Source organism: Podarcis bocagei (genome assembly GCF_964188305.1).
Source record: "Podarcis bocagei genome assembly, chromosome: W".
NCBI lineage: Eukaryota > Metazoa > Chordata > Lepidosauria > Squamata > Lacertidae > Podarcis > Podarcis bocagei.
Genome location: NC_138131.1, coordinates 30,192,641 through 30,261,687, shown reverse-complemented (window position 1 = coordinate 30,261,687; position 69,047 = coordinate 30,192,641). Strand labels below are relative to the sequence as shown.

The window sequence follows — 69,047 nt, the reverse complement described above, 5'->3', positions numbered from 1 at the left end:
TAGAGCAGGCAAAATTAGTTATTGCTGAGACAATTCTGCTCCTGGCCTTCCTCCTCCACCCCCCCCCCCTAAAAGTATATTAGGTTTCCAAAGGGAGAAAAAGAAAAACAGCTAACTATTCAAAGCAGAAGTTTAAATCAATCCAGCAAAGGAAGCCCAGGGAAAATTAATCCAGTTAATACATTAGAGTAAAAAATAGCTTTAAAAGTGAAAATAGTTTTGTCTGAGCATCACCAGAGAACAAAGGAAACAAAATGAAATCAAAAAACAAAATTAACCTGACTTCTGTAATGAGAAAAGAGAGACTGAAAAAAAATGAAATACAACTGTTCCTAAGCCAATCCCCAACACAGGATGGCAGCTCAAAAGTTAGACTGAGCAACAAAATAATGAAGGGATGGGTGTTTGAAATCATTAAATTCTATCTTCTCTCAAAGAGAAGGCAAAAGCTGGGACTAGAAGGAGGAAATAATGCAGCAGTATACCAGAAAAACCAGAACTAAATACTGGGCCAAAAGTTAAATCAAGTAACAATGCAGAAGTGCAGCAACCAAAAACCTTTTCCTACTCTAACCTCAAATCCCTGACTGTCTAAAGACTGTCTCTCTGTTTGGGTATTTTGAGGAGGAGACTGGTGATGCTTATCAGGAACACTCTGGGCCCGTGAAGCTGTTGGGAGAAAGGAAGCATCTCAGCCTTGTATAGTGGTACCTCGGGTTAAGTACTTAATCCGTTCCAGAGGTCTGTTCTTAACCTGAAACTGGTCTTAACCTGAAGCACCACTTTAGCTAATGGGGCCTCCTGCTGCCGCCGCACTGCCGAAGCACAATTTCTGTTCTCATCCTGAAGCAAAGTTCTTAACCTGAAGCACTATTTCTGGGTTAGCGGAGTCAGTGACCTGAAGCGTATGTAACCTGATATCTGAGGTTGTTGAGGGCAGCAGTTGAGCTTGCAGGGCAGCAGTTGAAGAAGGAGCAAAAAGGGGTGTGGGGTTTTTTTTTGTGTGTGTGTGTGTGTGTGTGTGTGTTTCTTTGTGGCTGATTAGCTGTTCTCCCTGTGCAAAGGTCAGAGGGGGCAGGATTTCTGTTGAGGCAGGTGATTAGCTGTTGGAGGAGCTTATCAGAGCTTGCAGGGTAGTTTGATCCATCTTTTAGATTTAGGGGAGCTAGTCTCAAACGTTTGTTGGAGGAGACCTAGGTTTTTTTGTGGGGGGAGTTATTTGTCCTGTCTTCACGCTTTTTATGATGGAGGACCGCTGTAGCCACCCCCAAAGACACGTTCTCAAGATGGAGGGGGAGGGAACAGCTGCAGTCGCCTGCGGTTTCTGCGCAATGTTTGCCATCTTGCCAAAGGTTGCAGGCAGCTTTACCTGCAGCAATTGCATGTTGATTGCCCTCTTAAAAGACAAAGTCCAGCAACTGGAGGAACATGTAGCTACGCGCCAAAGAATTAGAGAGCTGGAGCTCTTCTTGGAAGCAACAGAGCACACCGTCTCCACCAAGGAGGAGACATGGGACTCCCCTGAGAAGGAGGCTAGTTCACCAACACAGGAGCCAGATATATGGAGAAACGTGACTCAAAGAAGTAGGAGGACCAGGGTTCGCTCTGATTGTTTAGAAATACACAATCGCTTTGAGGTCCTCTCCCCTAGCATGGAAGACAAAGAGCAGACTCCATTTGAGGATCTCTCCCTCATTACAGTCAATCAGGTATATGAAGACGAGCAGCAAAGTCAGTCCTCAGGGAATGTGCAGGCGACCTTGGAACGGACAGCTCACGGAAGAACCCCGACCAAACCTAAGAGGAGGCGTGTAGTGGTGATAGGGGATTCCCTACTGAGGGGAACAGAAGCAGTGATCTGTGGGCCTGACAAGATGTCTCGGGAAGCGTGCTGGAAAAATAGTGGAAGTGAACAGCTGGCTTCGCAAATGGTGTAAACAGGAACGGTTTGGATTCTTAGATCACGGACTGCAGTTTCTTGAAGATGGACTTCTGGCAAGCGATGGGCTACACCTCACAACGGTTGGGAGAAATGTTTTTGCCAAAAATCTCAGAAACCTCATCAGGAGGGCTTTAAACTGACTAATGTGGGGGAGGGAGACAGTGCTCCTGAAGGTAGGAGTCTATCAATTGATGAAGATGATCATCCAAATGTCATAGACCAAATGGAGCAAACAGCACGCAGACCTAGTGGTGGGAGGAAAAAATCCTTAAATAAGAGACACAGGGGAATGATTAATGGACTTCAATGTCTGTACACTAATGCGCAAAGCATGGGAAATAAACAAGATGAGCTTGAGCTCTTGGTACAGCAAACTAAATATGACATAATAGGCATCACTGAAACCTGGTGGGATAAGTCCCACGATTGGAATGTAATAATGGAGGGATACAATCTATTTCAGAGAAACAGACCAGACAAGAAAGGAGGAGGAGTAGCGTTATATGTCAGGGATGTGTATACCTGTGAAGAGATCCAAGATTTAGAACCTCAAAGCCAAAGTGAGAGCATTTGGGTCAAAATTAAGGGAGAGAAGAATAACAGAGACCTCATTGTGGGAGTTTACTATAGATCCCCAAGCCAAATGGAGGACATAGATGATGCCTTCCTGGAACAGATGGCCAAGCATGCAAAAGGAAGGGAGATAGTAGTAATGGGGGACTTCAATTGCTGTGATCACCAATAGTCAGCATGGATTTCTGAAAAATAAGTCATGTCAGACTAACCTGATCTCGTTTTTTGACAGAATTACAAGCCTGGTAGATGAAGGGAACGCAGTGGATGTAGCCTACCTTGATTTCAGCAAGGCATTTGACAAGGTGCCCATGATATTCTTGTAAAGAAGCTGGTAAAATGTGGTCTTGACTATGCTACCACTCAGTGGATTTGTAACTGGCTGACTGACCGAACCCAAAGGGTGCTCATCAATAGTTCCTCTTCATCCTGGAGAAGAGTGACTAGTGGGGTGCCACAGGGTTCTGTCTTGGGCCCGGTCTTATTCAACATCTTTATCAACGACTTGGATGATGGACTCAAGGGCATCCTGATCAAATTTGCAGATGACACCAAACTGGGAGGGGTGGCTAACACCCCAGAGGACAGGATCACACTTCAAAACAACCTTGACAGATTAGAGAACTGGGCAAAAACAAACAAGATGAATTTTAACAGGGAGAAATGTAAAGTATTGCACTTGGGCAAAAAAAATGAGAGGCACAAATAGAAGATGGGTGACACCTGGCTTGAGAGCAGTACATGTGAAAAGGATCTAGGAGTCTTGGTTGACCACAAACTTGACATGAGCTAACAGTGTGACGCGGCAGCTAAAAAAGCCAATGCAATTCTGGGCTGCATCAATAGGAGTATAGCATCTAGATCAAGGGAAGTAATAGTGCCACTGTATTCTGCTCTGGTCAGACCTCACCTGGAGTACTGTGTCCAGTTCTGGGACCACAGTTCAAGAAGGACACTGACAAACTGGAACGTGTCCAGAGGAGGGCAACCAAAATGGTCAAAGGCCTGGAAACGATGCCTTATGAGGAACGGCTAAGGGAGCTGGGCATGTTTAGCCTGGAGAAGAGGAGGTTAAGGGGTGATATGATAGCCATGTTCAAATATATAAAAGGATGTCACATAGAGGAGGGAGAAAGGTTGTTTTCTGCTGCTCCAGAGAAGCGGACACGGAGCAATGGATCCAAACTACAAGAAAGAAGATTCCACCTAAACATTAGGAAGAACTTCCTGACAGTAAGAGCTGTTTGACAGTGGAATTTGCTGCCAAGGAGTGTGGTGGAGTCTCCTACTTTGGAGGTCTTTAAGCAGAGGCTTGACAACCATATGTCAGGAGTGCTCTGATGGTGTTTCCTGCTTGGCAGGGGGTTGGACTCGATGGCCCTTGTGGTCTCTTCCAACTCTATGATTCTATGATTCTATATTTCTTCTGGCAATCTCATCCAGCCCAGCCTTTCGCATGATGAATTATGGATATAAGTTAAATAAGCAGGGAGACCATGTATAGCCTTGTCGTACTCCTTTCCCAATTTTGAACCAATCAGTTGTTCCATATCCAGTTCTAACTGTAGCTTCTTGTCCCACATAGAGATTTCTCAGGAGACAGATGAGGCACTCCCAGTTCTTTAAGAACTTGCCATAGGCTGTCTGGCTCAAGGTCAGCAACCACACTACCTGGGGTGTACAAGACATCCATATCTTTCTGGTATAATTCCTCTGTGTATTCTTGCCACCTCTTCTTGATGTCTTCTGCTTCTGTTAGGTCCTTTCCACTTTTGTCTTTTATTATGGTAAGCTTTGTACAAAATGTTCCTTTCATATCTCCAATTTTCTTGAACAGATCTCTGGTTCTTCCCATTCTGTCGTTTTCCTATACAGTGGTGCCTCGCAAGATGAAAAGAATCCGTTCTGTGATTCTCTTCGTCTAGCAGTTTTTTTCGTCTTGCGAAACAAGCCCATTGAAGGATTAGCGGATTAGCGCTATTAGCGCTATTAGAGGCTTTTAGAGGCTTTTAGCGGCTTATCTGGTGATCGGATCAGCTGATAAGCGGCTTAGCGGCTTAGAAAAAGGGGGGGGAGAAAAAAACCAGCAGGAACTCGCAAGACATTGTCATCTTGCGAAGCAAGCCCATAGGAGATTCGTTTTGCGAAGCACCTCCAAAACGGAAAACTCTTTCGTCTAGCGAGTTTTCCGTCTTGCGAGGCATTCGTCTTGTGGGGCACCACTGTATTTCTTTGCATTGCTTGTTTAAGAAGGCCTTCTTGTCTCTCCTTGCTATTTTTTTTTGAAATCTGCATTCAATTTCCTGTATCTTTCACTATCTCCCTCACATTTTGCTTGCCTTCTCTCCCCCGCTATTTGTAAGGCCTTGTTGGACAGCCACTTTGCTTTCTTGCATTTCCTTTTCATTGGGATGGTTTTCGTTGCTGCCTCCTGTATAATGTTACGAGCCTCCATCCATAGTTCTTCAGGCACTCTGTCCACCAAATCTAAATCCTTAAACCTGTTCCTCACTTCCACTGTGTATTCATAAGGGATTTGATTTAGATTGCATCTTACCGGCCCAGTGGTTTTTCCTACTTTCTTCAGTTTAAGCTTGAATTTTGCTATAAGAAGCTGATGATCTAAGCCACAGTCAGCTCCAGGTCTTGTTTTTGCTGACTGTATAGAGCTTCTCCATCTTTGGCTGCAGAGAATATAATCAATCTGATTTCGATGCTGCCCATCTGGTGATGTCCATGTGTAGAGTCGTCTCTTGTGTGTTGGGAAAGAGTGTTTGTGGTGACCAGCTTGTTCTCTTGGCAGAACTCTATTAGCCTTTGCCCTGCTTTGTTTTGAACTCCAAGGCCAAACTTGCCAGTTGTTCCTTTTATCTCTTGACTCCCTACTTTAGCATTCCAATCCCCTATAATGAGAAGAACATCCTTCTTTGGTGTCATTTCTATAAGGTGTTGTAAGTCTTCATAGAATTGGTCAATTTCAGTTCAGTGGTTGGTGCATAAACTTGGATTACTGTGATGTTAAAAGGTCTGCCTTGGATTCGTATCGAGATCATTCTATCATTTTTGAGATTGCATCCCAGTACAGCTTTCGCCACTCTTTTTTTGACTATGAGGGCCACTCCATTTCTTTTATGGGTTTCTTGCCCACAGTAGTCATCTCATCTGTCCTCCCAGTTGAACGACGTGGCCCAGGGAGAGAGGGAAAAATAGTGGAAGTGAACAGCTGGCTTCGCAAATGGTGTAAACAGGAACGGTTTGGATTCTTAGATCACGGACTGCAGTTTCTTGAAGATGGACTTCTGGCAAGCGATGGGCTGCACCTCACAATGGTTGGGAGAAATGTTTTTGCCAAAAATCTCAGAAACCTCATCAGGAGGGCTTTAAACTGACTAATGTGGGGGAGGGAGACAGTGCTCCTGAAGGTAGGAGTCTATCAATTAATGAAGATGATCATCCAAATGTCATAGACCAAATGGAGCAAACAGCACGCAGACCTAGTGGTGGGAGGAAAAAATCCTTAAATAAGAGACACGGGGGAATGATTAATGGACTTCAATGTCTGTACACTAATGCGCAAAGCATGGGAAATAAACAAGATGAGCTTGAGCTCTTGGTACAGCAAACTAAATATGACATAATAGGCATCACTGAAACCTGGTGGGATAAGTCCCACGATTGGAATGTAATAATGGGGGGATACAATCTATTTCAGAGAAACAGACCAGACAAGAAAGGAGGAGGAGTGGCGTTATATGTCAGGGATCTGTATACCTGTGAAGAGATCCAAGATTTAGAACCTCAAAGCCAAAGTGAGAGCATTTGGGTCAAAATTAAGGGAGAGAAGAATAACAGAGACCTCATTGTGGGAGTTTACTATAGATCCCCAAGCCAAACGGAGGACATAGATGATGCCTTCCTGGGACAGATGGCCAAGCATGCAAAAGGAAGGGAGATAGTAGTAATGGGGGACTTCAATTACCCGGATATTTGTTGGATGTCAAACTCAGCCAAGAGCATAAGGTCAAACAGATTCCTCACTGGCCTTGCAGACAACTTCATTGTCCAGAAAGTGGGAGGAACAACAAGAGGAACAGCCATTTTAGATCTGGTCCTAACCAATGTTGATGACCTGGTTAGTGGGGTAGAAGTGGAAGGATCATTAGGCGCGAGTGATCATGCTCTTCTGAAGTTTACTATACAGCGGAAAGGAGCAGCCAAGCATACTAGGACTATGGGTATGTTTGTAGGGTATGTTCGTAGCAAAAGGAAGAACAAAGAAACAGTGGGGTCACTCAGAGGAGAAGATGGTGAAATGCAAACAGGGGACACAGAAAGGGCTGAACTCCTCAATGCCTTCTTTGCCTCAGTCTTCTCCGATAAAGAAAAGAATGCCCAACCTGAAGAATTTGGAGCACATGATTCAGCAAAGGAAACACAGCCCAGAATAACTAAGGAGATAGTACAAGAATACTTGGCTAGTTTAGATAATAATAATAATAATAATAATAAATTTTATTTATATCCTGCCCTCCCCAGCCAAGCCGGGCTCAGGGCGGCTAACAACAATCAAATAAACAATCAAATAATAACACATTCTAAAAATATTTCATTATAAAAATTAGTTAAAATCAAATTGATGGTGTCAGGGGTTTAGGTGCAGAGGCACGGACAAGGGAGGAAACAGAGAGCGAAGGGGAGGAGACAGAGGAAAGGATGAGTGATGACGACGACCCGAGATCTCCCAGTCTTTCCAGTGAATCAGAGGATTCACAGAAAGGAGCACCAGTGGCCAGGGCAAGGGGGGAGTCTAGGGAGGCACCCCAGGAAGATAGAGCCAGAGGAGACTCAGGGGGGAGCAGCTGGAAATCGGGACCAGCGTCACCGCCAGGAAGCAGGGAAGAGGAAAGGAGCCAGGGGGGAAGCGCTGGCAGCTCACCACGGGAGGGAGGGCAGGAGTCAGGAGTGGCCACACCTCCATCGGGGAGCGAAGAAACGGTTAAGAGGAAAGTGGAAGGTTGGGCGCGCGCGCCAAGTTCAAATGCAGAGGAAGGCGGCGCAGTGAGCAGCCCCGAAAGGGAACCAGGTCCTAAAGCCCGGCGCAAGGAGGCAGAAGGGTCCGGGTCAGCGTCAGAAGAATCCCGGAAGGAAGAAGCCCCGGGGGGTAGAGGGACCCAGAGGAGGACAGTCAGGAGGAAAAGGTGGAGCAAGGCTAGGATATTAAGTTGGTGCGCACGGGGCGGAGACTCAGACGGAGCCTCGCCGATCTAGCTAGTAGACGTAGAGTTGCAGACAGCAGCGTGAGAATGGAAACTGTAATTCAATAAAGACTTTTACTTAATGACCGCTGGCTAGCGTGATCCTCTGTGAGCTAGGATCTTGAAGCAGCTCTGACAGTAGGCTCCGTCTCCACATTGTGGGCATCTGCAGCCTCGAGGAGGGGAGAGAAACAGGCGCCCACTAGCGAGCTCACGAACGGCAGGAGACATGACGGCTGAACAGCAGATAGAGGACCTCAGAAAAGCAGTGGCACAACTGAACGCCGAGGTTCTCGCATCCAGGAAGAGAGAGGACGAGGCAGCTGCCGCCTGCAGGGATCTCCAGGTCAGGTTAGACGTACTGGCAAAGCAAACACCCCGGCAGGAGGGAATTGGGTTGGCGAGACGGACAGGCGGGCTACTCTCTCACTTCGATGGGAACCTGCAACAGTATCCCAACTTTAGAGCCGACGTACTGTGCGCACTGCAACTGTTGCATAAAGACTTTAGAGATGAACAGGAGAGAGTGGGGTTCATCATGTCCCATCTGCATGGGGAGGCGAAAGCAGGGTTGCGCAATTTATGGAGAGATAACGATCCGGCGCTCCAGAATGCGGATGCCTTTCTTAAAGCGATGGATGGGTGTTTCTTATCAAGTATTGACATTGATCTTGCACGGAAGGAGGTGCATGGGCTGAGACAAGGGAGGGCCAGCGTCAGACAGTATCATGCCCGCTTTTTCGCCTTGGTCAGCGCCCTGGAATGGGACAGAGATTCGGCTCCTGTAAGAGACCTCTTTTGGGAGGGACTGCACAACTCGATTAAAGATGAGATAGCGAGGGGGGAGAGACCCCGAACCACCCAGGAGGTCGTTCAGAGGGCACTGGCAGTGGGGGTGAGGCTGGAAGGACGTCCGTGGAGCAAGGACGAAGGACGTGGAGGGCGCGAACCAGCCGGGGGCCCCTCCTTCTTTCCCAGAGAAGCAGCGCGGGCGCAATCCACGCCTCCGCCAGGAGGAGGAGCCGAACCTATGGAGGTTGGAGGTGCAAGGGCTCAGTCAGCAACCAGAGCCCTAGCACCGGCAGCAGTGAAGGCGAAGCCTCCTAGAGGGACCAGGAAGTGTTACGTCTGTGAGCAGCCAGGGCATATGGCGAAAGAGTGTCCCCAGAGGCCCCACAAGCTTACTGCAGCCTCAGCAATGGTGACTGCAGCAACGCAGCAGGGAGGACCACAGCAGGGAAACGACGATGTCTGGCTGGAGGAAGAGGCACTGGGGCCCAGCCAGACGTGTTAGTGACGCAGTCCCCAGAAATTTTACAGCCAGTGAACCCCCTCCCGCCCAAACCAGTAGTGAGGCTCACAGCATCTCTCCAGCTGCCCAATGGAATCACCATGGACGTGCCAATCACCATCGACTCCGGCAGCAACGCGGACTTTATAGGGCAGGAATTTGTCGACAGGCACGCTGTGCAGTTGCTGCCGGCCACACTGCCCCTGCAGGTTGTCACGGTGGATGGCAGGGAGCTGCTAGGGGGGCAAGTGGTGAAGCAGACGCCACCAATGGTGATGCGACTTGGGAATCACAGGGAAGTCATCAGCTTCAACGTCACTCAACTGTCTGACACGCCCATTGTATTGGGCATGAGTTGGCTGGACAAGCACAGCCCAACGATGGCTTGGTTCCAGAGGCAGCTGGTCTTCGGCTCTTCCTTTTGTGCTGAACACTGCATCGTACCCAGGCAGGAAGGAGAGGAAGAGGAGTCACAGCTGCTGCTAGGCACGCTGCAAGCGATTCCCCACAAGTACGCAGAATTTCTAGAAGTTTTCTGCGAGAAGGAGGCGGACAGGCTACCCCCTCACAGACCATATGACTGCAAAATTGACCTGCTGCCGGGGGCGGCGCTGCCTAAAGGGAAGCTGTATTCCATGTCTGAGGACGAACTGCAGGAACTCAAAGACTTCATCGATCATAATTTGGAGCGCGGTTTCATCCGGGAGTCTAAGGCAGCGGGGGGCAGTCCTGTATTCTTTGTTAAGAAGCGAGACACGCCCCAAAAAAGACTTGTAGTGGATTACAGGATTTTGAACAGTGTGACCAAGCCGTCGGACTTCCCCATGCCCCGCATCGACGACCTCCTGGCGAAGGTACGGAAGGGAAAGGTGTTCACCAAGTTGGACCTGCGGGGGGCGTACAACCTCATTCGCATGCGGGAGGGTGATGAGTGGAAGACAGCCATGTTCACGCCACTGGGTACCTACGAATACAGAGTTATGCCTTTTGGACTGCAAAATGGCGCTCACGTTTTTCAAGCATTTATGCATCACGTGTTGGCGGGACTTCTCTACAAGACGTGCGTCTGTTTCTTGGATGACATCCTGATCTTTTCGGAGTCGCAGCAAGAACATGACAAGCACGTCAAGGAAGTGCTGGGCAGGCTAAAGCAACACAGGCTCTACGCCAAGCTGGAGAAGTGCCAATTTGACGTGCCGGAGGTGGATTTTCTGGGCTACAAGCTGTCTGACAAGGGGCTCGCCATGGACAGCGCCAAGGTTCGAGCAGTGTTGGATTGGAAGAGCCCACGCAACCGGAAGGAGGTCCAACGGTTTGTCGGCTTTGCGAACTTCTATCGCAAGTTTATCAAGGGCTTCGCGATGCAGACGGCGGCCATCACTGACACCCTTAGCTCCAAGAAGAAGAAGTTCATCTGGACAGAGCAGGCGGAGCAGTCCTTTCAGGCCCTCAAGCGTCTCTTCGCGTCGGAAGAGCAGTTGCTTCATGTCAACCCCAGCATGCCGATGAGGGTGGAGACAGACGCTTCGGACAGAGCAGTGGGGGCGGTCCTGCTGCAGAAGGATCCGCAGGGCGTGTGGCGGCCGGGAGCGTTTTACTCCAGGAAGCTCAGCAAGTCCGAGCAGAACTACACCATATGGGACAGGGAGTTGCTGGCCATTCATGCAGCGTTCAAGGCGTGGAGGCACTTTCTGATCGGCGCCAAGCACACGGTGCAGGTTTGCACGGACCACAAGAATCTGGAACACTGGCGCACGGCACAGTTCCTGAACCAGAGGCAGATACGTTGGGCTGAGTTCTTTGCGGACTTCGACTTCCGAATAGAGTATGTCCCGGGGGACACCAACATCATGGCAGACGCTCTCTCCCGCAAGCCACAGTATCTGGAGGACGCAACACCAGCGGCCGCCATGCACATCTTTGCACCGACAGTGTGGGCGTGCGCCGCGGCGACCGTGGACCTAGAGGCGGTGCGGCGAGCGTTGCAGGGGGACTCCTTCGCACAAACGAAGATGGCAGAGGTGCGAGGGGGCAAGGCAGCGGCCGACGGTTTCCAGCTACGAGATGGATTGCTCATCCGTAAAGGGGCCATCTACGTGCCGGGTGACGAACTTCGAGCCAAGGTGCTACAGCAGCTGCACGACGCACCCACGGCCGGGCACTTTGGCAAGGAGAAGACGGTGGAATTAGTAGCCAGGGATTTCTGGTGGCCTGGAATGAGAGGGGAGGTCGCAGACTACGTGGCGAGGTGTGACACCTGCCAGAGGGCAAAGCCGGTGCACAAACCGCCGGCTGGACTGTTGGAGCCGCTGCAAACTCCGGTCGAACCTTGGGAAAGGGTGGCTCTGGACTTTGTCACGGATCTGCCCAGCTCAAGGGGCAAGACGGCAGTGTTGGTGGTTGTGGACCTGTTCTCCAAGATGGCGCATTTCATTCCGTGTGCTAAGGTAGCCACGGCAGAGCAAACCGCCAAACTGTTCATAGACCACGTGTTCAAGGTTCACGGTCTGCCACGGTCTATTCTGTCCGACCGCGGGCGGCAGTTCATCTCGAACTTCTGGCAGAAGCTGATGGGCTTCCTAAACGTCAAGATCAATCTGGCGTCGGCGAGACACCCGCAGACCAACGGGCAAGCGGAGCGAGCCAATGCCATCATGCAGCAGTACCTGAGATGTTATGCAAACCAACAGCCTGCGACGTGGGTGGATTGCCTGCCGCTTGCAGAGTTTGCCTACAACAACACGAAGCACGTATCCACGGGCGTCACGCCGTTCTTCGCCAACAACGGGCGGCACCCTAGAACCTTCCCGGGACTGGAATGCAGGGGAGAAGGGGAGCCGCAGTCAGCAGATGCGTTCGCGTCGGAGCTGCAGGAAGTCCACGATCAGCTGAGGCGCCACCTGGAGCTGGCTAAACACGCATACAAGGTACAAGCGGACAAACACAGAAGGGTTGGCGAAGAGCTCCACGTGGGAGACTGGGTCTGGTTAGCAGCCCACGCAGTGCCGGCCAGGTCGTTGGCCAAGAAGAAACTAGGGCATAAACAACTGGGGCCATACCAAGTCGAAGAGCAGGTCAACCCGGTGGCTTTCAGGCTGGCGCTTCCGGAGGGTTCCAGAATGCATCCGGTGTTCCACAGATCGGTGCTCACTCCCTACAAGGCACCGCACAGGTTCCAGGAACCCGGAACGGCGCCGAGTCCGCTCAGAGAAGGAACGGGGCACGCGGGAGTGGCACAGGAGGAGCGCATCAACGAAGTCACGGAGATTTTGGACTCCAGATGGGGGGAAGAGGGAGTAGAATACTTTCTCGCCAGGGAAGGCACCCCGGCCAGTGCGAACAGCTGGGTGCCGGGCTACGCTTTAGACGAACCTCTGCTCAAAGAAGAGTTTCATGCCCTCTTCCCACATAGACCTATGCCAGCAGACTTTTTCGACGACTGGCTTTTCACGCCCACGCTTTCGGACAGCACGTTCAGGGGGTTCGACTCGGACGAGGAACCAACACGAGACGTCCGTTCCCCGGAGGGGTCACCCTCGGGATCTGTCTCAGAACCCTCGTATTGGTGGGACGATAGGCCGGAGGAGCAGTTCCGCAGGAAGTGGCTGGACTGTTCCGGCCGAGCAACGCCGCCTGGAGGAAGTGCGGGAGAGACGGACATGGACATTTTCGGGGACGACCCTGGTTTCGAGCACGGCGGCACAGAGATGGAAGAGGAGGTGACTGTCGTCAACGAGAGCAGAGAGGAAGACCCGGAAGAGTTCCGATGGAGGCCTGCCACGGGAAGCGACCGATATCCGACGTTCGTCCCTTTGCAACAGCAGCCCCCAGCTCCAGCACCGGAAGGAGGGGAGGGGGGACTGGGGGGCTTCGAGGGGGGGATGGATGTCAGGGGTTTAGGTGCAGAGGCACGGACAAGGGAGGAAACAGAGAGCGAAGGGGAGGAGACAGAGGAAAGGATGAGTGATGACGACGACCCGAGATCTCCCAGTCTTTCCAGTGAATCAGAGGATTCACAGAAAGGAGCACCAGTGGCCAGGGCAAGGGGGGAGTCTAGGGAGGCACCCCAGGAAGATAGAGCCAGAGGAGACTCAGGGGGGAGCAGCTGGAAATCGGGACCAGCGTCACCGCCAGGAAGCAGGGAAGAGGAAAGGAGCCAGGGGGGAAGCGCTGGCAGCTCACCACGGGAGGGAGGGCAGGAGTCAGGAGTGGCCACACCTCCATCGGGGAGCGAAGAAACGGTTAAGAGGAAAGTGGAAGGTTGGGCGCGCGCGCCAAGTTCAAATGCAGAGGAAGGCGGCGCAGTGAGCAGCCCCGAAAGGGAACCAGGTCCTAAAGCCCGGCGCAAGGAGGCAGAAGGGTCCGGGTCAGCGTCAGAAGAATCCCGGAAGGAAGAAGCCCCGGGGGGTAGAGGGACCCAGAGGAGGACAGTCAGGAGGAAAAGGTGGAGCAAGGCTAGGATATTAAGTTGGTGCGCACGGGGCGGAGACTCAGACGGAGCCTCGCCGATCTAGCTAGTAGACGTAGAGTTGCAGACAGCAGCGTGAGAATGGAAACTGTAATTCAATAAAGACTTTTACTTAATGACCGCTGGCTAGCGTGATCCTCTGTGAGCTAGGATCTTGAAGCAGCTCTGACAGATGGCAACCGATTAAACAAAATTCTGTGCAGGTTGCCAGAGGAGGGAGTCAGGCTGCGCCCTGACCAAAGGCCTGGCGGAACAACTCTGTCTTGCAGGCCCTGCGGAAAGATGTCAGGTCCCGCAGGGCTCTGGTCTCATGAGGCAGAGCATTCCACCAGATTGGAGCCGCAGCCGAGAAGGCCCTGGCTCTAGTTGAGCCAGCCTAACCTCTCTGAGGCCTGGGACCTTGAGGATGTTATTATTTGCAGACCGTAGGTTCCTCTGTGGGGCATACCGGGAGAGCCGGTCCCGTAGGTACGAGGGTCCTAGGCCGTGTAGGGCTTTGAAGGTTAAAACCAGCACCTTAAACCTGATCCTGTACTCCACCGGGAGCCAGTGCAGCTGGTATAGTACCGGATGAATGTGATCTCGCAGCGAAGACCCCATAAGGAGTCTCGCCGCGGCATTCTGCACCCGCTGGAGTTTCTGGGTCAGTCTCAAGGGCAGCCCCACGTAGCGCGAGTTACAATAATCCAGTCTGGAGGTGACCGTCGCATGGATCACAGTGGCTAGGTCAGGGCGAGAGAGATAAGGGGCCAACTGCTTAGCTTGGCGGAGATGGAAAAATGCCGCCTTTGTTATAGCTGTAATCTGCGCCTCCATAGAGAGGGAGGTATCGAAGATTACACCCAAACTCTTAACGGACGGTGCTGGCACTAATTGCACCCTCGCAAGAGATGGGAGTTGCCCCCTCGATCCCATATCGTCCCGCCCCAGCCAGAGGACCTCTGTCTTCGAAGGATTTAACTTCAACCGGCTCCCACGTAGCCATCCAGCCACAGCTTCCAGACATCTGGTCAGTGTGTCTGGGGCCGAGTCAGGATGGCCATCCATCAACAGATAGTGTCAGGGGTTCAGGAGCAGAGACGCAGAGAAGGGAGGAGACAGAGAGCGAGGGGGAGGAATACGAAGGAAAGATGAGTGGGGATGACGACCCGAGATCACCGAGCCTGTCCAGTGAGTCCGAGGATTCCCAGAAGGGAGCGCCAGCGGTCAGAGCAAGGGGGGAAAGCAGGGGGACACCCCAGGAAGAAGGGTCCAGAGAGGGATCAGAGAGCAGCAGTTGGAGATCGGGACCCACGTACCCAGCTGGGAGCAGCGGGGAGAAAGGGGACCAGATATCGGGTTCCGGAGGCTTTCAGAAGGAGGGAGGGCATGAGTCAGGAGTAGTCACGCCCACCTCGGGGAGCGACGAAACGATCAAGAGGAAGGTAGAGAGTTGGGCGCGCGCGCCAAGTTCAAATGTAGCGGAAGCTGGCGCAGTAAGCAGCCCAGAGAGTGAGCCAGGTCCCAAAGCCCGCCGCAAGGAGGCGGAAGGGTCAGGGGGATCCGCGTCAGAAGAGAGTAGGAAAGAAGAGACCCCGGGGGGCAGAAGGACCCAGAGACGGAAGGAAAGGCGCAGGAGGTGGAGCAAGGCTAGGGTATTAAGCTGGTGTGCTAGAGGCGGAGACTCAGACGGGTCTTCGCCGGTCTGACCTAGAAGAAGTAGGGCTGCACATTGCAGTTTGGAAATGGAACCTGTAATCCAATAAAGACTCTTTTAACCGGAACGCTGGCTAACGTGGTCCTATGTGAGCTGGGACTGAGTGGCAGCCCTGACAGTAAGACCCGTCTCCATTAGCTTCGGACACCTGATACCTCGCAGCGGAGGCAGAAGCAGCGAGAGGAGGAAATTGGTGTTTGGGAGCAAGCTCACAACGGTTGGCAGAGATGACGGAAGCAGAGAAAATTTCAGCGCTGCAACAGGCAGTGACCCAATTGAACGCGGAGGTACAGGCATCCAAGAAAAGGGAGGAGGATGCGGCAGCCGCCTACAGAGATCTCCACGCCAGGTTTGAAGCATTGGTTAAGCATGGGCAGCCAGGACCCAGACCGGAGGGGGTTGGGTTGGCACGGAGAGCAGGAGGGCTTGTGGCTCACTTCGATGGGAATTTACAACAGTACCCCAATTTTCGAGCAGACGTAATGTGCGCACTGCAACTGCTGGCAAAAGACTTTAGAGATGAGGAAGAGAAAGTGGGGTTTATACTATCCCATTTGCATGGGGATGCTAAAGCGTGGCTACGCAATTTGTGGAGGGATAAAGATCCGGCGCTTCAGAGTGCAGATGCCTTTATCAAAGCGATGGATGCGTGCTTTTTATCTACCATTGACGTGGATCTTGCCCGACGGGAGATTCATGGACTGGAACAAGGGAGGGCGAGCGTACGGCAGTACCACGCCCGCTTTTTTGCGCTGGTCAGTGCCTTGGAATGGGACCGGGATTCGCCCCCAGTCAGAGACCTATTCTGGGAGGGTCTGAGCAGTGCTGTTAAAGACGAAATTGCGAGGGGGGAGAGGCCCTGGAGCACGCAGGAGGTGGTCCAAAGGGCGCTGACTGTGGGGGTGAGGCTGGAAGAACGTCCATGGTGCAGAGACGAAGGACGTGGAGGGCGCGAAGCAGCGAGAAGTTTCTCTTTCGTTCCCAGGGAAGCTGCGCGTGCGCAATCCACACCTCCGCCAGGAGGGGGAGTGGAACCTATGGAGGTGGGAGGCGCCAGGGCTCAGTCAGCTACCAGAGCCCCTGCACCGGCGGCAGTCAAGACTAAACCTCCTAGAGGGACCCGGAAGTGTTACATATGCGACAGCTCTCAACACTTGGCGAAAGAGTGTCCCCAGAGGAGCTCCAAGCACACTGCAGCCTCCGCAACGGTGAAAGCGGCCACGCAACACAGCGAACCCCAGCAGGGAAACGACGATGTCTGGCTGGAGACAGAGGCACTGGGGCCCAGCCAGACGCATCACTGAAGCAGTCCCCAGCGATCTTGCAACCCACGGACCCCCTCCCACCCAAACCAGTAGTGCAGCTCACAGCATCTCTCCAGCTACCCGATGGCGTCACTATCGAAGTGCCGCTTTCTGTGGATTCTGGAAGCAACGCAGACTTTATAGCGCAGGATTTTGTGGAGCAGCACGCTATACAGCTATTACCTGCCACTCTGCCCCTGCAAGTCGTCACAGTGGATGGCAGAGAGTTGCTGGGGGGGCAGGTGGTGAAGCAGACGCCGCCAATGGTGATGCGCCTTGGTAACCACAGGGAAGTCATCAGTTTTAATGTCACCCGACTGTCGGACACACCCATTGTGTTGGGCATGAGTTGGCTGGACAGGCACAGTCCGACACTGGCTTGGTACCAGCGACAGCTGATCTTCGGCTCCTCTTACTGCGCAGAACACTGCATCCTGCGCAGACAGGAGGGAGAGGAGGAGGAATCACAACTGCAGTTGGGAACGTTGCAAGCAGTCCCCCACAAATACGCAGACTTTCTGGAGGTCTTCTGCGAGAAGGAGGCAGACAAGCTACCACCACACAGGCAATATGACTGCAAGATTGACCTCCTACCAGGGGCGACGCTACCGAAAGGGAAGCTGTATTCCATGTCTGAGGACGAACTACAGGAACTCAAACAGTTCATAGATCACAATTTGGAGCGCGGTTTCATCCGGGAGTCCAGGGCAGTAGGGGGCAGTCCTGTTTTCTTCGTGAAGAAGAAGGACACGCCCCAAAAAAGACTGGTGGTGGATTTTCGCCTCTTGAACAAGATGACCAAGCCCTCTGATTTCCCCATGCCCAGGATTGACGACCTACTGGCGACGGTGCGCAAGGGACGCGTGTTCACCAAGTTGGACCTGCGAGGGGCGTACAATCTCATCCGCATGAGGGAGGGCGATGAGTGGAAGACAGCCATGTTCACGCCTCTGGGCACCTACGAATACAGAGTGATGCCGTTTGGATTGCAAAACGGTTCTCACTGTTTTCAAGCTTTCATGCATCATGTGTTGGCGGGACTCCTCTACAAGAAGTGCGTCTGCTTTCTGGATGACATCCTGATATTCTCCGAATCGCAGCAAGCGCATGACCAAGACGTTCGGGAGGTGCTGGAGAGGTTGCAGCAGCATAGACTGTACGCCAAACTGGAGAAGTGCCAGTTCGACACGAAGGAGGTGGATTTCTTGGGTTACAAGTTGTCGGACAAGGGGCTAGCCATGGACAGCGCCAAGGTTCGCGCGGTGTTGGATTGGAAGAGCCCGCGCAACCGGAAGGAGGTCCAGCGGTTTGTCGGCTTCGCCAACTTCTATCGCAAGTTTATCAAGGGGTTCGCGATGCAGACGGCGGCTATTACAGACACGCTAAGCTCCAAGAAAAAGAAATTCATCTGGACGGAGCAGGCGGAGCAGTCCTTTCAGGCACTCAAGCGTCTCTTCGCGTCGGAAGAGCAACTGCTGCATATCGACCCCAGCAGACCGATGCGGGTAGAGACAGACGCGTCCGATAGAGCAGTGGGAGCTGTCCTGCTGCAGAGGGACCCACAGGGGGTCTGGAGGCCGGGAGCGTTCTACTCCAGAAAGCTCAGCAAGTCGGAGCAGAACTACACCATCTGGGACAGGGAGTTGCTTGCCATTCATGCAGCTTTCAAGGCGTGGAGACACTTCCTGATCGGCGCCAAGCACACGGTGCAGGTCTGCACGGACCACAAGAATCTGGAGCACTGGCGCACGGCGAAGTTCCTGAACCAGAGGCAGATACGTTGGGCGGAGTTCTTTGCTGACTTCGATTTCCGAATAGAGTACGTCCCAGGCGACACCAACATCATGGCGGATGCACTGTCCCGAAAACCGCAATACCTCGAAGAGGCGACGCCAGCGGCAGCCATGCACATCTTCGCGCCAACAGCGTGGGCGTGCGCTTCAGCCACAGTAGACCTGGATGCGGTGCGGCGGGCGTTGCAGGACGACTCATTCGCGCAGGCGAAGATGGCCGAGGTGCACAAGGGCACGGCGAAGAGCGACGAGTTCCAGATACGAGACGGCTTGCTCTTACGTAAAGGGGCCATCTACGTGCCGGGAGACGAACTTCGCGCCAAGGTACTGCAGCAGTTGCACGACGCACCCACGGCCGGGCACTTTGGCACAGAAAAAACGGTGGAATTAGTCGCAAGGGACTTTTGGTGGCCCAGACTGAGAGGGGAAGTCGCGGACTACGTCGCGAGGTGCGACACCTGCCAGAGGGCCAAACCGGTGCACAAACCACCGGCGGGACTGCTGGAACCGCTGCAAACGCCGTTTGAACCGTGGGAGAGGGTGGCCCTGGACTTTGTCACGGATCTACCCAGCTCGAGAGGCAAGACAGCTGTACTAGTGGTGGTGGACTTGTTCACCAAGATGGCACATTTCATACCGTGTGCGAAGGTGGCCACGGCAGAACAAACAGCCAAACTGTTCATAGCTCACGTGTTCAAAGTGCACGGGCTGCCGCGGTCTATACTGTCCGACCGCGGCCGCCAGTTCATCTCGAATTTCTGGCAGAAGCTGATGGGCTTCCTGAACGTCAAGATCAACCTGACATCAGCGAGACACCCGCAGACCAACGGGCAAGCGGAGAGGGTCAATGCCATCATGCAGCAGTACCTGAGATGCTATGCCAATCAACAGCCTGCGACGTGGGTGGATTACCTGCCGCTCGCCGAGTTCGCCTACAACAACACGAAGCACGTGTCCACAGGGGTGACGCCGTTCTTCGCCAACAATGGGAGGAATCCCAGAACCTTCCCGGGACTGGACAGAGTGGGGGAAGGGGAACCGCAGACGGCGGACGCTTTCGCGTCTGAGTTGCAGGAGGTCCACGATCAACTCCGACGGCAGCTGGAGCTAGCGAAGCACGCATACAAGGTGCAAGCTGACAAGCACAGGCGGGTTGGCGAAGAGATACGAGTGGGAGACTGGGTCTGGTTGGCAGCCCACGCAGTGCCGACCAGATCGTTAGCCAAGAAGAAGTTGGGGCACAAGCAACTCGGTCCATACCAAGTCGAAGCGCAGATCAACCCAGTAGCTTTCAGGCTGGTGCTACCGGAGGGTTCCAGGATGCATCCGGTGTTCCACAGGTCGGTGCTCACTCCCTACAGGACACCTCACAGGTTCCAGGAACCAGGAACGGCACCGAGTCCGTCTCAGGAGCGGACGGAGGCGGGGAGATTGCCACAGCAGGACCCCATCAACGAAGTCACGGAGATTTTGGACTCCAGATGGGGGGAAGACGGAGTAGAATACCTCCTAGCCAGAGAGGGCACCCGGGCCAGTGCTAATAGCTGGGTGCCAGACTACGCTTTGGAGGAACCCCTGCTCAAGGACGAGTTTCATGCCCTTTTCCCACACAGACCCATGCCAGCAGGCTTCTTCGACGACTGGTTGTTCACGCCCACACTTTCCTCCAGCACGTTCCATGGCTTCGACTCGGACGGGGAGCCCGCACAGGGCACACGTTCCCCAGAGGGGTCACCGGAGGGTTCGGCGTCCGACACCTCGTATTGGTGGGACGATCGGCCAGAGGAGCAGTGGCGCCGGAGGTGGCTGGAGATGCCAGGTCAAGCGACCGACGCAGAGACTGACATGGACATGTGCGGGGAGGATCTCGGTTTCGAGCACGGCGGCACTGAAATGGAGGCGGAGCAGCTCACCGTTGACGAACGCGAGGAGGAAGACTCGGAGGTCTTCAGTTGGCGGCCAGCGACGAGGAGCGAACTGTATCCGGCATTCACTCCTGTGATGATGGAGCACCCAGCAACCACCCTTGAAAGCGGGGAGGGGGGAAGGGGGGGCTTCGAGGGGGGGATGGATGTCAGGGGTTCAGGAGCAGAGACGCAGAGAAGGGAGGAGACAGAGAGCGAGGGGGAGGAATACGAAGGAAAGATGAGTGGGGATGACGACCCGAGATCACCGAGCCTGTCCAGTGAGTCCGAGGATTCCCAGAAGGGAGCGCCAGCGGTCAGAGCAAGGGGGGAAAGCAGGGGGACACCCCAGGAAGAAGGGTCCAGAGAGGGATCAGAGAGCAGCAGTTGGAGATCGGGACCCACGTACCCAGCCGGGAGCAGCGGGGAGAAAGGGGACCAGATATCGGGTTCCGGAGGCTTTCAGAAGGAGGGAGGGCATGAGTCAGGAGTAGTCACGCCCACCTCGGGGAGCGACGAAACGATCAAGAGGAAGGTAGAGAGTTGGGCGCGCGCGCCAAGTTCAAATGTAGCGGAAGCTGGCGCAGTAAGCAGCCCAGAGAGTGAGCCAGGTCCCAAAGCCCGCCGCAAGGAGGCGGAAGGGTCAGGGGGATCCGCGTCAGAAGAGAGTAGGAAAGAAGAGACCCCGGGGGGCAGAAGGACCCAGAGACGGAAGGAAAGGCGCAGGAGGTGGAGCAAGGCTAGGGTATTAAGCTGGTGTGCTAGAGGCGGAGACTCAGACGGGTCTTCGCCGGTCTGACCTAGAAGAAGTAGGGCTGCACATTGCAGTTTGGAAATGGAACCTGTAATCCAATAAAGACTCTTTTAACCGGAACGCTGGCTAACGTGGTCCTATGTGAGCTGGGACTGAGTGGCAGCCCTGACAGATAGAGTTGGGTGTCATCAGCATACTGATGGCAGCCCAGCCCAAAACTCCGGACAAGCTGGGCGAGGGGGCGCATAAAGATGTTAAAAAGCATCGGGGAGAGAATCGCACCCTGAGGCACTCCACACACCAAGGAGTGACGCGATGACAATTCCCCCCCAAGCGCCACCCTCTGTCCCCGATCAGAGAGAAACGAGATGTATTCAAGTCTCCAGGGTCAGATGAACTGCATCCAAGAGTATTAAAAGAACTGGCAGATGTGATCTCAGAACCACTGGCAGTCATCTTTGAGAATTCCTGGAGAACAGGCGAAGTCCCGGCAGACTGGAGGAGGGCAAATGTTGTCCCTATTTTCAAAAAGGGGAAAAGAGAGGACCCAAATAATTATCGCCCAGTCAGTCTGACATCAATACCAGGGAAGATTCTGGAGCAGATCATTAAGCAAACAGTCTGTGCGCACCTAGAAAGGAATGCTGTGATCACCAATAGTCAGCATGGATTTCTGAAAAATAAGTCATGTTAGACTAACCTGATCTCGTTTTTTGACAGAATTACAAGCCTGGTAGATGAAGGGAATGCAGTGGATGTAGCCTACCTTGATTTCAGCAAGGCATTTGACAAGGTGCCCCATGATCTTGTAAAGAAGCTGGTAAAATGCGGTCTTGACTATGCTACCACTCAGTGGATTTGTAACTGGCTGACTGACCGTACCCAAAGGGTGCTCATCAATGGTTCCTCTTCATCCTGGAGAAGAGTGACTAGTGGGGTGCCACAGGGTTCTGTCTTGGGCCCGGTCTTATTCAACATCTTTATCGACGACTTGGATGATGGACTCAAGGGCATCCTGATCAAATTTGCAGATGACCCCAAACTGGGAGGGGTGGCTAACACCCCAGAGGACAGGATCACACTTCAAAACGACCTTGACAGATTAGAGAACTGGGCAAAAACAAACAAGATGAATTTTAACAGGGAGAAATGTAAAGTATTGCACTTGGGCAAAAAAAATGAGAGGCACAAATACAAGATGGGTGACACCTGGCTTGAGAGCAGTACATGTGAAAAGGATCTAGGAGTCTTGGTGGACCACAAACTTGACATGAGCCAACAGTGTGACGCGGCAGCTAAAAAAGCCAATGCAATTCTGGGCCGCATCAATAGGAGTATAGCATCTAGATCAAGGGAAGTAATAGTGCCACTGTATTCTGCTCTGGTCAGACCTCACCTGGAGTACTGTGTCCAGTTCTGGGCACTACAGTTCAAGAAGGACACTGACAAACTGGAACGTGTCCAGAGGAGGGCAACCAAAATGGTCAAAGGCCTGGAAACGATGCCTTATGAGGAACGGCTAAGGGAGCTGGGCATGTTTAGCCTGGAGAAGAGGAGGTTAAGGGGTGATATGATAGCCATGTTCCAATATATCAAAGGATGTCACATAGAGGAGGGAGAAAGGTTGTTTTCTGCTGCTCCAGAGAAGCGGACACGGAGCAATGGATCCAAACTACAAGAAAGAAGATTCCACCTAAACATTAGGAAGAACTTCCTGACAGTAAGAGCTGTTCGCCAGTGGAATTTGCTGGCAAGGAGTGTGGTGGAGTCTCCTGCTTTGGAGGTCTTTAAGCAGAGGCTTGACAACCATATGTCAGGAGTGCTCTGATGGTGTTTCCTGCTTGGCAGGGGGTTGGACTCGATGGCCCTGGTGGTCTCTTCCAACTCTAGGATTCTAGGATTCTATGAAATAGGTACCACTCTGGTGGGAAGGTAAACGGCGTTTCCGTGTGCTGCTCTGGTTTGCCAGAAGCGGCTTAGTCCTGCTGGCCACATGACCCGGAAGCTGTACGCCGGCTCCCTCAGCCAGTAAAGCGAGATGAGCGCCGCAACCCCAGAGTCGGTCACGACTGGACCTAATGGTCAGGGGTCTCTTTACCCTTTTCCTAAGCTCCTGAAGGTTGTGGGGCCCTTGATATGTCCAGTTGTCCTTTGTCAACAACAAATTGTCACTGTTTTGTGTTGAATATATGCTATATGCTAATTTATGGACCTAAGAGGGATCTTAAAGCCATTTGCACATAACAAAATAGGAGCTGACGCAGCACAAAACACTGTTGCTGTATGAAGTTTTTATTGCATTTGCTTTTTATCTTATATTTTGGAAGTGTGCCTCGTTTTCCCCCCTTTGGTCTTTTAGGGGGCCCATGAGAGAGAGCGGGGCCCTAAGCTAGAAGTATTTATCTCCTTGACCTCGAATTATTATGAAAAATGTCCGAGATTTGGGAGAAGAAGCAATGGAGGAGGATTGGAAAAAATTTAAAGACTATTTACAAAAAGTTTTTAAGTTATATGAATGTTAAGATTTCACATGATTTGGAAAATCTAGCTCCAGCAACAGGATTTGTTGGTATGGGAAATTAAGTTATATTAATGAGAGAACTAATGTTTAAAATAATATCACACATGTTTTTAGAGTAAATTGACAATAAGTATTTTAAACATAAAATATAATTAATTGAAAGAACAAAAAATGCACGAAACAAGGTGATAATTTGCTGATATTTTTATTGCAAAGAACGCACGGTGGGGAGACGTGGGGAAGTCCGGTTGGATATGAAAAAATGCTTTGAAAAGATGAATTTTTTTCTTCTTTTCTTCTTTTTTCTTTTCTGTTATTCTCTTGTATACCTGATTTTGTATGTCTATCTGGAAAAAGAATTATTATGAAAAATGAGGCCCCTCCGCCCCCCCCATTCCTTGGAAGGCCAGAGCAGAAGCATCATCGTGTTTTTCGGTGGGGGGGGGGGGCAGCCGCATTTGGGGCCGCGCAAGAGACCGGGCAAAGGGGGGGGGACCGGACTGGGCACGCGCGCGCTTCACGTTGGTGGGCGGGGCGGTGACGTCAGAGGGCCGGGCGGAGAGCGGGGCGGGGCTGGTGCTCACGTGGCGCGGACGCGACGGAGAGCAGGTAGGGGGAGAGAGAGGCGGGGAGCCCCCCCCCCCAAAAGCAGAACCGGGGACCCCTTGCAAAGAGCCCCCCCCCAACCCTGATCTCTGCAGGCGGGAGTCCCAGCGGTGAAGGCGCCGGCGCCGGCGGCGGGACGCTGCCCCGGTTGAGCGGCTGCCTGCCCCCCGGGAAAGGGGCGGGGTCCCCTTGCGCCCCCCCCTTGCGCCCCCATGCCGGGCCGGAGCAGCCGAGCGCAGGTGGCCCGAGGCGCCTGCGGTGTAAGTGGCTGGAGGGGGGCCCCCAGACCCCCCCCCGATCACGCTTCTGGGGGGGCAGAGAGCCGGCCTGGCTGCGGGGGGGGCTGCTTTCTGGCAGGGGGGTGTAATGGGGTCCCCGCCACGCCCCCCAAGCCCCCCACTTTCCTCCCCCCCCAGGTCCTTCTCCTGGCAGGGGGGTGTAATGGGGTCCCCGCCACGCCCCCCAAGCCCCCCGCTTTCCTCCCCCCCCAGGTCCTTCTCCTGGCGCTGCTGATGCCCCCTCTGCTGCGCGCGGCCTGCCAGCTCTTCTCCTCCATGGCCGCCTCCGCCGGGGGCCCCTACCGCCCCGGGACCCTCTCGGCCGCCTTCGTCACCTGCCCCAACCAGGCCGTCGCCAGGGAGATTGCCAGGTGAGCCCCGCCGGGGGTGGGGTGGGATGGATGACCCCGGGGGGCCCCTCCGATCTGCTGCTCCTTCCTTCCTTCCTGGCCGGCCCTGAGGGTCTCTCTCTCTCTCTCTCCCCCCCCGCAGGGCCGTCGTGGAGAAGAAGCTGGCCGCCTGCGTCAACATCGTCCCGCAGATCACCTCCGTGTGAGTGAGGGGGGCTCCGGCGTGGGCCAAGGGGGGGGGCTGCGAGGCGGCAGGGCACCCCAGAGAAGGGGGGCGCGGGGGTACACTACCCACCCACCTCCCCAAGCCCAGGCTGAGGGTCGGGGTTGGACTAGATGGCCCCTGGGGTCCCTTCCAGGATTTGCGGGGTTTCCTTCCTGTGCCATTTCATTTCGTTATTATATTGACATCCTTTTTTTTATTACATACATTTCAATTACTCCCGCCAGGAACTCCCGGGCCCCTTTGCACCCTCTGCAAAAGGGCTCCCCCTCCCTTTCCTGGGGGGCATCACAAGCCCCACCCTCTTTTTATCCCATCCCATTTCTGCATGGCCCACCCTTCCTTCCTGGGTGCCGTATGTGGTTCTGCTGCCCCTGTGGGGCAGGGCACCCCAGAGAAGGGGGCTCCCTCGCCTGGCGCTCTGACCACTGCGCCGCCGCTGCCTCCCCCTCTCTCTCTTGCAGCTACGAGTGGAAGGGCAAGATTGAGGAGGACTCGGAGGTGCTGCTGGTGAGTCCCTCGGCCCCCTCCTGCCCCCCCTCCCTATAGGTCCACAGAGGCGAGGGGGAAAGCGGCCTCCAGCTGCCCCGTCTGGTCCTTGGACTGCTCCACTGTGCTGGGGGCCAGGGAAGCCCCCCATGAAGGAGGGGGCGGAAGCAGCCCATAATACGCTGGGAGGCTGCTCAGAGCATCCCCTCTAACCGTTGGGCGACCCTTCCAGCCGACGAACGCTTTGCATTCAGATCCCGCCTCTCCCCCCCCCCCCACAGATGATCAAGACGCGCAGCTCTCGTGCCTCGGCCCTGGCAGAGTTTGTCCGGTGAGTCGCTGGGGGTGAGGGTGGCCGGGGGGGGGACACACACATTGAAGGACCCCCACTCCAGCCCCGCTGCGAGGTGACGCCCCCTTTTCTGCCCCTGCAGGTCGGTGCACCCTTACGAAGTGGCGGAGGTGATCGCTGTCCCCATCCAGCAGGGGAACCCTCCCTACCTGCAGTGGGTGGAGGAGACTGTCCCAGAGTGAAGCGGAGGGGCTGGGGGGCGCCCCACGGCCAAGGAGGAGGTTTTAGGAGGAGAGCGGAAATAAACACCTCTCTGCCCCTGCCTGGTGGGGAGAAAGCCAAGGTGGTGTGGTCTGAATCTGTCCTGGGGGGGGGCAGGAGGTGGGGGTCCGGGGAGGGGTCTCTGCCAGGCAGGCTTCGGCCTGCAAACTGCCCTGATCTCTCGAAACTGGACCCGCGAAGCAGCTGCCCCAAGATCAGGTTTCGGGAATGATGCGACGTCCCTCCTCCGCCGGCCCCCCTAAACGGGCTCTTGTCCAGCCCCAGGCAGGGCTCCCCGCCCCACAGCCAGCCAGGCGGGATCCTGGCCAAGGCAGCCCTTCCTCAAGCAGCAGAGTTAACCTGCGGAACTCCCTCCCACTGGAGCCAGTGATGGCGGGCATGCTCCGCCTCGCCAATTCTTCCGACCGCCAGTTGCTGGAAAACACAGGAGGAGCAATAGAAGCGTGGGCTGGCAGGGACCCTGGGGGTCATCTAGCCCAACCCCCTGCAATGCCCCAGTGTGGGGCTCGAACCCGCAACCCTGAGATTCAGAGCCTCGTCCTCTCCCCGTCCTGCCTGTGGGCTGCCTTTGGCCTGCCAAGGGAGCCTCCCAGGCCAGCAGCAGTCTACCTCGAGTCCTTGGGGTTTCTGGCCAGGAGGCGGGGCTGGACGGGCCTGATCCGGCAGGTGGGGGTTTTTTTGGGGGGGGGGTCTTGGGCCCCAGGAAGCAGCTGCAGGCGGCAAAGTCTTGCCCAGAAGCTCTTTTATTCGGAAGTGCTTTGTACAACAGTCAGTCTAGCAGCAGCAGAGGCAGGACTACAGGCGCAAGGGGGGGGGCTGTGTGTGTTTGGGGGGCAGCCGAGGGGGGGGGCGCTCTCTCTCTCTCCCACTCAGGCCTCTTTAAATAATACCTTTAACCAACAAACAGTAAAAAAATAAGCAGGACTCAAACTCTTTTTGGGGTCCAAGACGACGATATGGGGGGGCTGGGGAGCAGCGGCAGCAGCAAATGGAAGAAACTTGGGGGTCTCCTGCCCCCCCAAAAGCAAGAAACGGCACAGTCCACATTCCTCAAGCGGGTAGGGGGAGCCGCCCCACGGCCTGCCCCCCAGAATTGCACTTGTTGCTCTCTCCTTGGCCAGGCACATTGGGGGTCCCGCGTTGGGGCCCCTAAAACATGCTGCCCCCCTCCCACTCCACCAGGTACTGCACAGTGCCCTCGGTGGTGACGCGGCGAGCCAGGATGCGCACCGCCTCCCCCCGCGCCAGCCGCCCCATGGGTCCAAAGTAGCCCGAGCTGGCGGGGCCGCCGGGGGCCACGCAGAGGGCCGAGGGGGCCGGGGCAGCCTGCGGGGGCCGCTTGGGGGCCGGCGGCGCGGAGTGTCGGCGCAGGAGTGTCCGGGGGGCGGGGCCGTCATCCGCCGGAGATCGCTCTGGGCTGCCCCGCTCCGCAGGGGCCGCGTCGCCGGGGTCGAGGGGGGCTCCGCTGCTGGTGCTGCAGAAGGAAAGGGGGGGTCACTTGCTGCAGCCAAAGTCACCCCGAACCTCAGCTTGCCCCCCCCCGCTTGCCCTGGACAGCCAGCGCCACAACTTCCAGCAGCAACGAGGGTCCCGGATAGACGGGCGTCCGACCTCTGGGGAAGGAGAGGCACCCCCCCCTCTCCTCCTGCCTCCCGCTGCCTCCGCACAACAACCCTGTGAGGTGGGCTAGAGGAACGATGGCTGACCTCAAGGCCGCCTGGTCCGCTGCATGGCTGAGCAGGTCTCCCAGGTCCTAACTGGAGGAGGGGGGGGCTCACAGGGGCCGCCCTGACCTGGCAGAGGGGGCACCTTGTCTGGCGGCAAGGGGGGGGGGACCGGATGACGTTCCCTTCCCATCAGGGTCAAACAGCCATTCATGAGGCCGCTCACCCCACAGGCTGGAGCGGGGCCTCTTGGGGGTTTGGGGCTGGCCGGGGGCTGTGCTGGACTGGGCTTCCCCAGTGAAGCCCCCCACTTCCATCCACGCCCCCCTGGGGAAAGTGGGGCGCACCCCTCCCTCCCTCCCTCCTGCTCACCTCAAGGTCCCTGCAGTGTTGGCCGAGGGATGGAAGGAGGCAAACATCCGGATCGGGGCGCTGCAGGATGGGGGAGAGAGAGGCAGGCCGTCAGCGTGGGGCGGGGAACGCCACCCCCACCCCCGCCGTGGGGCTGCCCTGCTTGCCCCCTCACCTCTCCTGGCAGCGGGCGTCGGTGCGGCGGAAGTTGTAGGCGCTGGAAGTGCCGCCGTAGCCGCTGTAGCTCTGGTTAGCGCTGACTGGGTGCTGCACCACTTCCTGGGGGCGGAGAGAGGGGAGGGGGCTCTTGAGAGGGAGGCAGCAGGGGCCCCCCGGTCCCCCCGCCCTTCCTGGCCCCCGGCCTACCTGAGTGAGGGCCCTCTCCAGGCGCTCCCTCTCCCGGGTGCTCCGCTGCTCCTCCTGCTGCTCCTCCTCCTGCTCCTGCGCCCACTGCCCCCCGCTGCCACTGGGGGCCGGCGGCTGCCCCTTGCGCCTGTTAGGATATTTCCGTTCCACCTTAAAGGGAGCAGGCTTTTGTAAGTTACAGAGTCTGCGCATGTCCTGATCACAGGATGTTTTTGTTCAGATATTCCTTTCGTTTTTGTGCAGTCGGCTCAGACACGCTGACAGAATGGACGTGTTTTCTTTGTTCTGTTCATGTCCTAAATAAAGTCTGTAAATATGCTCTTTTGCTCTTCCTTGGTGCAAGCTTTTGGCTGTGCTTTTATCTGCTGATAAACAGTGTACACCAGCCTAGGAATGTGGCTAGGAATTTCCAGAGGCTTCGTGTCGCTAACTATTGGATCTGCGTGACTACGGGAGGCCGATGGACGCCAGAACTCCGGCTTGGGGGCTCATGATGGGCACTATCTCCCTGGCACATTCCCAACAACAAGGTTTCGGGCCCAGATTCACGGCACCTACAGGAGAGTAAAGCTGCAACAGACTGCGTTTGAGAGGTATGTGGGGAAAGTGAAAGGAAGGGACGTTTTCCTGTTTTACCTCGGCAAGGAGTCTTTGAACTCCGGCAAGGCCTAATTGGCCTGGGAGCTGAGCCAAAAAGGCTTCGTGATTAATGGCTGCCAAGATAAGGAGTCTCTCGACTCACGGCTAAAGTAAAAGCTGGAATGGAGTTTTTCCAAGCTTCTGGAAATGCTGAATCCCCTAAGTTGGATGGGCAGAATTATGAAACTTGGGCAAAATGGTGTGAGAGTTTGCTACGTCAGTTTGGGGTGTGGCATGTTGTTTCTGAAGCCCCCCCAGTTCCTCTGACAGAGAGATGGAAATCGCAGAATTCGAAAGCGATTGACGTAATAGTCCTATCTGTATCTCTTGAGGAAATTAAGACGCTGGCTGGCAACACCACTGCACGTGCAATGTGGACTGCTTTGAAAAAAGCTCGCAAGCCAGTAATCCCAGCCCAGAGTTTGACTGCATCGGAGGTCCTAGCTGTTTCCCAGAGTGCGGGTGATTGCAGGGATGCTGAGGGCACCGGTTGCAAGCTGCAGGGGGAGCTGACCGTCACGTCATCCCAGGCAGCATTCCAGCCTCCAGGGGGAGCCAAGGAGTCGGCAGCTGAGAGCACTGTTTCTCATGGGAACCAAGGCCATCGCCTTTGCAGAGGCCGGAAAGGCAAAGGTAAACAGAGCCACAGGCAGACACCTGCAGATGGCCAGGAGCAGAGGGAGGGTGAAGAGCCCGCGCAAGGGAAAAACAAAGCGTTGTTTGCTGGCACAGCTTCACCAAAGGCTAAAAGCAAGTCTGCTGGCCAGGAGCAGGGGGGCAAGCTGCAAAACAAGGGTTTACTTGCTGTAAGGACTGCTCCAACAGCCAAAGGCAGATTTATTGTGGATTCAGGTGCGAATCGCCACGTTTCCAAGGACAGGCACCTCTTTATCTCCTTCAAGCCCCAAGAAGGTGAGATCCACCTGGCTGATGGAAGGACGTTGCAAATTGCAGGAGAAGGGACTGTGAAACTTGCAAGTCTGCACACTACCATCAGTAATGTACTTTTTGTTCCAGGAGCGGCGAGCAACTTATTGAGCGTCCCACAGCTTACTGGACGTGGTTTTCAGATTTCCTTCAGGAGGAGCATCTGTGTCATCAGTAAAGGCAAAGAGGACTATTTGCATGCTAAGTTTATGGATGGTTTGTTCCATATAACTTATGATGACACTGCTGTTGTATCTAATGCTGATTCATGTTGTGTTGCACAAACTAACAAAGTTCTTCATGCAGGTTGCATTCACGATGCGCATCGAAGGTTTTGTCACCTCTCTTGGAAGGCACTGGCCAAGATGCCAGAGGTGGTTGAAGGTTTGAACATCAAACCCTGTAAATTTCACATGAAATGTGTATCTTGTGCAGAGAACAAGGTGAAGGTTGCTCCAAAAGGCAAGGAGTCTAGCAGGCAGGCTTCCAAGCCCTACCAGCTAGTGCATGCGGACCTAGTTGGGCCACTTGCGCCCTCTATAGGAGGAGCAAGGTACTTCATGATTCTGATTGATTCTTTTTCCAGGTACATTCATGTGTATTTGCTCGAACAGAAATCGCAAGCGTTTCCAAAGTTTAAGGCATTCTGTGCTTGGTTGGAGAATGTGCACGGTAAACGTATTTCTTGTTTTTTTACTGATCGGGGCGGGGAGTTCACTTCTCAGCAGTTTGAAGCTTTCCTGACTGAGAAGGGAATCCAGCATGACATGTCAACGCCCAGATCGCCATGGATGAATGGTCTTGCGGAGAGAGCAAATCAAACATTGCTGCAAGGAATCAAGACCTTGTTGCATGATGCCAATCTCCCTGATAAGTTTTGGGGGGAGGCTCTGGGGAATTTGGTTTATACCGTTAATCGAAGATTGTCATCACCCATTGGTTGTACCCCCTATGAGAAGATGTTTGGCAAGAAACCCAACACCAAACACATGAGAATCTTTGGTTCGGACATGTGGGTACGCACACAACAAACCAACAAGCTTGGGAAGCGTGGGGCACATGGTTTGTTCATGGGGTACGAAAAAGGTGCATACAGGGTATGGATGACTGACTCTAAGTCCATTAAGTTCACAAGGAGTGTTGAGTACAATCCTAAGTGGGGGGAAAATGTGGGAATTTTCCAGAGTTACCCAGAGGAGGATGAAGGTGATGTCAAGCAAGCAGCTAAAGATGAGAAAGCTGCTGCTGCTGCTGATGAGGATGATGATGATGAGGATGATGATGATCAGAGTTCGGATTCCAGTTCAGTGGGCGGCGCTGCTGCTGCTGCTAGTGTCAGTGACAGTGATGACACAGCAGACTACCAGAGCGCAAAGGCCTCAATCAGACCATCTGATGCGTCTGACAATGAACTGGAAGAACCACTGTTCACCATTGGTCACTTTTCTCCTAAGAAAGAGGAGATGAGTCCAGAAGACTTGTGTCTAGTACGCAGATCTGAAAGGGCGACCAAGGGCAGACCTCCAAAGAGGTATGCTGATGAGTTTGCTAAGACGGCAACTGCTGTTCTTAGTAGCTCAAAGAAGGTGTGGGAACCTTCAAGCTTCAAAGAGGTTCAGGAGTTAACCTCTAAAGATGCTGAGCCTTGGCTTAATGCCATGAAGGCTGAAGTTGATTCCTTGAACAGGAACCAAACTTGGGAACTGGTACCGGTAGTCCCAGGAATGAGACTGGTTGGCAGCAAATGGGTCTTCAAGGCCAAGACAGACCAGAATGGCAAGGTGGTCAGACACAAAGCCAGATTGGTTGCCAGAGGTTTTTCACAGGTACCAGGACAGGATTACCACGAGACCTATTCTCCCACAGTCAAATATGAGAGCATTCGGCTGATGCTCAAGGTCGCTGCGGAGGAGAAACTGCATGTTTCCCACCATGACATTAATACAGCTTTTTTGTACGGGATTTTGGGGGAGGAGCTGTTCATGCTTCCACCTGATGGGATGCAGATACAGAAGGGAATGGTCTGTAAACTGCGGAAATCCTTATATGGTCTCAAACAGAGTGCCAGGTGTTGGAACACAAAACTCACTGAGACATTGCTTTCTCTAGGTTTTCACCAGGGCAAAGCTGATCCATGTGTGTTTGTCAAGGAGGAGGGGCAAAACAAACTGTATTGTTTATGTTTTGTTGATGATCTTCTGATGTTTTGGAAGAATCAGGCTTTTTACCAAAGCACCCTAGCTCAGCTGAAGGAGCACTTTGACATGAAGGATCTTGGTGAGGTATCCAACTATCTTTCTCTGCAGGTGGAGAAGGACCAAGCAGGTAATTTTCTGGTACATCAAACACAGAAAATTGCTGATGTGTTAACCAGGTTGAATTTGGTTGATGCAAACCCAGCAGACACACCGATGGTGACAGGTTACCAGGTAGACAGTACTGCTGAAGCGTTTTCTGACACAACGCTGTACAGATGCATTCTAGGCAAGATGAATTTCATTGCCAGATGTTCAAGACCTGACATAGCTGTAAGCTGTAATTTGCTTAGCAGACATGCCAACAATCCTACGGTTCAGGATTGGAAAGCTCTGAAGCGCATAGCCCGCTATTTGAAAGGGACTATGCGCTACAGGCTGAGGTTCACCAGTCAGAAGACTGGAGGTCTTGAAATCTTTGCAGATGCTAGTTTTGGAAGTGACACCACGGATGGTACAAGCACTTCTGGAGTATGCTGCATGTACAACCACTGCCTGTTTGACTGGTTGTGCAGGAAGCAGACAACAGTGAGCCTAAGTTCCTGTGAAGCAGAACTCAATGCTCTGTCATTTTCACTCATGGATTGTGAATGGTTGATGCAACTGTTTAAGGACATCAGGGTTTCTGTGAAATGTCCTATACAAGTGTATCAAGACAATAGATCGTGTTTGGCTTTGCTGAACTCCGAGAGTTGCAAGCAGAGAACCAAGTACTTGCAGATTAAGCTACATCGTGCAAGAGAGTGTATTCAGAAAGGACTGATTCGGGTGTCCTACATGGCAGGAAATTCCTGCTGATCTGTTGTCTAAGGTTGTTAACAAAGAACAACTTAAGGTTTATGTACAAAGGTTGCAATTGGGTGAACCACAGGTACAACAGGTTACACGGAAAGGGGGAGGATGTTAGGATATTTCCGTTCCACCTTAAAGGGAGCAGGCTTTTGTAAGTTACAGAGTCTGCGCATGTCCTGATCACAGGATGTTTTTGTTCAGATATTCCTTTCGTTTTTGTCAGTCGGCTCATAGACGCTGACAGAATGGACGTGTTTTCTTTGTTCTGTTCATGTCCTAAATAAAGTCTGTAAATATGCTCTTTTGCTCTTCCTTGGTGCAAGCTTTTGGCTGTGCTTTTATCTGCTGATAAACAGTGTACACCAGCCTAGGAATGTGGCTAGGAATTTCCAGAGGCTTCGTGTCGCTAACTATTGGATCTGCGTGACTACGGGAGGCCGATGGACGCCAGAACTCCGGCTTGGGGGCTCATGATGGGCACTATCTCCCTGGCAGATTCCCAACAGCGCCGGCGCTGTGGCTGCTGCCGGGGCGGCCCCCGCCGCCCGGCCCTCGGGCGCTCCGGCCCCTTCCCACGCCTGCCCTGCCCTGAAAGGAAGCTGTAAGAGACCCTCCTTATCTGCACGGCACGGAGGGGGGTGCCGGAGGAGCAAAGGCGGGGGGAGGCCCTGCCCCCTTTCCCACCCCCTTGGGGCGGGGGAGACCCCCGGCTCACCTGCTGCCCGCGATGAAGGGGGTCCTGGGCGCGTCCCCGGAGCCGTCGGCCCCCTGGGGGGTGGGTGGGGGGGCGCGGCAGTGCAGCCCAAAGAGCCCCTTGCGCTTCTTGATCTCCTTCCCGGAGATGAACCTGCAGAGGAGGCGGCTGTGAGGGGGCGGCTCTCGAACCCGGCACCCGCAGCCCCCCATGGGTCCCACGGCCCCCCTCACCTGTCCTTGTGTCCCGTCAGGGCGTTCAGCAGCTGGCTGTAGCGCTCCCCCTTCGGGGTGTCCGAGAGCTGGGGGGAAAGGGGCAGCGTCAGACCCCGCCACCCTGAGGCCCCTTCTTCACGGGGGGCGGATCCGGCCTCCTGGCCCACACGGCCAATCCCCAACACTAAAGGGATCCTAGACTTTTATCGGGTCCCATCCCCTGCAATTCAAGAATGTTTTGCCCCGCCTGGGACTCGAACCCACAACCCTGAGATTCGGAGTCTCGCCCCCCCCTCTTCTCCTCCTGCCCCCAGGATCCCTCCCCCCACCCACCGGCCTCTCACCTCGCCCAGCAGGAGGCTGTCCCAGTTCTCGCTGGCGAAGGGCAGGATCTCGCGCTCAAAGTCAAAGTACTTCTTCTTGCAGCAGATGCTGAGGTGGTAGAGGACGAGGTGGGCAACGTCCACCCTGCGGGGGGGGCAGGCGGGAATCCCTCAGCGCAGCCAGCGCAGCCCCCCACCCTCCGGCCCCCCACTCCCGCCCGGTGCCTCCTGGCCCTTGAGGTGGCGGCTTCCTTCGCTCTGGCGCCAAAACCTCCTTCCCCCTTCTGCTCTCTCTTCGCTTTCCAGATCAGCTGCTGAATTCTGACCGACTTATTCTAAGTGTCCCAATTATCCCAAGCGGAGTATTAGGAAATCAAGTGAGAAGCAGGAAGCTGTTAATTAAAGGGCCCAAGTGGATCCGGATACACTCAAGATGTGGGGGGTTGTGTTTTTTTAAGGACCCACCTTCCTTTGGCTCTCTTTAAGCTGCTTTTATATGGAATCACAGTTGGCATGTACCCCGAGGGTCATCCAGTCCAGCCCCCCAAGATGCAGGGACGTCCTGCCCAACGGGGGCCCCGATCCCGTGACCGAGTCTGGGGCCAGGCCGCTGCATTGCTTTCTTGTGCTCATGCCCCCCTGCCGCCCCAAAGCGCCCCCTCACCATCTCAGGGGGAGACGCCGGACGCTCTCTGGGCCTCCCGTGCAGACGCAGCACTCAAAGACGTAGAACCTGCCGGGTGGAGCCGGGGGGGGGGTCAGTCACAAGATGCCCTCGCCCTCTGACCCCCACCCTCCCCCCCCACCCAGGGCTGCCCCTCACCTGTCCCCGTAGAGCAGCGGCTTGCTGAGGCACTGGGTGCAGGCCTCGTGGAACCACTGGGCGCAGCCGCGGCACTGCAGCATCTTCAGGTTCCACCTGAGGCAGAGGAGGAGAGGGGGCTGGTCAGCTGAGCGCCCCCCTCCGGTTCCAGAGGCGCCCTCCCTCCTCCCCACAAGCCCCCCTCTTCCGGGGGGGGCAGACTCACTCTCCGGGGCCCCCGCAGTAGCAGTAGCACTGCTGGCGGTTGGCGAGGTGCTCAGCGTCCCACTCCAGGGTCTTCAGCTGGTAGGGCAGGACCAGTTTCATTCCCAGCATGGCCTTGGCGTAGGGCCCCTTCTTGAGGGCGCCGCCCCGCTGCAGAAGGAGGAAAGCCGTGGGGCAGAGTCAGTGCGCGGGGCTGGGACAGAGGACCTCGGGGGGGGGGGGGGCAGAGGAGACCACACTTACCTTGGTGGCCACAGCAAAGACACACTGCCGGCACGTCCAGGCCCCATCGCTCAGCACCCGGGGCAGGTGGCATTCCTGGTGGTAGGCTGCGGGGGGGGGGGGAGAGGAAGGAGGGTCATCAGTGGGGCAGTGGGGGGGGGCGGGGCCCCAGGGGCAGCTTGTGGGGCTCCTTTGGCGGACTCACCGTGGCTGCATTTCTCACACCGCACCAGCCGGTTGTCTGGGCTCACGGCCTCCGAGTGGCACACGCAGCAGGACTGCTCCTCCCCAGGCACAGCCGCTAGGAGAAAAGGCAGGGGGGGGCGTGAGGGGCCAATCCCCCCCCCCCAGGGCAGCTGGGTTCCTGCCCCAGGAGCCTCAGGAGCAAGATAGACTGCCTCTGGAGCTGGAGGCTCCATCGGGAAACGAGAAGTGTCTTCTGGATGGGGCCAAAGAGGGTTCTCCTCTGATCCAGCCCCCCCTTCTCACCCTGGGCAGCCAGGGAATGCCCCCCCCCCAAAAAAGCGGCTTCCAGGAACCGGCCCTTCAGAACCACTGATATCTCGGCAGTGGGAGGGAGTTCCACAGGTGAACTCTGCACTGGGGTCATCCCTACAGAACAAGGCGGGGGGTGGGGGGGTGGGGAGCAGCCAGGCCTGCAGGGGGCGGAGACTGGGGGGGACCCCAAAGTGGGGGGGTGGGGGTGGGGGGCTTCACTGCCCACTGACCTGGGTTGATGTCCTTCCAGAGCACGAGGAACTGGGAGTCGTCCTCAAACTGCACCAGGCACACCTGCCGGAGGGGGTCCACCTGCGGGGGGGGGGGGGCGGAGGGGGTGAGCAGAGACCCCCAGCCGGGGGGGGGACGGGCGGACCCCCCTGCCCCCCGAGGGGAGGGGCAGCCACTGACCTTCTTGATGGTGCCCAGGTAGAGGAGGCCGTCGGTCCAGCGCGCCAGGACATCCTGGCCCTCCCAGAAGCGGGACCAGCCGGGCGAGGGGGGCGCCCCTCCGCTGCCGGCCGCCGGCCGCTTCCAGGGCCCCGAGGTCAGGCGGGCGCTGGTCCGGGTCAGGCGGGCCGAGGCGGGGGAGGGGCGGGGGGGCGCCCCCTTGCCGGCTCCGCTCTGGGGGTCCCTCTCGCCGCGGGGGGGGCGGGGGGGTCTCAGGGGCGGCGGAGCGGGACCCTCGGCGGCTCCAGCCTCCCGCCGAGCGCCAGTGACGCAGCAGCCGGAGCGGGGGGCCGCCAGGGGGGATGCCGAGGGCCGGGCGGCCCAGCCCCCCCCCAGCGCCCCCACCCGGACCCGCCACGCCCCCACCGGGCTGGGGGGGGCAGCGGGGGAAAGACCGTGGCAGCGCCCGGGGGTCCCCCCAATGCCAGGACCCCCCGGCCCCCCTCCAAGGGGATCGCCCCGCTGCAGTGTCCCTGTGTGCCCCCCCTGCCTCAGGCCCCCCCGATCCCCCTTCATGGGGGGGAGGGGAAAGGGGCCAGGGTCACTCGGGGTCCCCCCCCTCCAGGCCCCGCCCCACCTGCGCAGAGGGGCAGGCGAGTGTTCAACGGGGGAAGCTGCCCCGGTGGCCAAGGCGCGCTCCGCCGGCCTCCCCCGGGGGGGCCCCTCCCGTTTGTTTATTGATCTCCCTATACATTGATCTCTCTCCCCATAGATCTCCCTGGCCCCGCCCCTCCGGCCCAGGCCCCGCCCCCGCCCGCCCGCTTCCTGCGCGCCGCGGCCGTTGCCAGGGAGGGGCGGGGCCGCCTGCGGCACGCGCGCGCACTCACGCTCGCCCTCCCGCCGACGCTCCTTCCGGCGGAGGCGGGCTCGGGCGCCTTCTTGGGCGGCGCGCGTGCGCAGTGCGTGCGCCGAGGAGGGACTTAGGGGCGGAGCCGTGGGCGTAAGACGAAGAGGGCAGATCAGGGGGAGGCGGGCTGAGGCCCGCGGGCCGGATCCGGCCCCCTCGCCTTCTCCCTCCGGCCCGCGGAGGGGCCGGCAATCGGCGCCCTTGGACATGCGCAGAAGGTGTCCTTTCCTTGAAAAGGCATCTCTGGCTTCTTTGCGGGGCAGAGGAATTCGCTCTCCCCCCCCCCTCCCCGTGTAGTCCGGCCCCCCCAGGGCCTGCGGGACAGCGGACCGGCCCCCTGCGGGAAAGGGTTGCTGCCTCCCGGCCCAGAGGCAGCCTATCTCGGTGCTGGGGGCCATTTGGACTAGCCGGACCTCCTTTGACCTTGCAGGCTCGGCTTCATTCCCTTGGCCTCCCACTGGCTTCTCCCCGAAGGCCTTGCCTCACCTCCCGTGAGTCCCTTTCGGGGGTCTGGGGGGGGGCGCCTCTCTCTTGCCTGCCTCGGGCTTCGACACCCCCCTCCACCCTGGTTCTGAGATTCTTCATTAAATGAACTCAGCGGCCTTCTCTTTCTCTCCCCACGATGAACTCTGAGGAAAAAAGTTTCCTGCTGCCGAAAGGCCCCTCCCGGCTCCCTGTGTCTGAGCTGCGCCTCAAGCGCCCGGCCAGCGATGAGAATGAGCCCCCCAAGGTGGACCGGGTGAGTTCCCAAGCCCCTCCCTTCTGCAGCATGGGGGGTGCGAATGGGGCGTTGCCATTTCCAGCAGAGAGGGACGTGGAATAGGATCGGTGAGGTGGCATCCAGCCTGGCCCTGGAGAATAACAAACGGCTGCCCTTTCCTTCCTCCCAGAAACGGGCTCGGGCTCCCCTGGGCCCTACCAAGCGGGGAGGACCTGTGACGGCAGCCCCCTCCGTTCCGAAGCCTCCGCCAGCGGCCCCTGGGCTCCGAGGCCACCGCCAGGCCGGTAAGCTCAGGTCGGGGGGCGGGGCAGAACCTGGGGAGTCCTTCTGGACTTTGCTGTAACACCGCTTTCTTGGCAGGGGGGCGCCGCCGCTCGAGCACTCGAACCCAGGCGACTGCGGGTGTGGCAGGGCCGTCCATCACAGGTAGGCAGCGGGCTGCAGAAGTGTCCCTGTTAAGGGTGCCATATCACACCTGTATATCGTACGTGTTATTTTTCAAAAATATTATAAATATTGTTGTATTGATTTCCATTACAGTGGTACCTTGCTTTTCAAACGGCTTAGTTGTTGAACAAATTGGCTCCTGAACGCCGGAAACCTGGAAGTAAGCTTTCCAGTTTGCGAACATTTTTTAGAAGCTGAACATCCGACACAGCTTCCGAATGAGTGCAGGATGCTCCTGCAGCCAGTCGGAAGCTGTCCCTTGGTTTGCGAATGGTTTCTGGAGTCTTGGACTCCTGGAATGGATGAAGTTTGAGAACCAAGCCACCACTGTATAAAAAACAATGGCATTGCATAGCTAACCTATGGAACTTCCCCTCCCACAGGAAGTAGTGATAGCTACTAACTTGGATGGCTTTACAAGAGGATTAAACAGATGCACGTCCGAGAGGGCAATCAATGGCTACTAGCCGTGATGTCTGCTCTGCTTCTATGGTTGGAGGCAGAAATTCTTCTGGATACCTGTTGCTCGAAGCCACAAAGGGGGAGAGGGCTCTTGGGTTTGAATCCTGCTCTCTGGTTTCCCACAGGAAACTATTTGGCCACTGAGAAAAGGATGCTGGGCTAGACCAGGGCCTGATCCAGTTATGTTCTTTCAACACCAGGCAGCTATCTTTGCTGGACTTTTTTTGGCACCTGCTGAAGCCATTTTAGTTTTGTCAAGCTGATTCAGATGTGTAGAATGTGGGTTCCCCGTAATCCTGCATCTGGTGCCCCTTTAACTTGTGTGCATTCAGTGCAGGAAACAATATAAAAAGTTTGGAGAGGGGCTGGGAAAAATGCTCTGGCAATCCTGCCCACCATCAAATCCAGCATATTTCAGCTATACGTGGATTTTGACTTTAGGCGCAATCCGTGGAATGGAACCCCCACATATGTTGCTTTAATCTGTCTTGAGTTCCTTGCTGATTTTATGTTTTGAAGTATTACTATTGTTTGGAGATGTTTCATGAAGCAATGGAGGGGAGACAGGGTCCCCTTGGGAATCCTTTCACTGCTTCATGTCTCGTTCCTTGTTTCCCAGCAGGATCCCGTCGGACGGTGGCTGCGGCAGCCCCTAAGCCAGGTAAGGCCTAGAGAAGGGAAGGAGGTGGCCCCCCCTGTGCCATCCTTGAGCCGCCACCGGGACCCTCACACTGTCCTCTCTCTCTCCCTCTCCCCTTGGCAGCCGCTGCTCCTGCCGCTGCTGGCGGGGGTGAGAAGAAGCGGGCCCCCTGGGACTTGAAGGGGCAAGTGAGCGACTTGCGGGCCAAAGTGGGGACCTACAAGGAGAAGGCCCAGGGGCTGGCCGGGGAGAATGAGGCCCTGAGGCATCAGCTGAGCCAGCTGGAGGGGGAGCTGAAGCAGGCGACGGCCCGCAACCAGCAGCTGGAGGGGCAGAACAGGTGAGCGAGCAGCAGCCTGAGAAGGGAATGGCGGGCTCCGTCTGCTCCTCCTGCTGCAGGATCTGACCTCTGCCCTACCCTCTCTTGGCAGTGCCCTGGCCTTGGAGCTGCAGACCTGCCAAGCGCAGGCCACAGAGAGCCGGCAGAGGGTGGAGCAGCTGGTGAAGCAGGAGCAGCAGCTGGAGGAGACCGTCAAGAGCCAGAGCCAGGCGATCCGGGAGCTGGAAACCGCTGGCCGCAAAGCCAGGGAGGCCAAGGAGGATTTGGCTGCCCAGCTGGAGGCCAGAGAGGTGAGGGGGGGGGCTGGGGACCCTTCCACCCGCCCTTTAATGGTGCTTGGAATCCCAAGGTGAGGCGAGGAATCCTTGGGACTAGCCAACATCCGCTTGTGACGCCTGCATTCCAGCGGGTTGGACTAGATGTCCCGTAGGTACCCTTCTGATTCCACAATGCCAGACTCAAGATCACAGTTAAGGGTCCTCAGCCCCAGAAAAGAGAGCTAGATACCTTAAAAATGTTTTTTTAAAAAAATTATTAAATATTTTCAACATATAATACAAACCAAACTAGTTTAAAAAAAGATAATAAGATGAGAGAAAGATGTTGCAAACACTTTTGGAAATCAAGAATTTTTTAATAAAAGATAATAAGAAATACAGAAAAAAGCAATAAAAGGTGGGAAGATAAGGAGAAAAAGAAAGAAAATAAATAAAAATCACAACAGTAATAGTAATAATCGCAATAAAACACAAAATTTTATGTGTCTAGCCCTCTATCATAATTATATCTTAATCTTCAATCCCCCCCATACAGAGAAGTGTATCCCTCTCGGCTCTCGCTGGAAGCGCTTCCCTTCTCCTCAGCCTCACACCCTGTTTCTCACACAAGTCCCTTTTCTATCCATCGCAAGAGGGCCCTAGATATCTGTCTGGGGGAATTGCTAACCTCTGCTGTGTCTGTTCCTGCTGGTGCTTTTCCTTTCCCAGCTGAGGAAGCCTGCATTTGCCGCCTCCTCCCTGAATTGTTGCCTGGCTGAGAGGGCAGGTGGGCGGCTCTGGGTTTGAGGTGGCCCGTCCCTCACTGGCCCTGGGGTTTCTCTGACGCAGGCGGAACTGCGCCTGGCGCAGGAGAGCCTGGCCCGGCGGCCGCAGGAGAATGAGGTGCTGGCAGCACACAAGGCCCAGCTGGAGCAGAAGCTGCACGAGTCGGAGATGGAGCGGCGCTCCCTGCACAACGCCGTCCAGGAGCTGAAGGTGGGCCGGTGGTGGTGGGGGGCTGGCACTGGGGGACCCTTTGTGGGGCTGGGTGCTGACGACTCCCCGCTCCCTCCAGGGCAACATCCGTGTCTTCTGCCGCGTGCGCCCCCTGCTGAGCAGCGAGAAGGAGGCCCAGAAACAGGGGGTGAGCCACCTCCGCTTCCCGCCAGACGACAGCAAGAGCCTGGTCTTATCCAAGGCGGAGGAGGTCAGTCTGGGGGTGGGGGGACAAGGCGGTTGTCGAAGTCTTGGTGGCATCTTGGGCTGTCACAGTTGCCAGGGGACGTCAGGAAGTCTCCACCTGCCGCAAAGCCTGCCGAGAGCCAGTGTGGGGTAGTGCTTAAGAGCGGTGGCCTCGTAATCTGGGGAACCGGGTTCGCATCTCCGCTCCTCCACATGCAGCTGCTGGGTGACCTTGGGCCAGTCGCACTTCTTGAAGTCTCTCAGCCCCACTCACCTCATAGAGTGTTTGTTGTGGGGGAGGAAGGGAAAGGAGAACGTTAGCCACTTTGAGACTCCTTTGGGTAATGATAAAGCGGGATATCAAATCCAAACTCTTCTTCTTCTTCAAATAAGCCAGTGTTGTTCCTGCAATGACCTTTGCAGGAGCAGGAGAAACCCAAATGTTGATGGCCGGCCCAAGGCCAACAGACCCAATGCCAGCTGGAGGATATGTGTGTGTGTGCGAGAGAGAGCATTGTGGCCCCGGGAGAGCTGGCCAAGGGGGAACGCGGCCCCTGTCACCACTTAGTCGGTAGAGGCTCATAATCTCAGAGTTGTGGGTTCAAGTCTTGCTTGGGGGTGGACTAGATGAGCCTCGTGGGTCTTCCAACTCTGCAATTCTTTGATTCTCTGCCAGTCCCACGTTGGCCGGGAGCGAAAAGAGGACATTGTCTATGAGTTCAACTTTGACCAGGTCTTCCCTCCGTCCAGCTCCCAGGAGGAGGTCTTTGAGGAGATCTCTCTGCTTGTGCAGGTAAGGAAAAGCATTTTATTCTGTCAACCACCCTGAAGAGCACATAAATCAATCAAATAAATATATAGAATAAATACATTAAGGGGGGAAGCGGCCCAGTTCTTCTAGTTTGTTATTATGTTGAGCATGGTACAGTCGTATCTTGGCCCTCAAACACCTTGGTACTCGTACACTTTGGCCCCTGAACGCTGAAAACCTGGAAGTAAGTGTTCCAACTCCCCAACATTCTTTGGCAGCCTTAGTTTTTGAACGGACTCGGTTCGACAACCAAGGTGCCACTGTATGATGATGATGATCGTGAGGATGATTCCCCGGCTGATTTGGCTGGTTTGTCCTGTGAGTCGTGGCTGAAGGATGGTCTGGAAATTCCACATAGGGCGGCTCTCCCCCTCCGGGGGCAGGTGGGGTCTGGTGGACGCCAGCCTGACGGCTTCCCTTCCTCCCCGCAGTCGGCCTTGGACGGCTACCACGTCTGCATCTTTGCCTACGGGCAGACGGGGAGCGGCAAGACGTACACCATGGAGGGCCCCGACTGCCAGGACCCTTCCACGGCCGGCATGATCCCCCGCGCAGTGCAGCAGATCTTCAGGAAAGCCCGGGAGATGGAGGCCAAAGGCTGGAAGGTGGGGGCAGAGAGGGAAAGCGGTTGCAGGTGTCCAAAGGGGGTGGAGACCCCTGCTGCATTCACTCGCCATGCTGCAATTGCCAGGGGGGTTTCGCACTGGGCTTGGGAGCTCCCAGAGAGGGCGCTGGTGAGAGAGGGCTGCCTCCTTCACCCTCACCCACCCCACAGGATGGTGAGACCGCCAGTGTTTTTCTGCAGGGCCTTCCGTTCAGCCTCACAAGATCCCCTGAACACCCGAGGGCTGGCCTGTCTGAACTCCTGGGCCTCACCTTTGGAAGCCTCCTCTTGGAATAGCCATGCCAGTTGGTCCCCGAGTCTGAGCTGGGAGCGATGTGCTGGCTGGGCACGCGCCACCCCAGCCGCCTTCCCTGGTCTGATCCTGCCCCTCTGCCTGTCTCCTCCCAGTACCATTTCACTGCCAACTTCCTGGAGATCTACAATGAGTCTCTGCGGGACCTGCTGGTGTTGCGCCCTGAGCGGGGCTCTGAGCTGGAGATCCGGCGAGTGAGCCAATGCACGGAGGAGCTGCACGTTCCCAACCTCTGCTACGTCCCCGTTGCTTCGGAGCAAGAGGTACCGCGGTGGGGGGGGGCAGCTGTCTGTCTGGGATTTTCCTGGGGGGTTCCAGCGGTGCAGGGGGTCGGGTAGATGACCCTTGGGGGTCCCCTTCCAACACTACTCTTCTCCCGCTCTCTGCACTGTGTCCGGCCACCAGCCTGCTTGCAAGGGGTGGAGGAGAGGCAGAAGCCAGAGAACCAGCCCCATTGTGACCCGTTTTAGGGCCTTGGTCTGGGGACAAGGCAGCCAGAGTGTGTCTGCATCCAAAGCCTCTGAGGGGAGGAGCAGAGGGAGGAATCTGGGGTTGGGCTAGATGACCCTGGGGGCTCCCCTCCGACTGTGCCGTTCTCTGAGAGGCTTCTGCATGAAGGCCTGAGCCATCCTACCTTTCTGGAGAGCTCAGATCACCTGGGTCTTGGCCCCTCGGCTCCTTATGGGGCTTCTGCCTGCCCTAGAGTTCCCAGAAGAAGAACTCCCCCCCCCCCCCATGCTTCCCTTTCTATTTGCAGGCAATGGTAGAAACTCCAGTGTAGAGGCTAGGCACCAAGCGGCTCCTTAAACCAAGCTTAAACTCACCCAAATGGGATGTCTCGTTGCCATTTTGGGGCCAGGCGTTCTAAAGTCTTATTTTTCAAATGATGGCCTGACTGACTGACTGATTCTCAGTTAAACATCTGGCCAGTTCAGATGACCACCTTGAGCTGGGATTGGGGCAGTCCACATATCTTGGCCTATTCCAACTTCTCTTTCTTAACTGTACATTCAGAATATAAGAATATTCTTTGCAGCTGAGCGTGGGGCAGTGGGGGCAGCGGGGGAGTGAAGTCAGGTGAGAACAAGGAGCTGCCATTGTTCACTGCTCCTGCTCAGGCTGCTGAGAGAAACCGTTTTGGTTCCTGATACTCATTCTGATTGTGTAACGGATAGAATTCTATAGGACGAGGTCCTCGTGTGTGGAAAGAGTCTTGCTCCGAGGATTCCCAGGCTTCCCCTCCAGGCGGTGATGTCCAACGCCATCGGGCGCCCGGGCATCTCAGTCTGGTCGCAAGTAGCCAATAGCCGGGGGGGGGGGGGAATGTGCCCGGCTAGCCTCTTCACGCTGTTTGCCTGGGGCTGGCTAGGGCCAGAGGATCTCTGGGGTCCCTTCCGACCGCCATTCTCCGCCTCCTGCCCCCCGCTTGCCCCTTCAGGTCCTGAAGCTGCTCCAGAGAGCCAAAGCCAACCGCTCAGTGGCCAAGACGAATCTCAACGAGCGCTCGTCCCGCAGCCACAGCCTCTTCCAGCTGCGCATCGAGGGCCACAACCCCAACCGGGAGCTGCACACCTCCTGTGAGTGTGGCCGGCCCCACGACCCCCTTCGCCGGAGGCCTCTGTCCCTGCCCTGGCCCAGAGGCGCTCCCTTGCTCTCCCTCCTCTTCTAGGCCAGGCCCTCTGTGGGTCCCTGGTCCCCAGCACCCCCCCTTCTCCCTCCACCCTCACCCCTCCTTTGTCCCCCCCCCCCCGCAGCCGTGCTGAGCTTGGTGGACCTGTCTGTCAGTGAGCGCCTGGACAGGTCCCTCTCCACCGGCGACCGCCTCAAGGAGACCCAGGCCATCAACAGCAGCCTCTCCAACCTGGGCCTGGTCATCACCGCCCTCAGCAACAAGGTAGGCGGGAGAGGGGGGTCGCGTGTGCCTCCGGGGGGGGGGGAGTCCTGGCCAGCCATGGGGCAGCCCTTTGCAGCCCCACAGCCCGCCTCCCGCAGTGCGCTGGTCTTCTGCGAGGGTGAGGATGTGGCATCCAGCACTGTCTCACGTGTGGGGTGCCCACCTATCGGGGGCTCTAGAGCTGTGATTCCTTCCAACTCTACAATTCAATCGGGAATGGGACAGCCTCATGATGCTGGCGGAACCGGCCTGCCCTAAGTGGGGAGGAGGGGCCCCACACATTTCCCCCTCCTGCACCCATCCTTGTCCGCTTCCTTTGCCCCCTTGCAGGAGGCCCATGTGCCCTACCGGAACAGCAAGCTGACCTACCTCCTCCAGAACTCCTTAGGCGGCAATTCCAAGATGTGAGTCGGCAAGGAGGGAGTTGATGGCTCCCCCTCCCCTTTGAGGCCTGGTCTGCGCTGTCCTGCCAGGAACGCAGGGGGTTGGGCTAGATGACCCCTTTCAACCCAGAGGTCTCTGACAGGGGGGCCATGCACCCCCCTTGAGGCAGCCTCTGTTTCTCCTCACCCTCTCCTCCGGCCTTTCCCCCCAGGCTGATGTTCGTTAACATCTCGCCCTCGGAGGAGAACTTTGCCGAGTCCCTCAATTCCCTTCGCTTTGCCAGAAAGGTAAGTGGCTGCAGCATCCGGCTGGGGGGCGGGGGTGTCCCTTTCTCTGGGCTGCTTGCAGAATCTCCTCTGCGGAAGGGGCATCCTGACCGCAGCTGGATGGAGGAGGTGGCGGCAGCAGCAGCTGTGGGGACCAGTTTCTGGCCCCCCAAATCTGCCCGGTCTTGCCTTGCAGGTCAATGAATGTGTCATTGGCACAGCGTCAAATCGGAAGTGAGGGCGGCGGAGGCGGCTGGTCTTTCTGCTTCTCGGATAGCGACTCCCATTCTTACTCTTTTGTCTTTTAAAGTCTTGATACTTTTTTTGTAATAAATGTTTATATTTCTGAATTTATATTCTGAAATTTTCTTCTTCCACTGCTGAATTTGGCTTTTTCTGCTGTCTTCCTCCGGTGAGCTGCGTGCCCAGGCTCCACTTCAGGGCGTCTCCTCCCTCTCAAGCCTCCCTGCCCTTTCGTTGGCAGCAGTGCAGTGGCCTGTGTGGTGTAGTGGTTAAGAGCAGTGGACTCGTAATCTGGGGAACCGGGTTCGTGTCTCCGTTCCTCCACATGCAGCTGCTGGGTGACCTTGGGCCAGTCACCCTTCTCTGAAGTCTCTCAGCCCCACTCACCTCACAGAGGGTTTCTGGTGGGGGAGGAAGGGAAAGGAGAATGTTAGCCGCTTGGAGACTCCTGAAGGGGAGTGATAAAGCAGGATATCAAATCCAAACTCCTCCTCTTCCTCCCCTTCTTCTTCTTCTTCTTCTTCTTCTTCTTCTTCTTCTTCTTCTTCTTCTTCTTCTTCAGGGGTAAGGGAAATAGGTGGCTTGAGCTTGAGTTTGGCCCTTCTGGAAAGGATCCTGTGGCAACGGGAGGACTTTAACTGTGGCTGAGGCAGGAAAGCCTTGTAGGTAACCGTAAGACCCTTGTGGTCTGAGGAGGCTTCAAGGGCTCTCAGCAACCAACTCTTGCATGATGTGGCTTTGCTAGCAAGGCCAAAACATGCAGAAATGGCCCGCCAGGAAAGATGGGCTACTCCTGTTGAACTCCTTCCTGCAAAAAGCTGCCACAGCACCTCGCCAGAGACTCCTGAACAGGCTATTATGTTCTTATGTACGAAGAGATAAAAGTTTAGCTGTGTTTCAGAGGAGAAAAACATGCTGGTTGTGTCAGGGCTTGTTTGTGAGTTGGGGGGTTCATCCAAGCAAAAATACACACCATAGTAACAAACAACATACTGTTACGGAAGAATCTAGGTGGGAGGCTGCTCAGTCCCCCAACTGGTCGGGCAGAGCCAGAATAAAGGAGGAGTCCAGCCACTGATACGGAACGGAAGGGGGGGGGCTCCTTCCCCCCTTCCTTCTAGGAACATCTGAGGCCCCGCTTATTCCTATGGCCCCGCTTTAGCCAATCACAGCCATGCATTCGTCCTGCAGAAGCTAGCTCAGGGAGCCCCTGCACGCCTCATTTCACCCCTGACAAGCTGCTGACGGCCCCCCACGGCAAGAACAATGGATCCGAAACCAGGGACCTCCTGTTACAATGTATCCATTCTGTTTCTGCTTTTGCCCTATAGTACAGAATGGGTTTGAAATCATTGAAATCTTTAGAAATTGATATAAAATCAACCGTAACTCCGATTTCTTCGCTCTCGGTGTCATTCAACTCAGTTCCCCGTGGACTCCATGATGCTATCCCTACTTCCATAATCCCCGAAGCGGCAGGTCACGTACGCAGGAACTTCTTAATTTGCCAAACCTTCCCTCTAGGCAATATTAGGTGGCAGACGATGCATATCTCTGACCCATTGTCTTGCCACCACCGGTACTCAATAAATGTGTATCTATGTATATTTCCCGCTCCGCATATCCCCCCTCCCTCATCCGAAAATGCTAATTAATGTAATCCCACCTTTTCATAATGTATTCATGACGTGTAAAGTATATTCATGATGTAACTTGTGAAACCCAACCTTCCCATAATGTATTCGTGACGTTTCATGCACTGTATTCTGGGATATGGAGGGAAATTTCAAAAGTTCATGTCACCCCTTTCTCTGGGTTCAATCTCGCCTTGAACCTGTTGCGCAATAAACTTGGATCTTCTGCAGTTTGCTCCTGCGTCCGGCTGAGCTCATTTTCTTCCGCAGGGACCCACGGACTTAGTCCGATGAGCTGGGTGGCAGAGTAACCCCGCACCTAGATTTTTCCGTAACAGTTGGCGCCGCAACGTGGGGCTTGCGGTTCTCCCGAGCTGCTGACTGGGGGCCCCGAAATCTTCAGCCGGCTCCAGGCCATTTTGCCTGGGAAGATCCTTTTGGACCCCCAGCCATCTTCTGGGCGGTAATCGAAAGCCCTAGGAGTTCAGCCGGGGAGCAAAAGAGGGATCCAGCCGGCTTATTATTCATCGATCCCGGGATCATCATAGAAGACGCGTGAGTATAAGGAAAAAGGAAAATCCAGTGCACTGGTGGGAAGGGGGTGGAATCTCCTGGCAACTGAATTCTCTGCCCTCCTCTCTATCGCTCCTTCTTGCCTTTCTCTTGGTCCGGTTAGTGAGAGAGACCGTGGACCGCTGCTCAACCCGAAAGGGGGGTTCTGAGCTCTATCTCTTTTCCTTAAAATCTCCAGCCAGCCGCACCAATTGGGAGTCCGAAAGTAAGACGGTGAGACCCGGCTTGGAAAGACAGCCGACTTTCCGCAACGGGCATCCCAGTTGAAAGCAAGGGGTTGGAGCTCTCTTTCCGAACTTCTCTAGCGCCCGGCAAGGGGGCGGGAAGTGGTCTTGCTTTCTATCCCAATCCCAGCCGCACTGGTCGGTGCCACATAACCGTGCGTGAGCCCGCTTCCAAAAGCAAGGGGGATTTTCAGTTCGAAATTCTATCCAGGGACCACCCAATCTGGCACCGCATGGCGCGGGCGTCCAGTAGGGCCCCTTTTCCTGAGATGTGACAATAGGTAGGAGGTTGCCAGGAGGGATAGCCCATGAGGAATTGGGCAGGACCGGCAGAGTGGAAAGAGACCCCAGGTTATAGGAAATAAGGAAATAAGGAAATAGGAAATAGGAAAGGGAACGCAAGGAACCGGATAGCTAGAGCTCTCTAAAACCCACTAAGGAAGTTGCCAGGCAACTAGAAGCCCCTTCTCCTCTTTACTATACGTCCCTGTACTAAGCATACCAAACCCCTAGACATACCAATCCTAATCAACCCCTCTTTTTCCCCTTCTCTATCCCAGACCCCCCCCCCAAAAAAGGAAAAAGCAAAAGAGCAACAACAGCAACGCATGCATCTATAAAGGGGTACCCAGTCAACCAAGCGTTGTGAGCCCTACCAGTCTGATTACCTGGTGGTGTGTTTGAAGAGGCAAGGAGGCTCATAAAACCATGTGGGACCTTCCTACTAATTTCACTTAATGAAGCCAAAGGTAGTGGCCCATCTCCTTGCAATAACCAACTAAAGGATGAGAATATATATGTTTACATGTTGTCTGTTATGTGTGTTGTCTGTTAATACATATATGAGAATATGTATGTTTACATGTTGTCCGTTATGTGTGTTGTCTGTTCCTTCTGTCTCTGGCAGACTGCCTTTCTTAAGTGTGCATAGTTTAAACTGCAAGCTTGCTTCAAAATTTAAATCTAAGGAAGCCATGCTGGATCTTAGCAGTCCTAAATAAGACAAAAATTGAGAATGAAGTGTGCAAATGTTTACCCCACCTCTTGCTTTGCCCCAACTTTTGAGATTGTGAGTCTACAGTCTTATTTTGGAAGGTGCTGATAACCTAATGTTTCTGCTGCAAAAGCCTAGTTGAGCCAACTGCTCTCAAGCTAAAATGCAGTGTATGTATTTCATTAAGCATATGCCTATGAAAGTATGGTGTTCCTTCTAAGAAAAATATCTGAGTCCAGGTTTAACTTTGATTTGGTTGGACAGAAGAGTTATTGTAAGGCTCCTGATATCAGTCTCTATAAGACTTCCTGGCCTCTTTTCTTAGAAAATGCCCCCCCTTGTTTCATTCTGTCTCTTTCAGGGTTTTTTTCCCCCTTCTCCTTCTTATTCTGTGCCAGGTAAATTTACTCCTGAGTAAGCTTCCTTTAAAGGAAACTGCAAGGGGGGGCATAGATTAGGCTTACTATTGCTCTGCAAGTTCAACAAAAAACAAATCTATGGCTGTTTTAACTATGCTTTATAAGAGATCCTCTCCCTATCTTAGGAAAAATGTTCACTTCAATATTCCTTTAAAGATAATTTCTATAGGAACTTGCACTCTCTAGTCTAAGGAAGTAAACTCTCACTCAAACTAGCTTCAAGATCTGCTAAAAGGGTTCTGTATAGAATTGGGTACTTTTATTTTCCTCTTCCTTAGTACATGATAGGCGCATGGCTTGTGATCTCTTCTCCAGTTGTGTCTGTGTACATAAGTATGTGTGTGTTTCTGGTAGTACAAATCTTGCTATGAACCCTGTATTTTAGGGTTGGACTAGATGACCCCAGGTCCCTTTCAACTTTCCCAATTTGTGGCTGATGAGTTGAAATTCAGCCCAGGTTGGCTCTTTGTTTTTTTAAAAGGTGTGATGACAGGTGAAAGCCATGATGTTTGAAGCAGAACTGGTGATATCAGGCATTTAAGTGATTACAGTGTTTATCATTTTGTCTATTATTTACAAAAATTAGACTTAAAAGTCTACTCAAAGTTTAAGCACATACAAATGGATAATCAAGTAGAATTAGCCTTGACCAATCCATTTGTCTGCAAATGGTAAGGCCGAAATGACTGAGAATGTTTAAAAAAAAAAATTTAAAAAAAAAATTCCTATGAATTCTAACTCTCTGGCCATTTTTACTCATAAATAAGAGAGCGGTTGATTGTTCCGCGAATGGCCAGAGGGATATTAGCCCTTTCCTGTACATAAAGGAAGCAGTCTCGTTTGCTTGGGCTGAAATCGCTAGCTTTGGTGAATACTTAAATTGCTGAGTTTCTCTTTTTTGTTTAAAATCAAACCCTGTTCTCAAAATCTACTCCATACCCTTCCCTTCCCTTATTCAAATGTTAATTTAGCCAAAGGATGCAACATTTTCAATAGTACAAAAGGTTTGCTGAGACATGAACTCTGCACATGCACAGAGGCTAGATCAGCTAAAGAAGAGAGAGAGAGAGAGAGAGGACGGGGGGGGGAACTGTAAGGAGGGAGAGGAGGTTTCTTCCAAATGTAAAAGAAAAGTCGGAACCATTGAAGGAAATCACCCTTAATCTGTCTTTGCTCCAGGGGCTACTTAAGACAAAAGGCTAAAAAAAAAAAAAACAAAAAAAACTAGCCCATCAAAAGTCAAGAGTTTTCCAGGTTCCAAATCTTAACATGCCAAATTCTTTTCACAGGTAAATATCAAAGCATTCCCCCCTCAATGGGAATTTTAGGAACAGCATTTCCTGACAGGCTTCTCACATGAAATAATTTTCCCTTTTAACAGGATATGTGAACCCCGATAACAAAGTGTTTGTCCCTTTTTCCTCCCACAGCAACTTTCTTTCTGTTTTGTGAAACACGTCTGAATCCCTGCTATATTAGTGACTTCCATCTCTTTGTGGCTTTGACACTTTTTTCAAGTTACAAATAATCTGTTTTCATTTATTTAATACGTTTCTCCATGATGTCTATGAAGTTAATCGAAGCACAACCAAACATTGTTTGTGGAATGGTACTTGTTTACCTTCGGCCTGAGCATCTCTTATTAATTCTGTCATTTTGGCTAGTGCAAGGTACTTACACAACCTTAAATTGCCATTCATTATTAATTGTGTGTCTTAGCATTTATTTATTTTTGGTTCCTCATAGCTCATTTTGTGTGTTTGTGTTTTACTTTGGGGACATGTTCATCACATGTTGAAAGTCAGTCTCATGAAGTTCTTTTATTGGATAGCACATGGTGAATTTTAAGTTTTCCCCATTGTTTTCCCTTTTTTTTCAGTCCAGTAGTAATATGTGTGGTTTTGATAATATCTTTGTACTATTTAATAATAGTTATTTTCTGAATCCGATGTCTTTGTGTCAAGTCCATTTTCATCTAACTGGTAATCTAATTTTTTTGCTTCCTTTTTATTTTTTAACCTTTGTATTTTTTACAGTTCTCTTTCTATACATGTGGAGTAATTTTTTATTTTATAATATGAAAAGAACAACAACAACAACAAAAACTAAGTGAAGAAAAGCAAACAAACTTAGCAGATAATAACAGTAGTTATAGGAAAATGTGATAATAATATTGGAATGAATGAAACGCTTAATTCGCTAAGATTTTATTATTTGCAACTTCCAACAGAAACCGAAGGACATCACATCCTTTTCGCCTTTTGCCCCCTCCCTTTTCTAACTGTCTTTAAGCCCCAAAACCCTGCCCCTTACAGGATATCACTTCTACAGATGCAATGATGAAAAGCAGCAACAACCCCTCATGGCTAAGGGGAGGAGTTGAATTGCAAGGACATTTTCTCACTTTTGAACCTTAAGACTGTGCTCCAGGATTCAAAAGATACATGCATAAAAGATCACAATTGTGTCAAGATATGTAACTGATATTTAATTAGTTTGTTTTGTATTATGTGTTATTATGTAAGAATGTTGAAATGTGTCTGACAGTGTGATTTCCACAAAGGAGGGCAATTTTTTGTGTGTAATTGTTTTTATGTTTAATGTCTTATTGCTTACACACCAATGGAGAATTCTCATGCATTTTATACTTTCTAATAGCTCACACTATTGTGTAGTCCAATGTTTAGATCAACTTGTAACCACATTTAATTGTTCCACCGCCAACTTTCCCTATCCATTTTAAAATGTGTTAAACCTCGTTTTGCCAAGGACAAGCTTCTGGATCCATAAAACACCAGGTACATGAAGGTGCATATGCTTTGGTTTAGCAGGAATGATCCCTTATAGAGTTAAATTGACTTATTTGGACAACTGCCCTTGTTAAGAATGGTTTTCTTTTAACAGATTGGTTTGAAGAGTTGAGAACCATGGGGCAAGATAAATTCAAATTGGACTCAGTTTGAATTGGGCAAGTGTATCCAGGCTGCAATTAGCCTTTTGGTCCTTTAAGTGCAAGTGAGCAACCCCCATGCGTGCAAAACCACAGCCTATGATAGAATCCCATAGGAAGGCCAAGGCGAAGACCTCTCCCTCACGAGATGTCCAGCCTGTGCCAGCTATGGTGAATGCCAGGCAACATGGTTAAATGAAAGCCCCGAGGGGATTCAACAGACAGGATGTGTTGCTGTAGCACTATGTCACTGTGAGACCACAGAAGAGCTAGCTTGACACCTGAGAAATACACAAAAATGGCGAAGGACAAAACACCAACTGCATTTTTCAGTCATTAGTGGACCTTCCTGCTAGGTGTAAAGCATAAAACACTATTGAGAATGCCACAAGTAATTTAGCAACAAAATACAAGAGGTGTTCTTTATATAATACCCTATATGCAGCTACCTGCACTGCTATACTTGCAAATGACCGTAAGAGGCATGGCTTGCAAGTCCCTTTCAGGTTTGCATAAAGCCACACATCCCATTCACCGAGATTTAGGGTGCGGAGAAAAGATTTGCAAGTTCTTACAGAACTTTAATGCAAATCTATCTCCGAATGGGGGACTGATACGGAACGGAAGGGGGGGGGCTCCTTTCCCCCTTCCTTCTAGGAACATCTGAGGCCCCGCTTATTCCTATGGCCCCGCTTTAGCCAATCACAGCCATGCATTCGTCCTGCAGAAGCTAGCTCAGGGAGCCCCTGCACGCCTCATTTCACCCCTGACAAGCTGCTGACGGCCCCCCACGGCAAGAACAATGGATCCGAAACCAGGGACCTCCTGTTACAATGTATCCATTCTGTTTCTGCTTTTGCCCTATAGTACAGAATGGGTTTGAAATCATTGAAATCTTTAGAAATTGATATAAAATCAACCGTAACTCCGATTTCTTCGCTCTCGGTGTCATTCAACTCAGTTCCCCGTGGACTCCATGATGCTATCCCTACTTCCATAATCCCCGAAGCGGCAGGTCACGTACGCAGGAACTTCTTAATTTGCCAAACCTTCCCTCTAGGCAATATTAGGTGGCAGACGATGCATATCTCTGACCCATTGTCTTGCCACCACCGGTACTCAATAAATGTGTATCTATGTATATTTCCCGCTCCGCATATCCCCCCTCCCTCATCCGAAAATGCTAATTAATGTAATCCCACCTTTTCATAATGTATTCATGACGTGTAAAGTATATTCATGATGTAACTTGTGAAACCCAACCTTCCCATAATGTATTCGTGACGTTTCATGCACTGTATTCTGGGATATGGAGGGAAATTTCAAAAGTTCATGTCACCCCTTTCTCTGGGTTCAATCTCGCCTTGAACCTGTTGCGCAATAAACTTGGATCTTCTGCAGTTTGCTCCTGCGTCCGGCTGAGCTCATTTTCTTCCGCAGGGACCCACGGACTTAGTCCGATGAGCTGGGTGGCAGAGTAACCCCGCACCTAGATTTTTCCGTAACACCACCAACCGGAGCAAATAGCTGTAGACCAAAGTTTATTGCGCAACAGGGTCAAAGAGGAATTTGGAACCCCGAGGATGGGGTGACGACTTTTTAAAACTTTCCCACCATATCCCAGAATACAGTTCAAAGGGGAGGGGTTAACCTTGGCAAACATGTCCAGACAAGTCCTTGGTACAACATCAGCATAAGCAGACATGTCAGGGCAAGACCCAGGTGTTAGATTAGCATAGGCAAACACTTCTGAAGTCCCACCACCCAAAGTAAAACAGAACTTCCTTTGCATGTCTGGCCCCTTGGCAAGTTTGGGGATGGGATTAGGCTCTCCTTGGTATGTAGCCTTTTTAATCCATGGGTAGGAAAAATTGTTGCACCCGAGCAGAGACAAAAGGAGCCAAACGACACCAAGGGGTTAATCCAGAGAAAGAGTGTTTTATTCTGCCATGGGGGGGGGGGGCAGAGGCACCTGTGTGATTCAGTTCACAAAAGACAGGCCGCAGCAAAAAGTATTTTACATCAGGTTTTTATCCTGTTCTCCAAAGCCCCTCCTTCCCTCTCCCCCTTCACAGATTCTTACATAGAAATGTTGCTTTTCGTTCTCTGACTCTGTTCCCGGAAGTATGTTGCAAGTCAATGTACCAGGACAAGGTTATCTTGGATCTGGGAAGCGAAAGGCTTTACTGTTCTCAGCTGTAGGTTTGTTACAGCGTTTTTGTTACAGAGAGGACTGCTTAGCTCATGCTTTTTGTCTTAGAGGAAAATGCAGTTTTAAAATGCGTACGCCGAGGCCTGGCTGGGGGGGGGGGGGAATTCACAAACAGTTTTTAGGGCTTTCTGGGGTAACCCTAACTACCCCTTCATTCCACACCTCTCAATTTTGGGCAGCCTCCAAGGCTCGTCCCAGGAAGGCACAGGCTGATATACTCGGGTCAGAGCTATAATCTGGGGGCGAAGCATGCGTGAAATCATATTGCGTGTCATTGTATGCAAGCATTGCAGCAGGCAAGGTACAGAAAAGCAAAAAATTAGCAAGATGAACAGTGGGCCAAGCAGCAGCAAAAACAGGCCTTTTACCCATCCTAGGTTTGGCAACCAGTCAAGCCATGACATGTCCCATCCCTCCCAGGTTTCGGTAGGAATATGGGCCACTGTTTCAAGTCCTGCTGCCAAATTGCGAATGGCTTCACCATGATCAGAGATGTTAAAGCAACAGGCCCCACCCGTGAGATTTAACGCTGCACAAAAGCCGCCATATTGCGCCAGGAGAAAGTCCAACGCTAAGCGGACTGAGAGAAACGCGTGTCTCATCCAATTGCGTGGCAATTAACCTAAGGGCCGTGGCTGTTGTGTTAGCAACAATCTCTACCACTGCCTGGAGTCTGATTACGCGGTTCAAGTTCTAGATCAGCCCCCTTGCCCCAGAGATTTTCTCTCCCCGATTCCATGAGGCTGGAGAATAATGGGCCAGTATCCTTTCTGGAGGCCACTGATTTTTGCCCCAATTCTGGGAACTCCCACCTGCAATTGTTGCCAGGTCAGTCGAAACGCCTCCTTCTAGGGAGTGCAGAGGCAATCTGGTCAGGAATCCACATGGGGGGGTATTAAGTAGGCTGGAAAACAGACCCCGTACCATCCTCTTGGGAGGGCATAGAATCATAGAAGAGTTGGAAGAGACCACAAGGGCCATCGAGTCCAACCCCCTGCCAAGCAGGAAACACCATCAGAGCACTCCTGACATATGGTTGTCAAGCCTCTGCTTAAAGACCTCCAAAGCAGGAGACTCCACCACACTCCTTGGCAGCAAATTCCACTGTCAAACAGCTCTTACTGTCAGGAAGTTCTTCCTAATGTTGAGGTGGAATCTTCTTTCTTGTAGTTTGGATCCATTGCTCCGTGTCCGCTTCTCTGGAGCAGCAGAAAACAACCTTTCTCCCTCCTCTATGTGACATCCTTTTATATATTTGAACATGGCTATCATATCACCCCTTAACCTCCTCTTCTTCAGGCTAAACACGCCCAGCTCCCTTAGCCGTTCCTCATAAGGCATCGTTTCCAGGCCTTTGACCATTTTGGTTGCCCTCCTCTGGACACGTTCCAGTTTGTCAGTGTCCTTCTTGAATTGTGGTGCCCAGAACTGGACACAGTACTCCAGATGTGGTCTGACCAGAGCAGAATACAGTGGCACTATTACTTCCCTTGATCTAGATGCTATACTCCTATTGATGCAGCCCAGAATTGCATTGGCTTTTTTAGCTGCCGCGTCACACTGTTGGCTCATGTCAAGTTTGTGGTCAACCAAGACTCCTAGATCCTTTTCACATGTACTGCTCTCAAGCCAGGTGTCACCCATCTTGTATTTGTGCTTCTCATTTCTTTTGCCCAAGTGCAATACTTTACATTTCTCCCTGTTAAAATTCATTTTGTTTGTTTTGGCCCAGTTCTCTAATTTGTCAAGGTCGTTTTGAAGTGTGATCCTGTCTTCTGGGGTGTTAGCCACCCCTCCCAGTTTGGTGTCATCTGCAAATTTGATCAGGATGCCCTTGATAGGCCTTCCTGCCACACACCCAGTAAACGTCCTGACCATGGGCAGATATGGTGCCTGTTAGCAAGCGGGCCAGGCATGCAGTCAAATTGGAACCAGAAAAAGTTCCTGTCTCGGACTCAGGCATGTTTGTTGGGGTTGGGAAGGTACGATCACAGTGGGAAGTGCCCACATAGGTCTGAGCGTCACTGGCGTCATTCGATTTGTTGACACAAAGGCAGCCAGTGATCCGGTGAACCAGGAAAGGGACAGAATGATTCCATAAAGAAGAATGGTTGCCCAGAGGCTGGAAGGCAACAAGTGGAGTTGTGACCAAGGACTCATTCCAAGGCACAGGGAGGAGTGGCATTCCTCCCAGAGCATCTACAGGGGCCAGGGTGCAGACGGCACAATTGGTCCAATTCGCAGAGAACGCAACCATCTCGGCAACCTGAACCCACTTATTATTTGTGTGGTGGGCCCCCCACGATTGAAGCAGTTGTCTGGTCAGTGTGAGTGGTATTGGCATTTCTAAGGTCAAAGGCAACAAAAATACCAGCACGGGTACCAACAGTCGTATCTGAGCCATTTTATGCACGGGGAGGGGCTTAGGTAAGTGCCAGAGAGCGGGCTGGGGTGTAATTACGCTGAAAGAAAAGACCCACTAGACACCCTCCTCTGCAGGGGTGGCGTAAAGCAAACCAGGCCCAGGTACCTTCAATAAAGTTCAGTTATGCAAAAGGAAAGGAAAGAAAATGTCCCCTTTCAATCCACGCTGGTTGCAGGAGCTGGAGTGCAGTCTGGAGCACGTCTGGAAATGGTGAGTCGAAGCGGCTCTTGTTGATGCGGTGTAACAGTCCAATCCGAGAAGGCCTTCTTTACACGGGTATGATGTATCCAAGGAGCTATGCCGGAGACTTTAACAGCCGTGGGAGTAGAAAGTAAGACGATGTGTGGTCCTTTCCAACAGGGCTGGAGCGGCGTCTGGGCCCAATCACGTATCCAGACCTCATCACCCGGTAAAAACGAATGGAGGGGCTCAACCAAGGAGCAAGGCGTCCTGGCAAATTGCCACCTGTTGAGAGAAGAAAACACACGCGAGAGAGACTGCAAATAGTTTTCAATATGCATATCATGAGTTGAATGTGGAGATATCATTTGCACATAAGGCAGGGGCCTAGCAAACATTAATTCAAAAGGACTCAGATGAATATGCTTAGCGGGAATACTTCGAACGCGAAGCAATGCGAGAGGCAACATGCTAACCCAATTTTAGTTCGTTTCTTGGGTTAGTTTTGACAGCTGGTTTTTCAAAGTCCTATTCATACGTTCAACTTTCCCAGAGCTTTGAGGCCTGTAGGCTGTGTGAAGTTTCCAGCTTCCACCCTTCCTGTGTAAGTGCAGACAGCCACTAAGAGATCATGGTATAAGCCACACCTGGGCAGTTCAGTGAAATCAATAATTAAGTCCTCCATGGGAGCTGTCCCTTGATGTTGAATTCCGGAAGGAGGTAAGGGTCCTGTTCTGGGATTCTTTTTCTGGCAGAGAACACAACGCCTCCAGGCCTCAGAAGCTAACCTTGGATCTATAGTAACTGCTCCCAAGATCTTTGGCCAGAGCATCGGGCCCCACGTGACAGGAGTCGTGGTACCGACGCACAACTTGGGGGGCTAGGGACTCTGCCACCCATAGGCAGTTGTCAGGTGTAAGATACCATCCCTCATCAGTAGTTGCCAACTTCTCAGCTTCTGCCACTTGTCGCTCCTGTGTGGTGTATGGTGGTCTAAGGCTAGTATCCACAATCTTCTCTGGTATCAGGGATCCCAGGAAGAGAGCAGGTGCCTCTTGTCTAGCTGCTTGTTTAGCTGTTTTGTCGGCTAGGCGATTGCCCCTGGCCGCATCACTTAGTCCAGTTTGATGTCCATAACAATGTATCACAGCCACTTGGCTGGGAGCCCATACTGCAGTTAAAAGATCCATAAGGGCTTGGGGGTGCTGCACCTGGCTCCCCTTTGACGTGAGCATGCCACGCTCCTTCCAAAGTGCTCTGTGGGCATGCAGGGTAAGAAAAGCATATTTTGAGTCAGTATATATATTAATGTCTATGCCTTCAGCCAACTGTAGTGCAAGCTGAGCGGATGAAGAAGGGGGAAGTGGGGAGGCTTCAATGATTTCCCCTTCCAGGGCTACTACAGCGTACCCCGCTTTTCGTTGGCCTCCCTCCAGAAAGCTGCTACCATCCACAAACCAGGAAGGCCAGGCAGGATTTGGCATGTCCTTCAAATCAGGTGTACTAGAATAAACTTCATCCATCACCTGTAAACAATCAGCTCAGCAATTGTCACCTCTGGGCACTTCCTGGAGTCCCTTTTCCAAGGGCAAAATAGCGTTGGAATAGAGGAAAATGGCAAAGGAGTTGATTTTATGATTTTTTAAAGCTAGGTAACTTACCTAAGCTGTCAAGTTGAAAGAATACATTCAGGCATAATATTTGTAACATTTAACAACTTTAAAGATGTGCCCCCCCCATAATTTTCATAAGAATATGTCCAGCCAATATGTCCATCCTATGTCAATAACAAATTGTTGCTGTTTTTTGGTTGAATATATGGTATATGGACCTAAGAGGTATCTAAAGCCATTTGCACATAACATTTGCCGCAACCCTGTAATAGGAATTTTATGCTCTTAAATATATGATAATGTTCATAAGTGTACCAACCAAGCACATATATAGATCAGCACAGGAAGACACGCCTGGAACCTTTTTGGTTCCTAAACTGAGCAAATGTTTTCTCTGCAAGGTCAAACCGGAAAAGCCTCCCCATTGTCTTTTCCTTCACAAATCCTGTCTTAAGGGTATGTCTGTGTTTGAATAGGGTGTCAGCCTGTGACCTGGCCCAGGAACTAAGTATTTATCATTACAAAAGACTGGCCAGGCTCCCCAGGCAATCCAATCAAGGAACCTGCCAGACAGGAGATAAACAAAAAAGGGAGAAAAACAATATTAAAAATTCTATTTTGGACTGCCTTGTCTGTGATGTAGGTGTGATGTATCTGAGGGGTGGTCTTAGGTTACACCCCTTCTGTGATGTATGTATGATGTTCCAGGGGGTGGTCTTGGTCTACAGGGTGGCAATTTCAAAAGTCTTTATAAGGCCTTGCGCACCATTGTTCTGGGTCCTTCCTCTCTCCTGCAAGTGAGGGGAGCACCCTGTTGCAACAGTTCAATCAAGGCCAAGCCTACAGGCTGCTGTTTTGCTCCAAGTAATCCTAGTTGGTGTCTTTGTTTTCGTCCAAGGGAGCCCTCGGATTTTTCCGCTAACACCCCAGAGTCAAAATAAAAAAATTCCTTCCAGTAGCACCTTAAAGACCAACTAAGTTAGTTCTTGGTATGAGCTTTCGTGTGCATGCACACTTCTTCAGATACACTGTATGTATGTGTGTGTGTGTGTGTGTATGTATGTATGTATGTACAGTATGTGTGTATCTGAAGAAGTGTGCATGCACACGAAAGCTCATACCAAGAACTAACTTAGTTGGTCTTTAAGGTGCTACTGGAAGTAAATAGTGGAAATCTCAGGAAAGAAAGGGGGGGAGCATATAGGCACATGAAGTGGCAGAGATTCCCCTTGAAAGATGGGGCGAGAAGAGAGAAGCCAAGAGAGCCCCAAAGGCGCCTCCGTCTCTGATAGGCAGGGTGCTTTTATTATTCATATTATTACAGTGGAACCTCGGTTGTGGAACGCCTCCATTGTCGGGCGTACACTCCTGAATTAAAAAAAACACATTCAGATCTCAGGGTGTTTCACACCATAATATACAAGAGGAAAACAAGTCAATAAGTAAACAGCAAAAGAAGACCCCTCCCCTTATTCTATTCTGGACTCTCCTCCTGCCCCGTCCTGCTCCAGTGGCTGGAGAGATCCTGGAGCTTCACCGGAGGCCAGGCAGCAGCGGCAGCTGAGGAGCGTAGAAATGTCGGGTCAGAAGGGACCCTGAAGGTTATCTAGGGGGCTGGACAAGATTTTATTACTTATGTGCCTCCCATCTGACAGGGTTGCCCCAGCCACTCTGGGCGGCTTGCAGTAAAATATTTTAAAAGATGACCCTCGAGGTCCCTACCAATTCCTCTCTCTGTGTAAATTATTGAATGTGCCTACATGCCATTTTTTGTTTACTGAAAGCTCAAAGCAGCTTACTTTAACAGAAATAAACAAATCACATTGTTCCAAATCACAGAACACAATTAGGAGCACTGTGAAATATCAGCAACAGTGCTGTAAAACAGACAAATGAACCCACAAATCAGCACTAGAAAATGAACAGACTCAAGGAGGCTCCAAAATTTGTCCAGCCAGAAGCCTCCGAAAGAGAAATATGATTTCTGTCAAACAGGGAACTCCTGGCCAAACTTGTGGCTTCCCGTGGCCACCTACAGAAGGCAGCGTTCCCAAAGGGGGGCATCACAATGTTGTTTTATGGTTTTTTATCCCAACACCTTGTATCATCAGGAATCCCTGGTGGGCGGCTGCCCAGGCTTCTGAGACAAGGCAGCAGCAGAGGAGAGAGAAAGGTTTGGAAAGGAGCCCAGCCCCCTGCAATACAGTTGATAAAGCAAGCCTCTTGTGGGGGTTGGGCTAGATGACCCTTGGGCTCCCTCCCGCCTGGCCTGCGGAGCCCCCTGTGCCCTCTCCTCCCCCCTTGGCCCCTCACCCTCTCCCTCCTCCTCCTCCTTGCAGCGGCCATGGAGCCCGAGACGCGCAGCGTGCAGATTGAGTTCCCTCACTACGCCGCCGTCCTGCTGGAGTCACTCAACAAGCACCGCCTGGAGGGCAAGTTCTGCGACATCGCCATCCACGTCCAGGGCCGCGTCTTCCAGGCGCACAAGAGCGTCCTGGCCGCCTCCTCGCCCTACTTCCACGACAAGCTGCTCCTGCATGACACCAACTGCATCGTGCTGCCCGGCGTCATCGAGCCGGACGCCTTCGAGAACCTCCTGCAGCTCATCTACTCGGGGCGCCTCAGGCTGCTGCTGGAGGCCCTGCCCAGCCACCTCCTGGTGGCCAGCGGCCTCCAGATGTGGCAGGTGGTGGACCAGTGCTCAGGCATCCTCAAGGAGCTGGAGGGCGGCGCCTGCCGGCCTTGGTCCAGCCGCGCCAGCGAGAGCCAGTCGCCCAGCAGCAGCAACTACTTTGGCTCCAGGGACGAGGCCGAAGCCGAGGCTCCTGGGCGGCGGCGGCGGCGCACCTGTCCCGACGGCGAGGTCCTGAAGATTCGCGTGCCGCCGGACGACGAGGAGGACGACGAGGAGGAGGATGAGGAGCACCAGGCGCAGATCTGCAGCGGCTCCACCAACGGGCCGGCCAAGGCCGAGGAGAGCCGGGTCAAGGAGCCGCCCTTTGCCTCGGCCCACGAGGCCCCCAAGGTCTTCTACATCAAGCAGGAGCGCTTTGACGCCGAGGAGGCGGCGGCCTCGGGCTCGGGGCTGGGCGGGGCCGGCAGCAGCTCGTGCCTGTCAGAGGCTGGCTTCTTCAAGTCTCTGGGCAGGCCGCTGGCCGTGTCGGGGCTGTGCCCGGCCGAGATCCAGGAGAGCGGTGAGGTCAGCTACCTGCTCCCTGGCGCCCCGGCGGCGTCCTCGTCCAGCGGCCCCGGCGGCGGCGGCTTCTCGGCAAAGGCGGACTCGGTGGCCTTCCCCGAGAGCTCGTGGAAGCCCGTGGACCTCCATGGCAACGAGATCCTGGCGCACGCCGTGCACGGGCAGGTGGTTCACGCGCCCGTCAAGCTGATGTCTGCGCCCGACGGCAAGAAGTTTGGCTGCCTGTGCGGGAAGCGCTTTGCGGTCAAGCCCAAGCGGGACCGCCACATCATGCTGACCTTCAGCCTGCGCCCCTTTGGCTGCTCCGTCTGCAACAAGAAGTTCAAGCTCAAGCACCACCTGACCGAGCACATGAAGACGCACGACGGCAACCTCTACGCCTGCGAGGACTGCGGGCGCAAGTTCCGCGTCCAGAGCTGCTTCCTCAAGCACAAGGAGATCTGCAAGGGGCAGGGCTGGGCCACCGCCTGCTGGACCTACAAGTAGAAGCAGGGGGGAGAGGCCCACCCAGAGATGGATGGAGGGATGGGAATCCCTGTGGACCCTCTTGGGGGCACAGAGGCGGGTTTGGGGGTCAGGGGGCCAGAGTACGTGTGGTGGGCAGGGCACCTCACCCTGTGCTGGGGGGCGATGGCATAGACACGCCCAAAGACCCCCCTTCACCAGCCCCGCCACTTTGGGGATCAGGCTGGCGTGAAAGGCAGGGAGCGAAGGGTTAAGCCCCAGGTGATGGGGAGGGGGGGCTCCGTCAAGAGGGCTCTCCCCTTCCTGGACAGTCCCCCCTTCCCAGGCATGTAAGCTGTGGGGCCTCGTACAGGCCTGCTCTTCCTGCCCCACCTTCTTTGGGGGGGGAGTCCCTGCTGCCCCCAGGTGGCGTCTGCGCACCCCCCACTTCTCTGCCTCTGTCTGGACACCATTTAAAATCCAGTTCAATGCACAATTTTGAAATCAACATTAAAACCCCACCATTCACACAAACTGGCTGCTGGATGAGGACGTGGAAAGCTGCTCTCGTTCAGCCCCTCCAACGGCTCCGGGGGGAAATGGGGGGCCGAGAGAGGCCTCCCCGGCTGCTGCCCTCCCTGGTCTTCCGGTGGACTGGCTCTGGACATGGAGGCTCCACTGTGGCCTTGCCCTGCTCTTCCTCTTCCTCCGTCACATCCATTTTGGTTGTTGGCCTGCACACGGCCCTGTGCCCCCCGCCTCGCTGTGCCCCAAAGCGCGTCTGTCCCAGATCCCTGGGGCCCCTGGCGGCAACCCTCCCCACTGTTCTGCCCTCCTATGATTTCCCCACGTAAGAATGAGCTGCCCAGCCTTTCTGGAAGCTGCTTCTGAGAGGACCTGGGCAGGGGAAGGGCTTGGTGGGAAGAGGAGCCCCTCGGGTTCCTCCTGCTGCCGGCCCAGGGGTCTGGCCCTTGGGGCTGCAGGGGGGGCAGCCGGCAGCCAGGGGGTCTCTAGCGCCCTTTTCCCAGAAGAGCCGGTAGGCTGCAGGTGCCCCACATGCCCCACAGCTGTGTGCAGAAGGACAGGAAGGAGAGGGGCCGTCTCAGTGGGAAGCGCAGGACTCTAGTGTGGCAGCAGGCGCTCAGTCCCCAGCACCTCCAGGCCCCAGGTCCAAAATCTAGCAGAGCTGCTGCCAGCCAGTGTCAGCAGCCCTGGGTTCACCAGACCCAATGGCCTTGACTTTGTCTAGGGTGGCTTCTCACCCCCCCCCCCGTGTTCATAAGCTGGGATAACTCAGTCAGTGGAGCGCGAGATTCTTGGCTTCGAGTCCCCCGTTGGTCAAAGAAGGATTCTTGGGCTGGGCTGCGTGACCCGGATGGTCCCTCCTGACTCTGGGATACTATGCTAACTTCCAAAGCTTCCCAGAACTGCAGAGGGGGAAACAGACTGGATATAGAAATACTAACTATGTTTATTATTTTATTCTGTATTCTGGGTTGCCCCATCCACTCTGGGAGGCTTCCAAGAGAGATGGAAGCAGAACCAAACGTCCCACGTTGAAAACCTCCCTGCACAGGCAGCCCCAAAGCTGTTTTTGCTATTAAATTGTGGGGTGGAGATTGGTAGGGAGCAGAGATCCTGGAGACGGGGCAGGACAGGTCTTTCCCCCCTTTTCTTTTGAAAGTTTAGCTTAATTTATTAGAGAGAGAGAGAGAGAGAGAGAGAGAGAGAGAGAGAGAGAAGTGAAAAACACAAGGACACAAAAACCACGGGAGAGGGCCCTCTCCCACGAAATGAGGTTCAGACCCAGGGAGAAGATTCCCAACAATATGACGCAACAATCACGAAGGAGCCCCTTCCAGCAGGGGGCGTCTTTTTGAGGAATGCCAGAGGCACAGAGGACCCCTGCAGCCGGATCAGGCCAGTGGCTCCTCAGGGTCAGCATCCTGCCCCAAAGGGAAGGAGCCCCAGAGCAGGGCCAGACTGCCGCAACCCTCTCCCCAGCGAGAAGCGACCCTTCAGACCCAGAGCTCCCGGCCACAGACGGAGAAATGAGCCATGGGGGGGGGGTGGCCCCGATCCTCCGTTAATTTGCCTAATTGGTGGCCATCCCTGTCTCTTGTGGGAGCCAGTCCCATGGTTTACACACATCTGCCCTGTATCTTCCGGCATTCGGCCTTTTCAGATGTCGCCGGCAGGGTCTAGAGGGAAACCAGTCGCCCCTTGACTGCTCCCTGGCCGCCTCTCTCCCTGGAGGTCTTCTCTTGCTGGGGCGGCTCACTTTCACCATCCAAAGGCAGACACAGTTGAGGAAGGCGTCTCCCCAGGAGAGGCTTTTTGCCTTGCAGGCGGTTGGACTAGATGACCCTTGGAGTCCCTTCCAGCTCCGTGATTCTAAAAGCAGGTCAAAAGCAACACCTTGAATGGTGCCAAGGAGCCCTGGCTTCTGGCCGCCATTGTTCCATGGAGGTGGCAGTGAAAGTGTGGGTCTTGGTGTTGGTTGCAAACCCCACCCCCAGGTCCCTGGGCGTTCATTGCAGGGGGTTGGCCTGGATGACCCTTGGGAGTCCTTTACAACTCTCCGATTCCATGAGAACCCACCTCCTTCCCAAGGAATCGCTTCCACTGTCAGAAAGCTCTTCTTGCTGTTTATTTGGGATCTCCTATGTCGCCCCTCTGCCACCTGGCTTTTTATGGCGGCCTAGGTATGGCTGGTATGGCGGGTTTAAACCACAGAGCCTAGGGCTTGCCGATCAGAAGGTTGGCGGTTCGAATCCCTGCAACGGGGCGAGTTCCCTGCTCCTACCAACCTAGCAGTTGCACATCAAAGTGCAAGTAGATAAATAGGTACCACTCCGGCGGGAAGGTAAAGGGCGTTTCCGTGCGCTGCTCTGGTTCGCCAGAAGCGGCTTAGTCCTGCTGGCCACATGACCCGGAAGCTGCACGCCGGCTCCCTCGGCCAATAAAGCGAGATGAGTGCCGCAACCCCAGAGTTGTCCGCAACTGGGCCTAACTGTCAGGGGTCCCTTTACCTTTAGGTATGGCTGGACAGTACAGGAAAAGCCTGAAAAGACTTAATTCTTCCATGGTGGGGGGTTTATGGCGGGTGGAGAAATTCAGGGCCCTGCTGTTCTGAGCAGGAGCAGCATACATGTCAAAAAAGGAGAAAGGTTTGTTTGGAAGTCTGCAGGAGGCGGAAGCTGCCCAGGGCATGAAGATTTATTTAAAATAAAATAAGATGAGGGTGCACTCAGTTCTGGTGCTAAAACTGGTTTTCTGTGTTTCAGCTAGATACCTTTCTGCATCGCGTGTTGCTTCTCTCACTGCCTGCTAGAACATCCAGTGCCATCAGCAGCAGAACCAAAGCAATGAGAAGCAAATGCTAGGGGCGGGAAGGACCACCCGGTATATTAATGAAAGGGGGGAGCAAAATGACAAAGAGTCAGTAGCCAGAGGCGCGGGGGGGGGGTGTCAGATATCCCAGAGGCCCACAAGGAACAAGCCCATCCTGGGGGGCGGGGTCTTCATGGCAGGTCTCGCTGGGAGCAAATAAACACACTTCTAGTCGCATTGCCTGACAATCATTTATTGGTTTATAAAAATATTTATATGCCGCTTTATCCTAAAGTGGTTTACAGCAATGTAAGAACACAAAACCCAAACAAAAAATTGTAATGAGTGGAAAAAAGAGAGAAATTAAAAACCTCCAAAGACCATGTATTCTTAGCTGCCTGCGTAGGCCTGGTTGAACAGTCTTTGGGAGGCGTTTTAAAAGTCAGCCCAGAAGGCGTCTGCTGAATCTCCGGTGGCAGGGAGTTCCATATGACTAGGCCAGTGACAAGAACATTTGCGGAGTCTCGCAAACCTGATGAGGAGAGCTTTAAACTAGATCTTGAGGGGGAAGGAGATGATATTGCAGAAGACAGAAGAACGCCTGGTACTGAGGATGGTAGCCTCATTGATGCACAGGAAACTGAGGCGATGCTCCAGAAACCCGATAAAGGGCAAGAAACTACAGTGGTATCTCTGGATGCGAACGGGATCTGTTCCGGAGCCCCGTTCGCAACCTGAAGCAAACGCAACGGGTCATGATTTGCCGCTTCTGTGAATGTGCGTGACGTCATTTTGAGTGTCTGCACATGCGTGAGCGGCAAAACCCGGAAGTAACGTGTTCCGTTACTTCTGGCTCGCCACGGAGCGCAACCTGAAAACGCTCAACCTGAAGCAACTTCAACCCGAGGTATGACTGTACAAGAAGGAAGCAGCTGGAGGGAGCGACTTGTGGTTTCAGTTCAGCAAGACAAATTGGCGCTTCCACGACAGGTGGCAAATATGACTCAGAAGGCATTACTGAAACCTGCTGGAATGAATATTAAAGGTTCGTTACACTTTCTCTGCTCGTAGATACTTGTGTGAAGGCACCTCAGTAACATGCTTTCAATTGTTTAGAAGAGTTTTTCCTCGGAAACAGTGAACAGTAACTGAAGTTATTATTAGAGATGAATCACTCACAGACTCTGAAAGCAAACAGCTATTGTCAGGGGTTCAGGAGCAGAGGCGAGGGCAAGGGAGGAAACAGAGAGCGAGGGGGAGGAGGCAGAAGAAAAGATGAGTGACGACGACGACCCGAGATCTCCGAGTCTTTCCAGTGAATCAGAAGATTCACAGAAAGGAGCACCAGTGGCCAGGGCAAGGGGGGAGCCTAGGGGGACACCCCAGGAAGATAGAGCCAGAGGGGACTCAGAGGAGAGCAGTTGGAAATCGGGACCAGCGTCACCGCAGGAGAGCAGGGAAGAGGAAGGGAGCCAGGGATCAAGCGCTGGCAGCTCACAACAGGGGGGAGGGCATATGGCACTTTGTTATCAGCCGTGACTCCCGCTAATTGATTTACGAACCTCGATTAGCGATTTATGGCGCCCGGCACACTTCCACTCCGGCTCTTCTTCACGGCTCAGCAGAGCTACGCACAGCGGTGTAAACTGTCACGTGGCTTGATTCAGCTTCCAGACAAACACACAGAGAGTCCAGTTTGTCTATTTACAGCTTTTATTCCGATATTCCCCAGGATTCTCCTGGACTGCTTGCAGCCATTTGTATGACTACTCCTTTTCCCTCACAGTACAGAGTGAGACTGGCAAACCTTGCCCAAAGCTCCTCCCAAGCTTCTAAAATTGACGTCAGAATGGTGTGGCATCATGGGAAGAACTTAACCTGTTAAGTTCCAACTCCAACACCCCCCTTTGCCGCACCTTCTGACAAGACCCTTTTGAGTTCAACACCTTCCCCTTTGCCTTGTGCTCCTTCCCAGCATCTTTCCCAGGCACCTGTTGAACCCTTTCAACACTCCCAGAATCACACTGTGCGAATTTTGCCCACGCACTTGTCGCTTGGTACCTTTCAGGTGGAATGCCCTTTGTTGAGCGACTAGACCTTCTGGGCACAAACTCAGATGTTACCTCTGACTCACTGCCACCAGGAACTGTGTCCTCAGCCTCACGGGATTCCCCTTCTGACTTAAAACGTTTTCGAATCCTTTCCATTACACTCACAGGAGAACTGGGCTCACTTTTGGGTGTTCTCTTAACCTGTGGAGAAACCCACCCCTGTGCTTGACCATCCTCAGCATCCTGGTCTCCAGCAACAGGCTCCGCCTCTGACTCTCCTTCCTCACTTTCTTCCTCCCTTTCCTCCCCCTCAGAATCTTCCTGTTCTGAATCAGAGAGACACTCTGAAAGAACATCACGCTTGACAGCAGGTTGTGACTTTTTATCCTGCTCATAGAACTCAGCGTGTTTGCTGATCAGTAACTTACTCTGATCACCTGATGGAAATGCAAACCTCCATGCACTCGCTGTTGGCTCATACCCACAGAAGATCATTTTCCGGAACTTGGATCCATCTGGCCCCTGCAACTCAGCAGGTACTGACACAGATGCATGTGACCCGAACCTGCGCAAAAAATGAATCTGGGGTTTCCTGCCATGCAACAACCCAAACGGTGTGTCCCCTACCATGGAATTGTAGGTGCGATTCCAGGTGAAGCTCACATACTTGATTGCCTCCAGCCAAAACCTTGGAGGTAACCCAGAATCCTTCAGCAACACCTGTGCAGTTTTAACCAGAGCCTGACACTTGAGCTCTGCCTCCCCCCTCTGATTGGGTGAAGTCACTGTGTGACGTATCCCTTTCTTGCGAAAGTACTTCTGCAAAGCAGAACCTGTAAACTCAGCTCCTCTGTCACTTGTGACAGCCTGCACTTTGGTGGAAAACCTTTGTTCCACCTCCTCAATCCAACGTTTGATCAGCTGTGCTGCATCATCCTTGGATT

The 69,047-nt window shown here is 53.6% G+C and overlaps 3 protein-coding genes and 1 pseudogene across 5 annotated transcripts; 3 read left to right on the top strand and 1 right to left on the bottom strand.

Annotated features, from left to right (window-relative positions):
- The first annotated feature begins 24,310 nt into the window (after positions 1 to 24,310).
- On the top strand, positions 24,311 to 26,081 carry LOC308578282 (protein CutA-like). Of its 2 annotated transcripts, XM_081178544.1 has the most exons (6): positions 24,311 to 24,367; positions 24,599 to 24,756; positions 24,878 to 24,937; positions 25,423 to 25,468; positions 25,729 to 25,778; positions 25,882 to 26,081. In XM_081178544.1, the coding sequence occupies exons 1-6, from the start codon at positions 24,320 to 24,322 to the stop codon at positions 25,979 to 25,981; spliced, it is 462 nt and encodes a 153-aa protein (XP_081034670.1). In that variant the 5' UTR covers positions 24,311 to 24,319; the 3' UTR covers positions 25,982 to 26,081. The 2 variants fall into 2 exon arrangements, with proteins under 2 accessions (XP_081034670.1, XP_081034671.1); XM_081178545.1 differs by lacking the exon at positions 24,878 to 24,937.
- Positions 26,082 to 26,746: 665 nt separating this feature from the next.
- On the bottom strand, positions 26,747 to 37,500 carry LOC308578069 (PHD finger protein 1-like; the record flags this gene model as incomplete). Its single annotated transcript, XM_081178353.1, has 16 exons — positions 26,747 to 27,495; positions 28,058 to 28,117; positions 28,212 to 28,315; positions 28,403 to 28,529; positions 33,525 to 33,614; positions 33,731 to 33,862; positions 33,943 to 34,010; positions 34,269 to 34,392; positions 34,912 to 34,980; positions 35,071 to 35,166; positions 35,276 to 35,424; positions 35,518 to 35,603; positions 35,702 to 35,797; positions 36,225 to 36,306; positions 36,406 to 36,814; positions 37,022 to 37,500. 16 exons carry the CDS (start codon positions 37,498 to 37,500, stop codon positions 27,171 to 27,173), a joined length of 2,496 nt encoding a protein of 831 aa, XP_081034479.1. The 3' UTR covers positions 26,747 to 27,170.
- A 413-nt stretch (positions 37,501 to 37,913) lies between these two features.
- Positions 37,914 to 45,962, top strand: LOC308577894 (carboxy-terminal kinesin 2-like; the record flags this gene model as incomplete). The annotated part of the gene is made up of 16 exons (XM_081178266.1): positions 37,914 to 38,030; positions 38,182 to 38,296; positions 38,373 to 38,438; positions 39,541 to 39,582; positions 39,685 to 39,901; positions 39,993 to 40,191; positions 41,008 to 41,154; positions 41,234 to 41,365; positions 42,017 to 42,133; positions 42,583 to 42,756; positions 43,164 to 43,331; positions 44,507 to 44,645; positions 44,823 to 44,962; positions 45,293 to 45,366; positions 45,558 to 45,633; positions 45,809 to 45,962. 16 exons carry the CDS (start codon positions 37,914 to 37,916, stop codon positions 45,848 to 45,850), a joined length of 1,965 nt encoding a protein of 654 aa, XP_081034392.1. The 3' UTR covers positions 45,851 to 45,962.
- Positions 45,963 to 61,423: 15,461 nt separating this feature from the next.
- Positions 61,424 to 63,061, top strand: LOC308577932 (zinc finger and BTB domain-containing protein 9 pseudogene; annotated as a pseudogene). Its single transcript has one exon. The product of its transcript is annotated as a zinc finger and BTB domain-containing protein 9 pseudogene (transcript).
- Positions 63,062 to 69,047: the final 5,986 nt, after the last annotated feature.

Excerpts from the sequence above, each read along its gene's own strand:
- LOC308578282 (XM_081178544.1), top strand. The coding sequence starts at position 24,320 with ATGCCGGGCCGGAGCAGCCGAGCGCAGGTGGCCCGAGGCGCCTGCGGT. Across the intron at positions 25,469-25,728 it reads AGGACTCGGAGGTGCTGCTG|ATGATCAAGACGCGCAGCTC; the intron begins GTGAGTCCCTCG and ends CCCCCCCCACAG. Across the intron at positions 25,779-25,881 it reads GCCCTGGCAGAGTTTGTCCG|GTCGGTGCACCCTTACGAAG; the intron begins GTGAGTCGCTGG and ends CTGCCCCTGCAG.